The 62238-nt window shown below is 43.8% G+C and overlaps 3 protein-coding genes, 1 long non-coding RNA gene and 1 other non-coding gene across 7 annotated transcripts; 2 read left to right on the forward strand and 3 right to left on the reverse strand.

Moving 5' to 3' along the window:
• Positions 1–312: 312 nt before the first annotated feature.
• Positions 313–12494, reverse strand: LOC112234176 (ATP-binding cassette sub-family F member 2). 2 transcript variants are annotated; one of them, XM_042308394.1, is made up of 15 exons: positions 12340–12494; positions 10009–10180; positions 9595–9807; positions 8917–9099; positions 8254–8425; positions 7263–7358; positions 6604–6706; positions 5400–5495; positions 5003–5122; positions 4294–4383; positions 4016–4126; positions 3666–3728; positions 3024–3152; positions 2334–2537; positions 313–1288 (listed from the first exon to the last, which is right to left on the reverse strand). In XM_042308394.1, the coding sequence occupies exons 2-15, from the start codon at positions 10145–10147 to the stop codon at positions 1172–1174; spliced, it is 1836 nt and encodes a 611-aa protein (XP_042164328.1). In that variant the 5' UTR covers positions 10148–10180; positions 12340–12494; the 3' UTR covers positions 313–1171. The 2 variants fall into 2 exon arrangements, with proteins under 2 accessions (XP_042164328.1, XP_024257963.1); XM_024402195.2 differs by lacking the exon at positions 12340–12494 and adding an exon at positions 10766–10940.
• LOC112234188 lies at positions 6929–7042 on the reverse strand. The gene has a single exon (XR_002950866.1). It is a non-coding gene; the product is annotated as a small nucleolar RNA SNORD89 (small nucleolar RNA).
• Positions 11077–14818, forward strand: LOC112234178. The gene is made up of 2 exons (XR_002950863.1): positions 11077–11455; positions 14381–14818. It is a non-coding gene; the product is annotated as an uncharacterized LOC112234178 (long non-coding RNA).
• Positions 14819–18337: 3519 nt separating this feature from the next.
• bfsp2 (beaded filament structural protein 2, phakinin) lies at positions 18338–27838 on the reverse strand. Its single transcript, XM_042307615.1, has 8 exons — positions 27186–27838; positions 24244–24326; positions 23523–23679; positions 23017–23178; positions 22500–22628; positions 22018–22253; positions 21648–21730; positions 18338–18486 (listed from the first exon to the last, which is right to left on the reverse strand). The coding sequence occupies exons 1-8, from the start codon at positions 27630–27632 to the stop codon at positions 18464–18466; spliced, it is 1320 nt and encodes a 439-aa protein (XP_042163549.1). The 5' UTR covers positions 27633–27838; the 3' UTR covers positions 18338–18463.
• A 21715-nt stretch (positions 27839–49553) lies between these two features.
• On the forward strand, positions 49554–58291 carry zgc:136930 (uncharacterized protein LOC563946 homolog). Of its 2 annotated transcripts, none has more exons than XM_042308112.1 (9): positions 49554–50485; positions 50887–50947; positions 51102–51197; positions 51482–51661; positions 52339–52464; positions 53714–53934; positions 54323–54404; positions 56351–56395; positions 57077–58291. In XM_042308112.1, the coding sequence occupies exons 1-8, from the start codon at positions 49647–49649 to the stop codon at positions 56390–56392; spliced, it is 1647 nt and encodes a 548-aa protein (XP_042164046.1). In that variant the 5' UTR covers positions 49554–49646; the 3' UTR covers positions 56393–56395; positions 57077–58291. The 2 variants fall into 2 exon arrangements, with proteins under 2 accessions (XP_042164046.1, XP_042164044.1); XM_042308110.1 differs by having other exon boundaries at positions 49555–50485; positions 54323–54369.
• Positions 58292–62238: the final 3947 nt, after the last annotated feature.

Consider the following 62238-nt stretch of genomic DNA (forward strand, 5'->3'; position numbering starts at 1 on the left):
GAAGTGTATACTGGCTGCTGTTGCCATGGCATCTCAAGAGGGACAAATTAGATTGCTACTTTGCTCATTTTTCAAGCCAATGTCTTAATTAAGGGAGGATGCGAGGCAGACGTTGACATGGCCTAGCCCTGCTAAGAGCTAACCAAACCTAGTATGTGTGCTCTAACGGCAATCAATTTGAAATATCTATACAAATTTCAAAAGGTTAAAAAGACACTGGGAAAAAAAACACAATTTATGCTAAAGCACTGTCAACTTACTGATAAAATCAAAGTGAATCATTGTCATGTTACTAAAAACATGACCACGTCAGTTATTTTGCTCCTTTATTTCAGACATTCCCATTATTGCAGGTACAGTGTTAAATAATGACAAAATAATAAAGCTCTTTTAAAAAGTGAAAGGAAACTAAAAACCGGGCGGCAAGTAACTGATTACATGTAATCTGATTACTAAAAACTAATCAGTTACGTTCCCAGCAAAAATATTGTAATCAGATTACACACTTGAACTAGATTACTTTTTAGATTTAAAAAGTATGATCACAAAAAAACATTATGACACCTTTCTCAATGACAATTCAGCATTGGGGGGGGCAAGTTTAAATTTGGTCCACCTGAGCGAGTCTGACAAGTCAGACCGCCGATGACGACAAATGCGCTTCATGTTTGTCTTTAATGCCTCCTAAAAGGTGAAAGTTATCAAAAGTAAATCAGATTACCGAGTTTGGGTAATCCAAAAGTTACTGATGACAATTTTGAACAGGTAACTAGTAACGTATTACATTTTTACCTGCCCATCCCTGCAGGCAGTTTATATCCTACCTAGATCTGATCTGTGGAAAGGTCATGAACCGTGAATTAAAAACAAAGTGCACATGTTCTCCACTACATTAAATGGATATATTTTTTTTTTAAACTTTTTAATTCAGAGAAATTAAGATACCGTATGTATGCCTGTTGAAGGGGTAAGCAATGGAAGGCAACTAGGACGCACCACAACCTTCCAGCAGTCTGTAAAGAGGCTTTAAGCAGGAAGGAAATGGGCATCAAGAAATGGAGCAACATGCTTCTTGAGATAAATAGTCAAGTGAAGATGGAATGGGAAATTGGGAGTCCACAGTCTTGAATCTGGGGAGGTTTTTTTTTTTTAAATAATATATATATATTTTTTATACACCATGCGAATTTTTGTCAATCTTCTTTTTCAGATGGTGTTTGTAAGCCAAGATGTCCCGGTTCCATTTGGTGATGGTCTGCTTTTCACAAACCCAGATCTCCTGGGCCACCTAGGGAGCAAAAAGGAGAAACGGAGTTGAAAAGGGACAAATGTGCATCAATCCCAGTTCTTCCAACAAAGATCTTTCATAAGTATATATAAACTAGGACTAGTTATAATAAACTCATTCAAAATATGTCGACTCTGCTACTGTATATTCGTGGAGTGCAACAGTGCCGCACCAGTATGCCAATGGCATGGTGGAGTATATTCAGACAGTATGCCAATGGCATGGTGGAGTATATTCAGACAGTAAGCCAATGGCATGGTGGAGTATATTCAGACAGTATGCCATTGGCATGGTGGAGTATATTCAGACAGTATGCCAATGGCATGGTGGAGTATATTCAGACAGTATGCCATTGGCATGGTGGAGTATATTCAGACAGTATGCCAATGGCATGGTGGAGTATATTCAGACAGTATGCCAATGGCATGGTGGAGTATATTCAGACAGTATGCCATTGGCATGGTGGAGTATATTCAGACAGTATGCCAATGGCATGGTGGAGTATATTCAGACAGTATGCCATTGGCATGGTGGAGTATATTCAGACAGTATGCCAATGGCATGGTGGAGTATATTCAGACAGTATGCCAATGGCATGGTGGAGTATATTCAGACAGTATGCCAATGGCATGGTGACAGTATGCCAATATGGTTCAGACAGTATGCCAATGGCATGGTGGAGTATATTCAGACAGTATGCCAATGGCATGGTGGAGTATATTCAGACAGTATGCCATTGGCATGGTGGAGTATATTCAGACAGTATGCCAATGGCATGGTGGAGTATATTCAGACAGTATGCCAATGGCATGGTGGAGTATATTCAGACAGTATGCCAATGGCATGGTGGAGTATATTCAGACAGTATGCCATTGGCATGGTGGAGTATATTCAGACAGTATGCCATTGGCATGGTGGAGTATATTCAGACAGTATGCCATTGGCATGGTGGAGTATATTCACAGTGTGGCAGTTGTCCAACAATGTATTTAAAAACATTTCATACAAAAAAAAGAAAAAAGTGTTCTAGTCTTTTTATCCAAACCTGCTGGATGAGCCTGAAGTCGTGGCTGACCAACATCATGCCGCCCTCGTACTCGTTGATGGCGTCGGCCAGGGCATCAATGGTCTCGATGTCCAAGTGATTGGTGGGCTCATCCAGGAAGAGCATGTGGGCATTCTGACCAGCCAGCCAGGCGAAGCACACCCGACACTTCTGCCCATCAGACAGGTTCCTGATGGGGTTCACCTGGTAAAATGCAGAAAATTGGCACCAATGTCAGTAAATCAGGGCGGCAGGTAGCCTAGTGGTTAAGAGCGTTGGGCCAATAATCGACAGGTCGTTGGTTCCCACCTTTGAGCCGACTAGGTGAAAGATCTGCCGATGTGCCCTTGAGCAAGGCACTTCTCACTAATTGCTCCCGTAAGTCACCCTGTACAGGAGTCTGCTAAATGACTCAAATGTAAATTGTCTTAAGACAGCCCCCCCCAATTCATCTATGGTTTTAATTACATTTCCGACTTCGGTTTAATTTAAAATGACCTACAGCCCTGCAAACCTGGGCTCAAATAGAATTGTTTTTTTCCCTCCAAATACATAAGCTGCCCTTGGAGCTTGAATGGTGCAAATGGAACCGTCCCAAAAGTACAAACCCCACTCCCGTGGCATGCCAGACGGTCTCAATCAAACTCTGCTACATGACAATGTTTTAGGATCACTAATGATCAAACTGACCTGCTGTTTGCCCGTCAGCCCATAACGGCCAATGATCTTCCTCATCTCCTCCCTCTCCTTGATCTCTGGGTAACACTTCATCATGTAGTCCAGGGGCGAGAGGTCAAGTTCCAGCTGCTCAGTTAGATGCTATAGAGGGGAAATAAGGAGTAGGTTCACCCATGTGAATCGTGTAGAGTTGTAAAAAAAAAAAAAAAAAAAATATGTCTAATTTCTGAAGTTGTCCCCGTGATGGATGCAGTGGATTGAGACATCAATGTAAAAAATAAATTTAAAAACATATCTAGCTTAAACTGACAGTGATGGATTTATTTTAACGCTAATTAGATTTCCACAGGGACGCAGACATCGACTCTAGAACTTAATGTGTACATCACTTTTTATAGTTGGGACTTCGTTTACAACCATAAATTAAAATTATTTTTTAAATAATAATAATAATATCACTGGAGGATGACTAACTTCAAGTAATTAAATAAAACTAAAGATGCCACTGACCATCCCGTCATCTCAAAATTTGCAGTCTACTCCAATTTTTGCCATTGTAGGAGCACACATTAAAAAAAAAAAAAAGTTTGTCCATTACGGACACAATTGTCAAGACAGTTTAGGCTATTAGTGCATTTTAAAATGGTACGGTACCTGGTGATATCTGCCAATCTTGACATGGGAGTTCTTGCGAATCATACCGTCAGTAGGGAGGAGCTGAGGACAAAGAATGACGAGACGTGAGTCGGGATAGAGAGAGAGAGAGAAGACGGATGGGATGTCTAATCAGAAACATGTATACTTTTGAGAAGTTGAATAAAATAAAAATACATTTAACTAAGAAAAGACAACTGAATAGGAAATGGAAAAAAAAAAAAAAAGTGACAACGTACATGGTTTCTACTCATTGGCCCCTCACTTATCAGTAAAAACGGCACCATGGCATGGCCAAATAGCAGAACAATTAGGTAGCTAAATGACCATATAACAATGTCAAGACTCACCTCTCCAGTGAGAAGTTTGAGCAAGGTGGATTTCCCGGCCCCGTTGGGCCCCACAAGGGCCACTCTGGTGTCGAGGTCTATGCCGAACTCAAGGTTCTTGTATATATGGGGCTGAAATGTCAAACAAGGGGAAAAAAAATATAAGAAATTCACACTAACAATATCGCAAAAAAAACACGATTGAGTAGTTTGGAGCTGGAATTTCTCTTCTCATAAATAAAACAAATAGATTTTTTTTAAAATTCAGTCAGAAAGTGAGAGGTTGGACAATCACCTACCTGGTCATCAGAGTACTTGAAGCTGACATTCTGTACCATGATGACCGGAGGGGGAATCTTCCCACAGGGAGGAAAACAAAATGACAGGGTCTAAAGGAGAAGAGAAGAATGAGCTTACTGTCTTCAGGGAGGAGTTTAGGATATAGCTTACTGTCTTCAGGGAGGAGTTTAGGATATAGCTTACTGTCTTCAGGGAGGAGTTTAGGATATAGCTTACTGTCTTCAGACTGTCTTCAGGGAGGAGTTTGGTCCCTGTCTTCAGGGAGGAGTTTGTGACTGTCTTCAGGGAGGAGTTTAGGATATAGCTTACTGTCTTCAGGGAGGAGTTTAGGATATAGCTTACTGTCTTCAGATCTGAGGATGGTCCCTGCCTTGTGACCTACCACCCTGAATGGAGCTATGAGATTTGTTTTTTTATAGAATTGCAAAATAGAAACCAATCTATTATCCTGGAACTAACTCACTCTGTGGCATCTACTGTACACTTCTTTGCATCACAATAGACCATAACTATGTTCAGAATTTTCTAAAATAAAAGCGTTACCTGCAGTAATATCCACTTACTATAGTCCAGATAATTCTGACCATGTGACTTGCCCTGGGCTGTAGTCAAAACTAATTACACACCAAAAAAAAAAGAACCTGTTCAAACCCTATATGGGAAGCACTGTCACTTTTGTCCACCGAGTCAGTCACTAAACAAACTTACTTTGTCATTGGAAACACTCTCAGTCAGGCCAGAGGCCACCATCTTCTGCAGGGTTTTCTCTTTACTCTGTGCTTGGCGAGCCAGCTTGGCTGAGCCGTGCCCAAACCGGGCTATGTAGTTCTGGTGGGGTGGTAAGGAGAGAAAGGGAGGTTTACAAAATAAATAACTGTTTGGTGAAGCCCTTCACTCCCAACACTCCCTCATCATTGTGTCACATGAGTTTATTCAACTTAAAACAGTTTGTATGAAACGACCACACCCTATGTGGTTCCAAAATAACCCACCACTATGCTTGATCCTTCACATAATACTGGCGCCGGCCCGAATTTCACATAAATAAATGGCCAAACCACTAGTGAATGAGGAAGCGTGTTTAGAGAAAGGGAATCTTAGATACCTTCATGTGTTTGATCTGGTCCTGCTCCCAGTTGAATCTCTTCATCTGGTTCTCTTCCAGCTCCTCCCTGGTCTTTATGTACTGATCGTAGTTGCCCTACCAGGAAGTAAACAAACATAGTTGCCCTACCAGGAAGTAAACAAACATAGTTGCCCTACCAGGATGTAAAACAGTTGCCCTACCAGGATGTAAAACAGTTGCCCTATCACAGGGATAGGCAACTGGTGTCCCCCTTTGAAGGCTCTCGGATCAACAGTAGAATACACAAGGTACAATTTTGTCGAAATTTGGTTGTCCATCAGTAGTTTGTCTTGTTGTGTCAGTCACTGATAGTCACTCAATTAAATTAGCCCATGTCAGGGGGAGGATGGATGTTGGTACACAGACCCAAGCACAACAGCAGCTCATCACCATTTTTTGTCTCCCCCCACAATCAAAGTTGCCCATCCCTGCCCTACCAGGAATGAAACCTTTGTTTTTACACGGGTACCATTTTACACTTGAAATGGGATGTACTCGCACACCGGAGTCATTTTCCTTTGTTCTTATGACTTGAATATACTAACTTTTATCCAGAGTAACTCACCAAGGGCAAATACAATATAAAACAACTAGATGGTTGAAGTCTGAGAAAGTATCAGGGTGTAAAACTAACTTTGTTGTATACCAATCATGGTGGCAGGTAGAAATCATTTCTACCAGCCACAGATTTTTTTTTTTTTAACCAAACAAAATATTTTTGCAATAATTACACAACATGAGCATGCGTAGTATTGTTTCTAAAAACAAATGTATTACAAATAATAAGTGATGTGGTTTATGTTCGATTTGATTTTACACTGAACAAAAATATAAAAACACAAGTAGTGTTGGTCCCATGTTTCATGAGCTGAAATAAAACAATCCCTGAAATGTTCCAAACGCACAAAAAAAAAAACATATTTCTCACAATTTGTGCACAAATTTGTTTTACATCCCTGTAATTCACATGGATGGTGAATTAGACATACTTACCCGCCAATGCCAAGTTCTACCCAAGTTTGGCAGGTGTTAATTTTAGGCCCTGGTAAGTATGATAAACTGGTGTTTTATTTATCAACTGAAGACAGGAAATGCAACTGCTCTGACTTGGAGCATTATTCTAAACCAGACAAAACATCTCATTGGTCCATGTTGGCTAGTTGCAGGGTGCAGTTGTTCTTACCGTGTAGTATTTCAGCTTGCGCTCGTGTAAGTGCATGATGTTGGTGCACACGCCGTTAAGGAAGTCTTGCGAATGGGAAATCAGGACCAAAATACGTTTAAATCTGTTGAATTGGAGAGAGAATTGTTTGGACACTTCAAAATACAGAGCTAATCTTGAGTTACACCAAACATGGGGATTCTTCATTCAAATGTAAAGGATTATAGTCAAAGTAAGTATATAGCTAGTGGTTAGCACAGATTAGTAAACTCCATGAGTAATGTCTAAAACATCTCATGTTGGAACTAACAAACCCTGTGGCGTCCGTTCTACACTTTGGCATGCTGCTGGGATCAGATAAACGCTTCGGTCTAGTTTTTGTCAACGCGCCCCCGCACTGACAGCATACTGCCAGGCAGGAACACTATAATTCGGCCTTTTGTTTACATCATGTCACAGCAGCAGTAATATCTTAAAGGCGGAAACACATTTACACGACTTCCTAGTTTACCTCTGGAGTTGTCGATCAATAAAACCACAGTAGGTCATAGCAGAAAGCTGCCTTCAACCAATCAACAGTGGCTTTTCGAGTTCATAAAAATAAATGATAAAAAAAACGTCACAAATCTGTCTAGAAAAGTAATGTCCTACATCTTACACACACAGGTAATGGGCCTTACTGGCTAAGCTCTTCCTCCAGCCACACACAGGCATCCAGGTCCAAGTGGTTGGTGGGCTCATCCAGCAACAACATGAAGGGCTTCAAGAACAGGGCTCTGGAGTCGAGGAACACAAACAAAACATTACTTTTTTTTGGGGGGGGGTGGGGTGACCCAAAACATAACAAAAAAACAGGGCATTTGTAAATGAAAAACACCCATTCACTCGTAAGATTCTTATTGATGTGTGATTTAGATTATTATTATTTTTTTAATCTATAAATTGTTTTTATTGACTAAAAGGCATCTGGTCAAAGTGAAACGGAACACAAAGAGTAGAGTGCCCAGAACTGTAGGGATCAGATAAACGCTTCGGTCCATTTTTGTCACTGCGCCGCCGCACTGTGAACATACTGCTTGGCGGCGGCGCTATCATTCGGCCTTTCTTTACATCACTTCCCAAACAGTTCTGAGGCAAATGCCTACGCAGCATTAAAATATATATCCCTATAGCGCTAGGTCCTTCAGAAACCTAGCGACATATGACTCCTACCCCTTTCATGAAGATCTGACATCTCTTCTAGACAGATGTTAAAAAGGGAATTTCTGTAGCGATGCTTGAGAGTCTATGAAAAAGACTGGGCTCAAGGCATGCGTTCATAAAGTGTCTCACAGTAGGATTGCTGATCTAGGATCAGGTCTTCATTATCCACAGCTCTGGGTCTGTATTGATAAAAGATCTCCGTGAAGGAGTGCTGATCTAGGATCAGGTCTTCATTATCCACAGCTCTGGGTCTGTATTGATAAAACATCTCAGTGAAGGAGTGCTGATCTAGGATCAGGTCCCCACCTGTTATGATTCAAAGGTTATATAACGGATCCTAGATCAGCACTCCTTCACTGAGATGTTTTATCAATACAGACCCAGAGCTGTGGATAATGAAGACCTGATCCTAGATCAGCACTCCTGATCCTAGATCAGCAGGTTTGTATTGTACAGGGTGGGTTTTACCTGGCCAGAGCGACACGCATCCTCCAGCCTCCACTGAAATCCTTAAGCTTCTTCTGCTGCATGGCGGCGGTAAAGCCCAGGCCGTGGAGGATCTGGGAGGCCCGTACCTCGGCCTTGTCTGCGTCCAGCTCCTCCAGACGCTCGTACAGCTCCATCAGCTTCTCACACTCAGCTTTAGGGGAGAGAAAAAGGGGAGAGAGAGAGAGAGAGAGAGTAGGAAAAGAGAAAGGAGAGGAGTTGGAGTGGTGGACAGAAGGGAGGGAACTTCTACTCAACGGTTTTCATTTTAACTGGTTGGGGGGTTGAAATGTAATCACGATTGTCATGCCACCAAATAAGCCTTTGTGCCCGTTGCCCGACGCTACATCATGAAGGGAACTCATTCTGTAGGACTGTTCGGGACATGGGAAGTAGTGTACCACGCCTAGGAAGGGAAGCTGCCACGGTGAGCACAGTTCCCATGGTAACGTGGAAACACTATAAATTAAATTACTAAATTACCACAACCTATCCACCATTATAAAAGGCAATCACTATCACCACAGCAAGGTACAAAACGTTTAGCTAAATAGGAACAGCCTTAAACTGCTCCATTTGAGACACTTTTAGCAATGGTCTTCCTACGAGGGCGAAGTAGACGAAGGACGAATGCAAAACACTCACAGTCCTCGGAGGCCAGGCGCTCGGCCTCCTTCTCCAGATGGATCCTCTCCGCGTCCACCTCCATGACACACTGCAGGGCCGTCTTGTCGCTGGGCGCCATCTCACGGGTCAGGTGGTAGATGTCAATGTGCTCTGGGATAGGTATCTCGCGGTGGCCAATGGCTGACAGCAACATGGATTTACCTGGGAAAAGTAGAGTCCCCGTAGGAGATCAAATGTTGTATTCGTAAATAAGGCGGACATTTTTTATTTTACCTTTATTTAACTAGGCAAGTCAGCGAAGAACAAATTCTTATTTTCAATGACGGCCTAGGAACAGTGGGTTAACTGCCTTGTTCAGGGGCAGTACGACAGATTTGTACCTTGTCAGCTCTGGGATTCGGACTTGCAACCTTTCGTTTACTAGTCCAACACTCTAACCATTAGGCTACCCTGCCACCCCATTGTTCCAATAAACGGCTGAGATGGTTGAAAGACGGGCGTACCCACTGCTGAAGATTACATGGCAAAAAAGGTGTCCCAAAGGCACTGGGTCATGTTCATTAGAGCACACCGTAGCAAAATGCTTTGCAATGGATTTTTTTTTTTTACATTTGTGTTTCTACCCAAAATGTAATTTGAGGGGTTTCTTCCGTTTTATGCCCATTGAACACAACTCAGGCGGCAGTAACTCCTTACCAGTGCCGTTGAGGCCAATGAGGCCATAGCGCCGGCCCGAGTTGAGCTCCAGGCTGGTGTCCTGCAGTAGCTCTTGCCCGTGGAAGGTGAGCGACAAGCTGGCGACGTGGACGTCCGTGCTGTTGGGGTGCGACGCCAGGACGCCGGTCACAGCCCGCGCCTCTGTTTTCTTCAGCTCAAACTCGTCCATCTCCTTGGTCAGCATATCCACTCCTGTGACACAGTGAGACGTTTAGTTTGTCATTTTATACATGAAAAAAAAGGGCTTATCCATCTCCACTGACAGACATACGTGTACCAGTCAACCCATATTTAACATGAGGTACCAACCACCCACCCACTTACATGACAGAGTAATTTAGCAGACGCTCAAGAGCTATTTACATTTTAGTTATTTACATTTTAGACTATTACCGTTGCTTTCTGCTCCATTCTGCTGGCCTTGCTCTGGTAGCTCTCCCTCTCCGTCCTCTCCTGGTTTTTTGGCCTTCTGCCGGGATTTGGCGGCTTCCTTCTTCTTCTGCGCCTTCTTCTTGGCCAGGTCGGAGGGCATGGTTGCTGAGGACCTCGAGGGAAAAAATTCAACCTGAAGACACAGCGAGAAGGGGGACAAAGCAGGGGAAACTGGGTCAGTAACATTGTGTTCCCTGCATCTGGATTATCAGAGAGGCTAATACGGTAGCTAAGCAGTCTTAAGGTGAAAGTAATTTTATATTGTTTGATGCAGCCACTAGTAAACAAATGAAAGTAACGATATGTAAATGGTTGACTTAATAAGGGGTTGCCTGTGTTAGATTCAAGGTGACTTGTTGCTGACCAGCTAAATGGGAAATTCAATGCAATTAACCCTGATAAAGCCCCACTTGATCGGGCTTTAGGGCTTTAAGTCTTGCAAGTCCTCCCTTCCAGCCTTAGTTGCCATTAATGATATGTATTAACCCTAGATGACATACAGGGGGCACTATTTTGAAGCCACCGCACAGCCATTTTGGTATTCCAAAGAAAAAAAAATATTTGAAAGCGTGTCTGTATATTCTATTAGACTCCTCAATGCATATTTTAGTATTATATTATGTAACCTAAACATTAAAAAATATATATAAACACGGCCTCCCGAATGACACAGTGATCTAAGGCACTGCATCACCATGCTAGATTCATCACTACAGACCCGGGTTTGATCCCAGGATGTGTCGCAGCTGGCCACGACTGGGAGTCCCATGAGGCGGCACACAATTGGCCCAGTGTCGTCCGGGTTAGGGGAGGGTTTAGCCGGCCGGGATGTCCTTGTCCCATCGCGCTCTAGAGACTCCTTGTGGCGGGCCGGGTGCATGCACGCTGAATTTGGTCGCCAGCTGGACTGTGTTTCCTCCGACACATAGGTGCGGCTGGCTTCCGGGTTAAGCGAGCAGTGTGTCAAGAAGCAGTGCGGCAGGGTCGAGTTTGTGGACTCATGGCTCTCGACCTTCACCCCGCCCGAGTCCGTACGGGAGTTGCAGCGATGGGACTAACTACCAATTGGAAATCATGAAATTGGGAGAAAAAGGGGTAAAAAGAACAACATTTTTGTACCAATTTAACTGCTCCCACTACAAATACACATGTAATTTGGTGCTTAAATGTTATTGAAATACTGCAGAATTCCATTCATTTCTATGGAGGACTGGGCCTACTGAGGAGCACCAATATGGAGGCCGGTGGCTTCAAAGCCTCATTTAGCTACATCGTATTAACACAAGCTGGTGTTCATAGACATCATTGGTTTCCATTCATATGAATCGCAAGCAAAGACGAGACATTGGAAATTGCCAGTTCATATCTGGTTACACAGCGCATGGATTTTACGCCAAGATCGCTAACGGTATGTAACTAGCTAATTATATTGGTGCCGTGGTGATTGCAACATCAGTACATTCTGGGCCTAGCATCGTTACTCAACACCAATAAATGCCAGCTTCATTTCCCTTGTAGCAAGCTAGTTCGTTCTTACAGCGGTAAGCGCTGAAGAACCGGGGTAGTTAAGACAGGTGGGTAATGTAATCTCACGTGTCGTCCTCACACGCATTTCCTGCCATTTACCTAGTTGGCAATTTTAACCAATATCCTGTAAGAACTGTGCGTAACTAGTAGCTACATAATTTAATCAACTAGCCCAACTGCGGTAGTTAACTAAATGCGAAACTGGCGCCCTGGGCCATTTTATATGGAGGTTGATAAATAGAGGCCCCTAAATTACCAAGCTAATGTTCGCTAGCTAAACGGCTAGGTCGAAAAATATATACACACACCTACACACACAACGGTTATATTCAACCAAAGGTAAAATTGTCTAGCTAAAATTACGTCCGAATATAGAGTTATAAAATCTTATCACAAATCCAGGAATCCCGTGTGGGCCTTCATGTCCTTTGATTTGACAGATGCCAATAAATTCCGCTGGCTATAAATCCCACCCCACCCACCCCCACCCCCAAAAAACGATTGAGTCAGACTCCAAGTAATGATTCAGCTAACTGGTGGCTAATGCCGAAGCAACTCGTGGTCCTCTTCACTGCATTGTGTAACTAGCTAGTTTACCGGCGGGTATGCTAGCTCGACTTTAGTTAGCTAACGTTACTGATCGAATCACTCATGTATCTTCTTACTAAAAGCTCACATACGACATTTCTTTGTATATTATTATTCGTGACTATGTCAGGTGTGGTTCATATACGTTTTTAAATATAATTAAATATATTTTCTCACCGGTCTTGTACCTGTTCACCGGCGGCGGCGACGACGTTGGAAACGCACAAGAAAGAATGATCTCGTTGTCGCGTGTTCCCTACGCCGGCTCACCCGACCAATGAAACGCCGAGTTGTCTTTGTAGCTCCACCTTCTCATTTTAATGTAGGGCGGGTAAAAGGAAGGGTTGCTGGGAAATGGTGTAATTCTGTACGTCATTACCGACAACAACAAAAAAAGCGTCAAGACGAGAAATGATTCATTTATTGCAACATCATTGATAGTGTGGCCAGAACTCCTGTGATTTGTAACTATTGAACAGTAGACACGCTTGTTTACTCATCTAAATCAAATAAAATGGTATTTGTCACATGGGTAAAATCAACAGGTACCTCAATTTTACCGTGAAACTTGCAAGCCTTTAAACAATGCAGTTCAAGAAATAGAATTAGGAAAATATTTACAACATTTTTAAAAAGTAAGAGGCTATAGGGCAGCGCACAATTGGCCCAGCTTCGTCTGGGTTTGACCGGGGTAGGCAGTCATTGTAAATAAGCCTGAAACATGGTTAGACTTTGCATATTCTGATTATTTATTATAATATAAGATATGTTAAATATAAACTCTAGGAGGTTTTCACTTCTCAAATTGAGGAAACATGCAATTGGCATGCTGACTGCAGGAATGTCTACCAGAGCTGTTACCATAAAAGTGATTGTTAATTTCTCTCCAATAATCCGCCTCCAATTGCATTTTACTGATGCCAGTTTGAATGCACAGAAATACCGTAACGAGATCCTGAGGCCCATTGTCGCGCCATTCATCCGCCACCATATCCTCATGTTTCAGCATGATAATGCACGGCCCCATGTCGCAAGGATCTGTACACAATTCCTCGAAGCTGAAAATGTCCCCGTTCTTCCATGACCTGCATACTCACCAGACATGTCACTCTTTGAGCATATTTGAGATGCTCTGGATCGATGTGTACGACAGCGTGTTCCAGTTCCGGCCAATATCCAGCAACTTTGCATAGCTTGAAGACGAGTGGGACAACATTCCCCAGGCCACAATCAACAGCCTGATCAACTCTATGCGAAGGAGACGTGAGGCAAATGGTTTGTCACACCAGATACTGATTGGTTTTCTGATGCACACCCCTACTTTTTTTATTTTTTATTAAGGTTACTTTGACTAACCGATGCATATCTGTATTCCCAGTCATGTGAAATCAATACATTAGGGCCTAATTTATTTATTTCAATTGACTGATTTCCTTAACTGTAACACTGTAAAATCTTTGAAATAGTTGCAGGTTGCGTTTATATTTTTGTTCGGTATAGTTTCACGTCTGTCTTGAATACTGCAGACTCCTCCGCCACTTTGTTAGAAGAGAGAAAATGCAGCCGCTATGGTCATTTTCACTGTTGCAATGATTACGACACAATCGGCGCCCATAGAAACAAGCAGTGAAATAATCCTCCGATATCTTCTGGTAAACGTGTTATATGAGTACTTATTCACTTATCTTGATAGTTTTTGTTTTTTGTGGCGTGTTATTGTTTTTGTGATTGCTTTTGAGGAGTAGACAATCATTGGTGAGCAGTCCTTTGATTCTTTAACTCTTGTATCAAAGGGAACTTTTGTATAATGAGGGACATTCGTTGCAGCATTTCCTAAAATGTTGCTTTGGAATAGGGATGTACCGTATTACCCTGTGATGTAAGACCTTTGATTGAAGTGTAGGCACTCTAGCTATAGAGATTCCCCCACAGTCAATCATTGAAGGGTTACAAGCACAAAGTTCCTCTGAATGCAATCCCTTTAATCCCCTACAACTTTCTTTCATAAAAAAGGAAACATCCCAGGTCATAATTACATTTGGTGATTTTCTCATTGTCCTTATAGACCCAAGCTTATCTTCAGATCTGTGTGTGTGTGTGTGTGTGTGTGTGTTAGTCTTTACGTTCACATGAATTATGCATTAATGGCAATGGAAGATTTGGGTGAACTTCTGATTTACACCTTGTTAAGTAACAGTTGAACCATTGTCCTCCGCAGAGTGAGATAAATGCGGAACATCAGCAGGAGCCAGTTGTGCAGGAGAAGGGGGACCGATGACTCCTCCCAGAAACCCTCACATTGATCTTCTGGCTGCTACTCTATCATATGTGACCCCACTACAAGATGATCACCACGCCAGCGAGGTGAACTATAAGGTCACAGTGGTGGAAAAAGTACTTAATTGTCATAGACACACCCTGCAGGATCTGGTTTACTTCTTACAGAGGAGAAATAAACAACCCAGAATCCCCAGTAAATGAAGAAAGAACAAAATACTAAACTCGAGCAACTTTCCTCCAAGGAACTATCATCAATATGAATGTCATCACTGACACCCACTTTGTTTTCACAATTCCAGAATTTATATTGAGGACACACTGTGTTGTTGAACTTCTCTATGTGTTTTCTAAGATGAATAAAAGTCTCTGTTTCATATGAATTGTGCAGTGTCATGTATAAGGATGAATGTGGTCTTAACCCCTGTTTGGGGTTTTAGGCTGGGTTTCTGTACAGCACTTTGAGATATCAGCTGATGTAAGAAGGGCTATATAAATACATTTGATTTGTGGGAGCGTGCAATTGAAATGTCCTTTCCCCCCGTCCTCTTTTTGACTCACAAGGGCAAGACTGAAAATTTGGGCCTGTCATTATCAATGACTTCAATTTAGAGCTCTACACCTGCTTAGTCATAGCCTGGTTAAACCAGACTGAATGCTGTGCTCACCATTGTTTTACATCAGCGTTCAGTTGTTTACCCAGGCTAACTGAGTCATAGCCTACGTGAGACACAATTGTTTGTTTTTTTTTGTTTTTTTTTAATGAGTAATTGAAACCATGGCACAGCATTAATTATAACTCCAAAACCATCTGAGTGGAAAAATTCATAGGACCGAACCACACCTTTTACTCAATTTTAGTCAATGATGTACACAAACAGCCAGCAAAATACTCTTTAATGTTAGAGGGGAAGAAAAAGTCTAACATTTGAAAAAATAATAATAATAATTAAAAAAGGGAAAGGAAACACTACTATTTATACAAAAGTATGTGGACATCCCTTCAAATTAGTGGATTCAGCTATTTCAGTCACACCTGTTGCTGACAGGTGCATGAAATTGAGCACAGAGCCTTGCAATCTCCATAGACAAACATTGACAGTAGAATGGACTTACCGAAGGGCTCAGAGACTTTCAACATGGCACCGTCATATGATGCCACCTTTCCAAGAAGTCAGTTTGTCCAATTTCTGCCCTGCTAGAACTGTTCCGGTCAACTGTAAGTGCTGCTGTTGTGAAGTGGAAACATCTAGAAGCAACAAAAATGGCTCAGTTGTGAAGTGGTTGGTCACACAAGCTCACAGAACAGGAACGCAGAGTGCTAAAGTGTGTAGCGCGTAAAAATTGTCTGTCCTCGGTTGCAACACTCACTACCGAGTTCCAAACTGCCTCTGGAAGCAACATCAGCACAAGAGCTGTTCGTCGAGAGCTTCATGAAATGGGTTTCCGAGCAGGAGCTGAGCAGCCGCACACACAAGCCTAAGATCACCATGTGCAATGCCAAGCGTCAGTTGGAGTGGTGTAAAGCTTGCCACCATTGGACTCTGGAGCAGTGGAAATGCGTTCTCTGGAGTGATGAATCATGCATCACCATCTGGCAGTCTAACGGACAAATCTGTGTTTGGCAGATGCCAGGAGAACGCTACCTGCCACCATGCATAGTGCCAACTGTAAAGTTTGGTGGAGGAGGAATAATGGTCTGGGGCTGTTTTTCATGGTTCGGGCTTGGCCCTTTAGTTCCAGTGACGGGACATCTTATTTGTTTATTATTATTTTATTTTTAACCAATTTTGTGGTATCCAATTGGTAGTTACATTCCTGGACCATCGCTGCAACTCCCGTACGGACTCGGGAGAGGCGAAGGTCGAGTGCCGTGCGTCCTCCAAAACACATCCCAGCCAAGCTGCACTGCTTCTTGACACAACGACCGCTAAACCCGGAAGCCAGCAACAATGTGTCAGAGGAAACACCGTACATCTGGTGACCGTGTCAGCATGCATTGCGCCAGGCACGCCACAGGAGTCACAAGTGCGCGATGGGACAGGAACATCCCTGCCAGCCAAATCCATATTAATGCCCATAATTTTGGAATGAGATGTTTGATGAGCACATACTTTTGGTCATGTAGTGTACCTTGCATTCGGAAAGTATTCAGACCCCTTCACGTTTTTTTAAACATTTTATTACGTTACAGCCTTATTCTAAAATGGATTAAATAAAAACGTTTCCTCAATCTATAAACAATACCCCATAATGACAAAGCAAAAACAGGTTTTTAGAAAATGTAGAAAATATACTCAAAATGAAAAATGGATACCTTATTTAAATAAGTATTCAGACCCTTTGCTATAAGACTCAAAATTGAGCTCAGGTGCATCCTGTTTCAGTTGATCATCCTTGAGATGTTTCTTGATTGGAGTCCACCTGTGGTAAATTCAATTGATTGGACATATTTGAAAAGGCACACACCTGTCTATATAAGGTCCCACAGTTGACAGTGCATGTCAGAGCAAAAACCAAGCCATGAGGTCGAAGGAATTGTCTGTAACACTCTGAGACAGGACTGTGTCTAGGCACAGATCTGGGGAAGGGTACCAAAACATTTCTGCAGCATTGAATGTCCCCAAGAACCCACTTTGCCTCCGTCATTCTTAAATGGAAAAAATGTGGAACCACCAAGACTCTTCCTAGAGCTGTCCGCCCGGCTAAATCATGCAATCGGGAGAGAAGGGCCTTGGTCAGGGAGGTGACCAAGAACTCGATGGTTACTCTGATAGAGCTCCAGAGTTCCTCTGTGGAGATGGGAGAACCTTTCAGAAGGACAACCATCTCTGCAGCACTCCACCAATCAGGCCTTTATGGTAGAGTGGCCAGACAGAAGCCACTCCTCAGTAAAAGGCACATGACAGCACGCTTGGAGTTTGCCAAAAGGCACCTAAAGAAACAAGATTCTCTGGTCTGATGAAACCAAGATTGAACTCTTTGGCCTGAATGCCAAGCGTCACATCTGGAGGAAACCTGGCCAATACCATCCCTACGGTGAAGCAAGGTGGCAGCATCATGCTGTAGGGATGTTTTTCAGCGTTGGTTTCAAAATAGGGAGACTGGTAGTCAGTAAGGTGTTGTATTGGATTTGTCCCCAATTTTTTGTTGTTCAGTATTACTTTAGTGCCTTGTTGCAAACAGGATACATGTTTTGGAATATTTTTTATTCTGTACGGACTTCCTCCTTTTCACTGTCAGTTGAGTTTGTATTGTGTAGTTACTATAATGTTGTTGATCCATCTTCAGGTTTTTCCCGTCACAACCATTAAACTCTGTAACTGTTTTAAAGTCACCATTGGCCTCATGGTGAAATCCCTGAGCGATTTCCTTCCTATCCGGAAATTGAGTTCGAAAGGACGCCTGTATCTTTGTAGTGACCAAAGTGTAATTAATAACTTCACCATGCTCAAAGGAATATTCAATGTTGACTCTCTATCAATAGGTGCCCTTCTTTGCAAGGCATTGGAAAACCACCCTGGTCTTTGTGTTTGAAATTCACTGCTCGACTGAGGGACCTTACAGATAATTGTATGTGTGGGGTACAGAGATGAGGTAGTCATTCAAAAAATCATGTTAAACACTTTTATTGCACACTGAGTGAGTCAACGCAACTTATTATGTGACTTGTTAACCACATTTTTACTCCTGAACTTATTTAGGCTTGCCATAACAAAGGGGTTGAATGCTTATTGACTCAAGACATTTCAGCCTTTCATTTTTAATTAACTTGTAAACATTTCAAAAAATACAATTCCACTTTGACATTATTGGGTTTTGTGTGTAGGCCAGGACCCCAAAAAACCTACATTTAATTAGAGGACTAGTTGGGGAAAAAAGAGGTCCAAACGCTTTCTTGCAGAGGTTTCGATTTTATTCAACTCTGTAGTAAAAACATGGTTTCAAAATGAAACTTTGCACAGATACCTTGGAGAACAACGGTGTGAGAGCTTTATTCCCCAAATGGCCCAAAGTCCTTCCACTAGGGACTAGATGTGTTGGAGCCTGAAAAGACAAAAATTATTAATATGTAGTTAATTTTACCAAAATAGTATGAAGGACTTGAAAAATGCATTATATATATATATATATATATATATATATATATATGTATGAACCAGCAAACTACTGGTCTGGAAAACCAGGAGTGGAAACAAAATACATCTGGAAACATTAAATTATCTAAATAAATACAACATTTGGAAAATACTAAATAAATGCATACACATAAACCCATGATTAAATTACAAATGTAATTGCCAATGAATGCATTGATAATGCATTTGTGATCATTAAAAAGATGTTAACAAATTCCAAAAATTATGAAGAGGAATTATATACATTGATATGTATACATTTTCATTTATTTGATTTTTAATCATTCCTGGTTCTCCATAATTACAAACAACCTAACAACAATGTCTTAGCTAACTACAAAGCTAATGACTTTGCAAGATAGTTTAGCTAATAAATTGCCAGCACCTAGCTTCCACTTGTCAGCTAATTATTTCACATTCAAATGACCAGGTAATTCAATCATATTGGCAATGCGTCTCAATGCGTCTCCATGACGCAAAAAGCAGGTTTTTAGAAAATATTATGCAAATGTGATATTTCAGTTTAAGACCCTTTATTCAGTACTTTGTTGAAGCACCTTTGGCAGCAATTACATCCTTGAGTCTTCCTGGGTATAACACTACAATCTTGGCACACCTGTATTTGGGGAGTTTCTCCCATTCTTCTCTGCAGATCCTCTCAAGCTCTGTCAGGTTGGACGGGGAGCGTCGCTGCACAGCTGTTTTCAGGTCTCTCCAGAGATGTTAGATTGGGTTCAAGTCCATGCTTTGGCTGGGCCACTCAAGAACATTCAGAGACTTGTCCCGAAGCCGCTCCTGCGTTGTCTTGGCTGTGTGCTTAGGGTCGTTCTCCTGTTGGAAGGTGAACTTTCGCACCTGTCTGAGGTCCTGCGCGCTCTGGAGTAGGTACTCATCAAGGATCTCTCTGTACTTTGCTCTGTTCACCTTTGCCCTCGATCCTGACTAGTCTCCCAGTCCCTGCCGCTGAAAAACATCCCCTCAGCATGATGCTGCCACCACCATACTTCACCATAGGGATGGTGCCAGGTTTCCTCCTGACATGACACTTGGCATTCAGGCCAAAGAGTTCAATCTTGGTTTCATCAGACCAGAGAATCTTGTTTCTCCATGCGGGCTGTCATGTGACTTTTACTGAGGAGTGGCTTCCGTCTGGCCACTCTACCATAAAGGCCTGATTGGTGGGGTGCTGCAGAGATGGTTGTCCTTCTGGGAGGTTCTCCCATCTCCACAGGGGAACTCTGGAGCTCTGTCAGAGTGACCATCGGGTTCTTGGTCACTTCCCTGACCAAGGCCCTTCTCTCCCGATTGCTTAGTTTGGCCGGGCGGCCAGCTCTAGGAAGAGTCTTGGTGGTTCTAAACTTCTTCCATTTAATAATGATGGAGGCCACAGTGTTCTTGGAGACCTTCAATGCTGTAGAAATGTTTTGCTACCCTTCCTCAGATCTGACACAATCCTGCCTTGAAGCTCTACGGACAATTCCTTTGGCCCTATGGCTTGGTTTTTACTCTGACATGCACTGTCAACTGTGGGTCCTTATATAGACAGGTGTGTGCCTTTCCAAATCATGTCCAATCAATTGAATTTACCGCAGGTGGACTCAAGGATGATCAATGGAAACAGGATGCACTTGAGCTCAATTTCGAGTCTCATAGCAAAGGGTCTGAATATTTATGTAAATAAGGTATCTGTTTTTTTATTAATTTGCATAAATGTCACACAAAAATGGGGTATTGTGTGTAGATTGATGAGGATTTTTAAAATTTAATCCATTTTAGAATAAAGCCGTAAGGGAAAAAAACGTGGAAAAAGTCAAGGGGTCTGAATACTTTCCTGAAGGCGCTGTATGTATTGTAGGTAGGCCCACATTATTTTAGCCTAGCAGGACCCATTTTGGATGTGCGTAAAACTCCATGGTCTGCGTTGTTTTAATATGAGAAATGATGGTGCCTGTAAGTGTGACATGACCTATTTAAAACAAGTTGTTTTTGTTTTAGAATTTGATTCGAATTTTTAGTTCTCTTGTTAGGCATTATCAATAACGAATTTAATCGTGCTTATTGACAATATTTGTCATGTCCATGGCTCAGCCATAATGCAATTTACAGTAGGTCTAGCCCCTATATCAGTGTGAATGCTATTAAAGCCACACAATTACTTAGAACAATGTGGACTGCAAATGGGTTCAAGTTAACCTATTTAGCAAAGATGGCATAGGTCTACATTTTGTTATTTCATTTCTGTAAGCCATTTAACAAACTATAACGAACTAACATTGGAATTGGAGTTGATTCCAAGGCAATACATTAAAGATCGTAAGTACACAACTTGAAGCAACCGTATATGGAGCACGTTCTGATTGGCCAGTGAGGGGCCAAGCCTCGACACACCTACAACTTATTTATTCATCAAAGCCCAGCCCTTTCACGCCAACGCCAGCAAGCTCTCTGATAATTGTGACAGTGAAAATAGCAAAAAAATATTTCTGACACACCCCTGAACCAATAGCACTACCGCTTGCACTTAGATTTACCATTGTGTTAGGTTAGTTAAAATAGAGCCCAGAGGGTTCTACATGGAACCCAAAAGAGTTCTACTTGGAACCAAAAAGGCTTCTACTTGGAACCAAAAAGGCTTCTACTTGGAACCAAAAAGGCTTCTACTTGGAACCAAAAAGGGTTCTACTTGGAACCAAAAAGGGTTCTCATATGGGGACAGCCGAAGGACCCTTTTGGAACCCTTTTAGCACAAGGAAGATGTTTCCAGAAGCACAGAACAACTTCACACACCTCTCACAAAGCCATTCAGATTTCACAGGTGTGTGAAATGTTTGTGAAATTCAAGATCATTGTGATCTGTGTGTGGATTTATGCTTAAGCAAGAGATTAAATGCCTCTGTCAATATTCTCAGCAAGCTGTTCTCCCCGACGAATGCTTTACATTCCGAAACAAGTCTTGCGTTTTTTTAAAAGATATTGTTCAATTAAACTTGCCATCACAATAGAGCCATTTTGAGGTCATAAAGAGTGCCTTGCTCCTCCTTGTGTTTTGAACCGGGCTGTAGACGTTACCTTGGAGGGCTGGGCTGCCAGAGGGCTCTGAATGGGGAGGAAGGGGAGTTTGTTTCCCCTCGGGCTCTGATGCACCTGTGCATCTGTTGAGAGGAACACTGTGTCAAAAGAGGTCATGCTATTTCGCCCATTGTAATACATTACGTGCAGTTCACCTTGCAATCATAGCACAAACACAAAACCAGTTTACAACCAGAAAATGTATTTGAATTTTTATGGAACCTTTATTTAACTAGGAAAGTCAGTTAAGAACAAATTCTTATTTTACAATGACGGCCTAAAATGATGTCATTACAACGTCATGTGTCAAATTTTGCCTGCTGGGCTATTAATCTTCTTCTTTGAAGTTAGCTACCCTAACCCTACTCACATGGAGGGGTGGTAGCGGCTCTCCTCCCCGTCCAAGATGCCGTGGTAGGTGCCAATTTCCAGCTCCAGACGCATTTTGTTTCCCAGCAACGTCTCATAGTCGCGACGCTGTTGTTCGACGTCACCGTGGACGTCACCCAGCTCCGACTCCAGCTTGCCGATGACGGATCCCAGGTTCTGCAGCTCGATGTCGTGCCAATTCCTGGCGTCGTTCAGGGAGTTCTCCAGACCTCGCTTCTGTTGAAGCAATAAGAACAACACGAAGGATCATGCCAGAATTCAACTGTAAATACCCACAAAGAAACATGCTTCATATCGCACAAAACAGCAAAAAATATTTATTGAGATGAAAATGTCCACAATATTATCAGTCTCTGAGAACGGGTGTGTTGGGAGGTGTGCCGGCTTTGAAGCAGTTGACACCTCCAACCACCCCCCCACCCCCTCCTGGATCTTACAGCCAGCATCACAATACGTACGTACCAGTGCTCTGATAGACTCAGTTTGGGCCTGCAGACTCTGGATCTTACAGCCAGCATCGTTACACTCTGTCTTCAGACTCTCCAGCTCCTCCTCCTCACGGCTCAGTTTACTGCCCACACTCTCCGCCTGCTGAACTCACACACATATACACGCACACATATATACACACACACACACACACACACACACACACACACACACACACACACACACACACACACACACACACACACACACACACACACACACACACACACACACACACACACACACACACACACACACACACACACAGCCGTCAAAGCTACATCAAAGAGCAGGTGTGTTTCATTTGTTTAGACTGGCCCTTTTAGTAAACACAATAAACCTCAAGCTGACCTCAGAATAGATAAACAACTGACAGACAAATGTAAATAAATGTCAAGTACACATCTGTTTAAAAGTAAATGGTTGTTTTACCCCTTGTTTATTCAGGTGTTATAGCTTGTACAGATGGGGCACAACATTATGAATTTACCTTGCATTCCAGATAGGCGTCGGTCTCGGCACGGTTCTTCTCGATGACTCTTTCCCAGTGGGAGCGAATGTAGGCCAGTATCTGGTCCAGATTGGTCTCAATGGGAGCATCCAGCTCGTCCATCTCGCCACCTGCCATCTGCTTGTAGAGCACCCTCACGTCCTGTAGGGGGCAGCAGAACACAACACTAACACACCGGATTCACATAATCAACTAAATGATCTTGATTTTAGATAACAATTAGCTCGATGAGGTGTAGTCTCTCACTCTGTGGAGGCAAATGATTGTCAGTGGAACATCTGTCATAACACTTGAAACCCCACAAGAAAGGAATCCTATGAAAATGTTAGCAGTTAGGGTTTCATATGTGGCGTATTTATTCCTATGCTGGGTAAGTAAACTAAATGAATATCCAAAAATTGTCTTGTGTATTCTAAGTGAGAAAAATCCTGTTAGCTTGGTATTCTGACTGGTTTATGAGCTTTATTCCTTCATGCTGGACCCACCTCCTCGTGGTTGCAGGCCAAGTCCCGAAGCTCAGCCCTCATGCTGTCCATCTGGCTCTCCAGGTCCGACTTGGTCAGGTTGGCGTCGTCAATCACCTTGTACAGAGAGCTGATCTCTTCCTCCATCGCCTTCCTGAACGGCTGTTCATTCTCATACCTACAGGACGACAGAAGGAAACGGAGACAGAGTGAAACTCGAAAGTCAAGGAGATCTCCTCGATTCCCTAGGTACTGACATTTTGGGAAGGAGGTGAGGAGAGAGGGTGTGAGGGGATGAGGAGAGAGGATGCAAGGAGGTGAAGAGAGAGGATGCAAGGAGGTGAGGAGAGAGGATGCAAGGAGGTGAAGAGAGAGGATGCAAGGAGGTGAGGAGAGAGGATGCAAGGAGGTGAGGAGAGAGGAGGTGAGGAGAGAGGATGCTAGGAGGTGAGGAGAGAGGATGCTAGGAGGTGAGGAGAGAGGGGGTGAGGGGATGAGGAGAGAGGATGCAAGGAGGTGAAGAGAGAGGATGCAAGGAGGTGAGGAGAAAGGAGGTGAGAGAGGATGCTAGGAGGTGAGGAGAGAGGGGGTGAGGAGAGAGGATGCTAGGAGGTGAGGAGAGAGAAGGTAATGAGAGAGGATGAGAGGAGGTGAGGATGCGAGGAGGTGAGGATGCGAGGAGGTGAGGATGCGAGGAGGCGAGGATTCTAGAAGAGAGGATGGTAGGAGAGTGTATGTTCACCGGTCCTTGAAGTCCTCAGCGTTGGCCTGCACATTCTCTGTCTGCAGCATTAGCCTGGCATTGGCAAGGATGGACTCACTAACCTGTGGGGGAGTTTTTGCAAATTGTCAGTCTATCCACTACAGCGCAACAGATGCTCTGAAGTTCAACATCAATGGGTATTCTACATGCATGTATAATGCACTATTACTTGTTAAACACCTTTTATAGTGTTTTAATATAACCCTTATGATATCTGAAGTCAAGGGACTCAAAATGCCTTATTTAGGTAGGACCATTATGAGAGGACAGTAAGACCGGTGGTGTATTGGCAGGTAAACGTCGAATACACACCTCGTTTATTTCGCGTGAGGATTTTCACCCACCTATTGCTGAAAACCAAATATACTTTATTCCCCCCCTTCGAACAGCATTAACACACCTATTTTTCTCCCCCAAATAAATGTGATCTCTTTTGATGAGACTTTCAGTCAGTGAATCAGGTCGTCTCCATGGTAACCGGAGACTCTTTCTGCCTCAGACTCTTTCTGCCTCTGTAAAACCCTTAAATGAGGTCCTCGCCTAAGGAAATGTGTGCGGGGCTCTATGCAACACCCTTAAACAATTCCTTTAGGTAAGGGACAATTAACCCTTAAGGGAAACCCTTTTTATGCAACCCGGGCCCAGAAACACTGCATCGAGGTTCGACTACCATTCCAACACTGTCACTTCTAAATGAAAGAGCTATCCAATGCAAAGCCGCCACAATCTCCAGCTCCGACCACCCACTCAATCAGTGCTTCAACCTTTTTGATTTGATTTGACCTAGTGCCATCAGGTGGCAGGGAAAGAACAGTAGAATGTTGCATCGCTGTCATCAGGTGGCAGGTAAAGAACAGTAGAATGTTGCATCGCTGTCATCAGGTGGCAGGTATAGAACAGTAGAATGTTGCATCGCTGTCATCAGGTGGCAGGTATAGAACAGTAGAATGTTGCATCGCTGTCATCAGGTGGCAGGTATAGTACAGTAGAATGTTGCATCGCTGTCATCAGGTGGCAGGTATAGTACAGTAGAATGTTGCATCGCTGTCATCAGGTGGCAGGTATAGAACAGTAGAATGTTGCATCACTGAAGACTCAGCAGGAGCTTCTTAACTTAATTCTAGGATATGGTACAGATACTGGACTTGTATATAGCTCAAATTCTTGTGTGTTTTATTTCTCATGTGTTTTTCAACAGTCTACAACTGTTGTTTTCTGCACGTGTTACAAATAAACAGATTTAATTTATCAACCTTGTGAACCATTCCAACAACTCCCTCTCTTCTTTACCTATCTGTAGATGTCTTCATGTCCTTCTTTACACCTATCTTCCTCTCCTACCTGTCTGTTCCCTCTCTTCCCCTCCTACCTGTCTGTACCCTCTCTTCCCCTCCTCTCTCCCTCCTACCTGTCTGTACCCTCTCTTCCCCTCCTACCTGTCTATACCCTCTCTTCCCCTCCTACCTGTCTGTACCCTCTCTTCTCCTCCTACCTGTCTGTTCCCTCTCTTCCCCTCCTACCTGTCTGTACCCTCTCTTCCTCTCCTACCTGTCTGTACCCTCTCTTCCCCTCCTACCTGTCTGTACCCTCTCTTCCCCTCCTACCTGTCTGTACCCTCTCTTCCCCTCCTACCTGTCTGTACCCTCTCTTCCCCTCCTACCTGTCTGTACCCTCTCTCTCCCTCCTACCTGTCTGTACCCTCTCTTCCCCTCCTACCTGTCTGTACCCTCTCTTCCTCTCCTACCTGTCTGTACCCTCTCTTCCTCTCCTACCTGTCTGTTCCCTCTCTTCCCCTCCTACCTGTCTGTACCCTCTCTTCCCCTCCTCTCTCCCTCCTACCTGTCTGTACCCTCTCTTCCCCTCCTACCTGTCTGTACCCTCTCTTCCCCTCCTACCTGTCTGTACCCTCTCTTCCTACCTGTCTCCTCTCTCCCCTCCTACCTGTCAGTACCCTCTCTTCCCCTCCTACCTGTCTGTACCCTCTCTTCCCCTGCTACCTGTCTGTACCCTCTCTTCCCCTCCTACCTGTCTGTACCCTCTCTTCCCCTCCTACCTGTCTGTACCCTCTCTTCCCCTCCTACCTGTCTGTACTCTCTCTTCCCCTCCTCTCTCCCCTCCTACCTGTCTGTACCCTCTCTTCCCCTCCTACCTGTCTGTACCCTCTCTTCCCCTCCTACCTGTCTGTACCCTCTCTTCTCCTCCTCTCTCCCCTCCTACCTGTCAGTACCCTCTCTTCCCCTCCTACCTGTCTGTACCCTCTCTTCCCCTGCTACCTGTCTGTACCCTCTCTTCCCCTCCTACCTGTCTGTACCCTCTCTTCCCCTCCTACCTGTCTGTACCCTCTCTTCCCCTCCTACCTGTCTGTACTCTCTCTTCCCCTCCTCTCTCCCCTCCTACCTGTCTGTACCCTCTCTTCCCCTCCTACCTGTCTGTACCCTCTCTTCCCCTGCTACCTGTCTGTACCCTCTCTTCCCCTGCTACCTGTCTGTACCCTCTCTTCCCCTGCTACCTGTCTGTACCCTCTCTTCCCCTCCTACCTGTCTGTACCCTCTCTTCCCCTCCTACCTGTCTGTACTCTCTCTTCCCCTCCTCTCTCCCCTCCAACCTGTCTGTTCCCTCTCTTCCCCTCCTACCTGTCTGTACTTCCCTCCTCTCTCCCCTCCTACCTGTCTGTACCCTCTCTTCCCCTCCTCTCTCCCCTCCTACCTGACTGCACCCTCTCTTCCCATCATCCTCTCATTCTCATCCTTCCTTGCTTACCTGTCTTCAGAGGTCCTTCCTTCTCTACTCCTTTCCTCCCTCTCTCTCTTCCACTTCTCTCTCACTCCCCACTTATCAGTCTGTACCCTCTCTTCATTTTAAAATACCTCCTCTCTCTCCCGCTCTTTCTTTCTTTCTTTCTCTCTTACTTCCTTACTTACATGTCTGTAAACATCCTCCCAGTCTTGTCTGAGGGGACCCCAGGCTCCAGCGCTGGACACCTTACGATCCAGGCAGTGCTTGATCTGCTCCTCCAGCTGCTGGTTGAGCTGCTCCAGGGCGTGCACCTTGTCCCTGTACTCCATCAGGCAGCTGTTGAGGCTCTCGGCGCCCCCGGGGTACTGCCTGCCACCGGTCCCGACCCCGTGGGACATCACAGGCACGGTCGTGCACCTCAGCCCCTGCAGAAACACACTGCTGATGCCCAGGGCTCGTCGTGACACGCGCGTTCCCATGCTGGAGGCGACGCCCGTGGGGGCCGTCCCCACAAAGACTCCCCGGGGGGCATTGGTGATGCCTGCGGTGCCAACCCTGGTGTTGGCACTACCTGGGCGCTCCTTGGCGGCAGGTTGGTTCAGGAAGGAGGATCGACGTCTCGGCAGAGGCATGGCCTCTTGTTCTTGGACAATGCGGGTATGAGATGGGAGAGAACAAGGTGTGTGGGTGTCAGAAGAAGGCTAGTCACCCTGCATGGACATCGTTGAGAGGCTTAAGAATCTGTTTGATGGCCTGATCGTGTCAAACAGCCGTAGTCCCTAGGCGCATGGCTCTTTATTGTGGCCTGAGCTTCTGGAAAGCAGAGGGGCTTATTGTTCTCCTGTGGTGTTTGTGCTGTGATTGTGACTGGGACTGGCTCAGGTTGGTGGATTGGGGCTCTTTGTGTGTGGCTGCTGGTTGTTCTTTTTTGGCTGACCCAGCATTGGAGCCCTCTCAGGAAAACTCCATTGAGCGCTGGATTGCTCACCCCATCCCGAAGCACACACTGCCACCGATACTTCTGACTGGACAAAATCTGACTGGAGATGCTTCTACCTCCTCTGTGTGTGTGTGTGTGTGTGTGTGTGTGTGTGTGTGTGTGTGTGTGCATGAGTGAGGTGTGTGTGTGAGAGAGGTGTGTGTGCATGAGTGAGGTGTGTGTGCATGAGTGAGGTGTGTGTGTGTGTGTGTGTGTGTGTGTGTGTGTGTGTGTGTGAGAGAGAGAGGTGTGTGTGCATGAGTGAGGTGTGTGTGTGTGAGAAGTGTGTGTGCATGAGTGAGGTGTGTGTGTGTGTGTGCATGAGAGAGGTGTGTGTGTGTGCATGAGAGATGTGTGTGTATGAGAGAGGTGTGTGTGTGTGCATGAGAGAGGTGTGTGTATGAGAGAGAGGTGTGTGTGTGTATGAGAGAGGTGTGTGTGTGTGTGCATGAGAGAGGTGTGTGTATGAGAGAGGTGTGTGTGTGTATGAGTGAGGTGTGTGTGTGTGAGAGGTGTGTGTGCATGAGTGAGGTGTGTGTGTGCATGAGAGAGGTGTGTGTATGAGAGAGGTGTGTGTGTGTGTGTGTATGAGAGAGGTGTGTGTATGAGAGAGTGTGTGTGTGTGTGTATGAGAGAGGTGTGTGTATGAGAGAAGTGTGTGTGTGTGTATGAGAGAGGTGTGTGTATGAGAGAGGTGTGTGTGTGTGTGCATGAGAGAGGTGAGTGTATGAGAGAGGTGTGTGTGTGTGTGTATGAGAGAGGTGTGTGTATGAGAGAGGTGTGTGTGTGTGTGCATGAGGAGAGGTGTGTGTATGAGAGAGGTGTGTGTGTGTGCATGCATGAGAGAGGTGTGTGTATGAGAGAGGTGTGTGTGTGTGTGCATGAGAGAGGTGTGTGTATGAGAGAGGTGTGTGTGTGTGTGCTTGAGAGAGGTGTGTGTATGAGAGAGGTGTGTGTATGAGAGAGGTGTGTGTATGAGAGAGGTGTGTGTATGAGAGAGGTGTGTGTGTGTGTGCATGAGAGAGGTGTGTGTGTGTGTGCATGAGAGAGGTGTGTGTATGAGAGAGGTGTGTGTGTGTGTGTGCATGAGAGAGGTGTGTGTATGAGAGAGGTGTGTGTGTGTGTGCATGAGGAGAGGTGTGTGTATGAGAGAGGTGTGTGTATGAGAGAGGTGTGTATGAGAGAGGTGTGTGTATGAGAGAGGTGTGTATGAGTGAGGTGTGTATGAGAGAGGTGTGTGTGTGTGTGCATGAGAGAGGTGTGTGTATGAGAGAGGTGTGTGTATGAGAGAGGTGTGTGTGTGTGTGTGTGTATGAGAGAGGTGTGTGTATGAGAGAGGTGTGTGTGTGTGTATGAGAGAGGTGTGTGTATGAGAGAGGTGTGTGTGTGTGTGTATGAGAGAGGTGTGTGTATGAGAGAGGTGTGTGTGTGTATGAGTGAGGTGTGTGTGTGTGAGAGGTGTGTGTGCATGAGTGAGGTGTGTGTGTGCATGAGAGAGGTGTGTGTATGAGAGAGGTGTGTGTGTGTGTGTGTATGAGAGAGGTGTGTGTATGAGAGAGGTGTGTGTGTGTGTGTATGAGAGAGGTGTGTGTATGAGAGAAGTGTGTGTGTGTGTATGAGAGAGGTGTGTGTATGAGAGAGGTGTGTGTGTGTGTGCATGAGAGAGGTGAGTGTATGAGAGAGGTGTGTGTGTGTGTGTATGAGAGAGGTGTGTGTATGAGAGAGGTGTGTGTGTGTGTGCATGAGGAGAGGTGTGTGTATGAGAGAGGTGTGTGTGTGTGTGCATGAGAGAGGTGTGTGTATGAGAGAGGTGTGTGTGTGTGTGCATGAGAGAGGTGTGTGTATGAGAGAGGTGTGTGTATGAGAGAGGTGTGTGTGTGTGTGCTTGAGAGAGGTGTGTGTATGAGAGAGGTGTGTGTATGAGAGAGGTGTGTGTATGAGAGAGGTGTGTGTGTGTGTGCATGAGAGAGGTGTGTGTGTGTGTGCATGAGAGAGGTGTGTGTATGAGAGAGATGTGTGTGTGTGTGTGCATGAGAGAGGTGTGTGTATGAGAGAGGTGTGTGTGTGTGTGCATGAGAGAGGTGTGTGTATGAGAGAGGTGTGTGTATGAGAGAGGTGTGTATGAGAGAGGTGTGTGTATGAGAGAGGTGTGTATGAGTGAGGTGTGTATGAGAGAGGTGTGTGTGTGTGTGCATGAGAGAGGTGTGTGTATGAGAGAGGTGTGTGTATGAGAGAGGTGTGTGTGTGTGTGTGTGTATGAGAGAGGTGTGTGTATGAGAGAGGTGTGTGTGTGTGTGCATGAGGAGAGGTGTGTGTATGAGAGAGGTGTGTGTGTGTGTGCATGAGAGAGGTGTGTGTATGAGAGAGGTGTGTGTGTGTGTGCATGAGAGAGGTGTGTGTATGAGAGAGGTGTGTGTATGAGAGAGGTGTGTGTGTGTGTGCTTGAGAGAGGTGTGTGTATGAGAGAGGTGTGTGTATGAGAGAGGTGTGTGTATGAGAGAGGTGTGTGTATGAGAGAGGTGTGTGTGTGTGTGTGTGTGTGCATGAGAGAGGTGTGTGTGTGTGTGCATGAGAGAGGTGTGTGTATGAGAGAGGTGTGTGTGTGTGTGTGCATGAGAGAGGTGTGTGTATGAGAGAGGTGTGTGTGTGTGTGCATGAGAGAGGTGTGTGTATGAGAGAGGTGTGTGTATGAGAGAGGTGTGTATGAGAGAGGTGTGTGTATGAGAGAGGTGTGTATGAGTGAGGTGTGTATGAGAGAGGTGTGTGTGTGTGTGCATGAGAGAGGTGTGTGTATGAGAGAGGTGTGTGTGTGTGTGTGTGTATGAGAGAGGTGTGTGTATGAGAGAGGTGTGTGTGTGTGTATGAGAGAGGTGTGTGTATGAGAGAGGTGTGTGTGTGTGTATGAGAGAGGTGTGTGTATGAGAGAGGTGTGTGTGTGTGTGTATGAGAGAGGTGTGTGTGTGTGTGTGTGTATGAGAGAGGTGTGTGTATGAGAGAGGTGTGTGTGTGTGTGTTCTGAAGTATCCTTTTAATATGACAGACTGGAGAAGGGCCAAATGAATGTTCAGTATAGCCTGTTTTAAAGGCCATAATTGGGATATGTTTGATTCAAATAGTCAGTGAAGGAATGAACTGAAATCTGATTTAAGGATACTCTTCTCAATTGTTAAAAAATGTGTTAAAAAGTGTTTTACATTTCAACATGTCCTGAATTGACCACCCTGGAGAGCACAACTTCTGTCTCTAAGTGTGGTCTTCTTCTTAGCCACAGAAACATACTAGACGTTCCAGCGAGTACTGTCAAGACTGCATGTGGTATTCTGTAGAAGGCTCTATTAGCTTTGTGGGGGCAAAGGCCATGTGATAATGCCATACAACATAGACCATAGAGCCCAGGTCAACTACCAGAGACAATTGAGTCACCACTCACCCTTCCTGAATTCTCTCCAGTATGAGTGAGTGGATTGGATGGTTTTTCTGCCATGTCACGCATATCAGACAAGCTAATGAGTTGCACGGGTTGGTGTCAAAAGAAGAGATTGGCCCATTTTGAAATCAGGTGAAGTGCGTTTGATCTCAGTGATCAAAACAGACAGGTGTAAAACTCCAAAAGTTTAATAGAATTGTGCTGTTGTGCCGTGCGGTGACAGAATAGATCAAGTCATATCGTCTGGATCAAATGGGGATTTTGAGCACTGGTTAGAGGGATGAGTTATTTGCTGATTTTAAAGGAGACTGTGTTCCCCATGTCCTTTTGTAACGTTGTCCATGTTTATTGAAAGGACAGTGATCTGGCAGATAAGGAGACAGACAGGGAGAGGCTCAGAGAAGTCGAGATGGGGCTCGACCTCCGTCGCCAGGGGTTATGTGATCCGTGGTTGGGAGCTCTGAACCCTATACCACAATTTAGCACATTTTATTATTATTTATTTCAAACATTTTAATCACATTTTTTTTTAAAGAGGAATTTAACATAGACAGTTTTGAATCCATTATTCACCAAAAGGTGGATACATCAACGCAACTGTCTCATGTCAGAATACATGTTGAAGAGTCATCTGTGGACAGAATTATTTCAAGATTTTACAGTCCTGATAGAGTATATGGTGGTGATAGTGTGTCGTGTAAAATCTAACCAAGAGTGTCATTGCTAGAAGATAAGAACAGAAAACGGTTACAATGTGATCATATAAGGTGTTTTTGTGCTATGTGTTGTGATGTGATATTTGCAACATCTTTACTTAATATAAAAATTGTAATTCATTTCACTACATGTTGTGTTTTTATTTGCTTGAGATTGTACAGATTCTGTCATATCACAGTGAGAATAAAATTAAAATAAAGTGTTTTTAGGAGAGGCTCGTAGCTTTGTTTCAACAGTTCCGGCAAAAACACGTACAAGAAAGAACCTTTCAGCCTTAGGTAGGGCTTTTTTCAGCATTTCTTATTCTCTGATTATGCGACGCACAATGACCTCTGCACTTGTCCGAACCACAAAGTCACAGCGTGAGACATTGCATACGAACATGTGAAGTTGAACTTGGTAATATCGATGATTCTTCTTTAGGTGCAGTGATTCATCCAAACAGAACTGTGTGTCATCACTGCACCCTGTCAGGCCAGCACAGTATTTGTATGGGTACTTAACTTCATGGGTTCCTCTATCCACAACAGGAACAGTTTACCATTCCATCTGGGGATGCCCCAAGATCAGATTGACCAGAGAGCTTCACACTGAAATTTTGATGTCTTTATATTTTTTTGGCCATGTCTTTTCCACCAAGTACAGCTGGGACATGATGCAACTCACTGTCATGGTAACGCGTTGTCCTTTTTTACCAAGTTGATTTTATCTGTGTTTTCGCCTGCCTCGTACACGCGGTGGAAGGCGATGCTTGTTATTCGTCTGATTCTGTGTGTGTGCCAGGCCTGGCATTTGGACTGCTCCTTGGAGGTAAACTCAATGGTTTCACACGTCAGTTTCTGTTTCAATCCTCTGGAAAAGCCTCTTCACTCTTCTCCTGTACTTCATGTGGTGAGAAGTCCCTTAGATTGGCGACATAGAGAGCCGTGAGTGGCTCTGACAGGTCCTCTGTGTTTGGTGTTGGACTCCCCGGATGCCGTGTCAACAATATCACTGTCCTAGTGAGTTACAGTTCCTTTTGGCGCAAGGGATTTCAGTTATGCCATGTTTTTATCTATTCTTGTTTTCTTTTCGTCGTATGTAATGTAAAAAAGTAAATCAGCTTTTAGCTGCAAATGTGTACATCGAAATCAAACGTATTCTTCATAACATCAGCTGTTGTGTTTTTCGTCAACTCCCAAGCGGTTGCTAAGAGACAACTTATTCACTGAATGTAGCTAGATTTTTAAAGATTTTTTTTATTATGAACACAATAAATAAAATAAAAACAGAAATATACGAACAAGAGTACATAAACCTAACAGACAGAGAGGTATTACATATCAAGATTCATTTTCAATTTGTATTGCTTTTACTGATCATTTCAATTCTATCTTAAATAATGTGAAGAGGGGTTTGTTCTCTCCCCACTGAATGTATCTACTGCCATCTGCACGTGCGGGCATCCACTTATCGTGCCAATGTTTGCACACGACGGAAGGGGTCTATAGCTACCTGTATACTATCATGACCTGTAATATATGACCGATAAATTAGAAATATCATTTAAAAAAAATTGGGGGGCCAATTGCAAACAATGGCCAGAATTTAACTCGCAGCTGTATCTTAGATCTCATGTTGTTACCGTGTCAAACGAGTTTGATATCAGATAGCTGCATATAAATGATCAACTCCCGCCCCTCAAAATATCAACCTATCAGCATGATTGAAATTCTCAAGGCTGGTAAGTCATCTAAAATACTTATTTTAAGAATATAAGATTATATTTCATACAGACATTAAATCGTAAAGTAACTGTCCAGTGTTTCCACATCATCATGTTGATGTAAAATGAGTGAATATTGAGTGAATATAGTATTACTTTATACAACGGGTGGGTCTAATCCTGAATGCTGATTGGTTAAAACCGCATTCCAGCCGGGGTCTACTTCACAAATCACCACCAGCTAAATATATGACGTTGAAATGCCGATTTACTCTGTTCCATCTCACTGCGCAATCCACTGTCTCATCAACCCTGCCATGAAATGTAAACTTGATCTCCACTATATAAAGCATCTAGACATTATCTCCCATTTCTTTTAGACTAGCATTTGGTTTTCAACAGCAGAGATTTGTATGAACCTTGCTGTCTGTCTCTCCGACCTTTTCAATACTGTTTCAATATTGAATTGCGAACTCCGCCGTCCCATATAAAGTGAATGTATCCGAACGACACTGACAGAAAAATCGAACTGGTTATCATAGCAACAGACACCTTTTTTCAGTTGATTGGATAAATCGATACTTTGTTGCGAAAACTAAGATGGATGAGGGGAACATTTATTCTGATATTTTCGGCGGCATGACTATGGATGAGTTGGAAAAAGAGATGACAATAATACCCAGGCATGCAGATTTTGAGGATACTGCATTTGAATGACAGAGCAGGAATTCCCAAATTTGGGAACGCGTAATGCCGTCGGGGGTATGCCAAACAACAGACAGGGACGTTGGACCATCGAATAGGCGCAGATATGATGAGAACTACATTGATTTGGGATTCACTTATATTGGGAGTAGTGCCTTTCGTCAGCCACAGTGTGTCATATGTGTAAAAATACTGTAAACATGCAGGGTGCAGGTCTCGAACCCTCGACTTTTTAGCCTGAAGTCCAGCGCACTATCGACTGTGCCGCAAAAGCTCCAGCGGCAGAGTCGACATTGGCGCTTATAAACCCAGGGTCGTTACAGTACTATCTCACAACTCGATGAAACCTTCACTCTTGCACAGACATTTAGAAACAAAACATGCCATTTTGAAAAGCCCCCCTCCAAAAAAAAAAGTTTTTGGAGCGAGAATTAAGAAGACTTTCGAATAGTAATGTATAAAAGCAATAGATACCATTAATAAGAAGGGGCTAGAATGGTCCTATATGGTGAGCTACCAAGTGGCTAGGATTTTTTCTGCTGCCATGGATATGGCTGGGACAATGCTGGGGGGAAAAGGGCAAAACAACTATACAGACAATGCCTCCATCAAATAACACTGTTTCGCGATGCATCAGTGACATGGCAGGAGATGTTTTGAAACAATTACTGCTTTGAATACAAGCCAGTGAATTATATGTGTTACAGCCGGATGAGTCAACAGATGTGGTGGGCCTGGCACAGCTACTAGTATATGAATGTTACGTTTATAGGGAGTCAATTAAGGAAGACAACTTCTGATTCTAACATGTATTGACTCAGGGGTGTGAATACTTGTGTAATATAGACATTTCTGTATTTAATTGTCAATACATCTGCAATTTTTGACTACTTTATTTATAAGAATCTTTAAAGGTGTCAATACTTTTGACCCCTACCTTATCTGAGAAGAAAAAAAATATTACTTGTTAAACAAAATCTCTTTCTCTGAGCAATTGTATTAGTATAAAATAATTTAAGCATACAATACAGCTTATTATTGCTCATCTTTATCAAGGGTGTCAATCATTTCGGATAGCCGACTAGGTGAAAAATCCGTCAATGTGCCCTTGAGCAAGGCAACTAACGCAACGATTTTTACAAAAGATAACAGTTTTTATTGCAACACAAATTATTGCAGTTTTAACATCTCACCACCAGGGGGTGCTGCAGCACCCCCAGTACCCCTACTTCCCGCAGCTTTGGTGGAGCACATCTAAAGATTGAGGATTAAAAAAATTAAGAATGCACTGTGGGGGAGAGCATTACCCTCTAATAGGGTTGTGCCAACATTTCCATACTCATATTCGTAATAGTATCCGTAAATTGACATGATACTCGTGATCAGAAAAATGTTTTAATATGCCTAAGTAGATGTTGGCAAAATATCTCCCTGCATGTTCTAACTGAAAATAAAACTGCAGATTAGGAGCAGCGTGCAGAGGGCTGTCTGGTTGTCTGTGCCACCAAGTTTTTTGTCACTCAATCAGAATGCGCATCAGCATTCAAAGTAAATGTCCAGTTCAAAGTAAATGACACAGATCCATATATGGCAATGGTTTATATATAGGCCTACTGCAGCTCTGATTGGTTGTGCTACACCAGTCTGTTAGGAGTACAGGCTGAGTCTGACACAGATCCATATATGGCAATGGTCTTTTTGCATGCAGTGATGTGTGTTTTGTCCTATATTTTTATTACATTTATTTTTAATCCCAGCCCCCTATCCCCTCAGGAGTGTCACACCTTGATCTGTTTTACCTGTCCTTGTGATTGTCCCCACACCCCTCCAGGTGTCGCCCATCTTCCCCCATTATCCTCTGTGTATTTATACCTGTGTTCTCTGTTTGTCCGTTGCCAGATTGTCAAGTCAACCAGCATTTTTGTTCTCAACTCCTGCTTTTCCCAGTCTCTCTTTTTCTCGCCCTCCTGGTTTTGACCCGTGCCTGTCCTGACTCTGAGCCCGCTTGCCTGACCACTCTGCCTGCCCCTAACCCTGCGCCTGCCTGCTGACCTGTACCTTTGCCACACCTATGGATTGTTGACCTCTGCCTACTCTGAGCCTGCCTGCCCTCCGGTACCGTTGCCAAACCTCTGGTTTACTGACCTCTGCCTGCCTTGACCTGTCTATTGCCTGCCCCTGTTGGAATATTAAACCATTGTCTATTCGACGTGTCTGCATCTGGGTCTTACCTTGATTCCTGATAAGGAGGCCTTTTTTGTAGGCCATCATTGTAAATAAGAATTTGTTCACAACTGACTTGCCTGGTTAAAAAAAAAATATATACTAATTAAATATAGGCCTACTGCAGCTCTGATTGGTTATGCCGCACCGGTCTGTTTAGAGTAGGGGTTACAACAAAATCTCTTATATAGTTTGTTTTGTTATGTTGCATTGAAGTGGCTTGTGTTGATTCGATCACAGTTGCCACAGTAAAGGGAAATGTTGATAGTGTTACCTAACAGGAAAAACTCAATCTTGTGCTTTTCTCCATGGGCTGATACAGTATTTCTTCTGTGCGGCAGTCCCGGGGGAGCTGATTGGCAGTCGCAGGGCTGCTGCACGTCCCACTCGCAGCTTAGAGGGAACATTGGTGGCCACACAGTAGTGGGTAAATGGAGTACAGGAGGGGGCTAAGCACACACCCCTGGGGGCCCCCGTGTTGAGAGTCAGCATGGCGGAAGAGTTGTTGCCTACTCTCACCACCTGGGGTCAGCCCATCAGGAAGGTCCAGGATCCAGTTGCAGAGGAAGGTGTTCAGTCCCAGGGACCCGAGTTTGGTGATGAGCTTGGAGAGCACTTTGGTTTTAAGCGCTGAGCTGTAGTCGATGAACAGCATTCTCACATAGGTATTACTCTTGTCAAGGTGGGAGAGGGCCGTGTGGAGTGCAATCGTCTGTAGATCTGTTGTGGCGGTTTGAGAATTGGGGTGGGTGTAGGGTGTCTGGGATGATGGCGGGGATGTGTGCCATGACCAGCCTTTCAAAGCACTTCATAATTACAGATGAGTGCTACAGGGTGGTAGTCATTGTGCGAGGTAGCCTTGGTTCTTGGGAACAGGAATGATGGTAGTCAGCTTGAGACATGTGAGGATCACAGACTTGGACAAGGAGAGGTTGAACATTACCATGATGAAGCCTGCCTGCTGGTCTGCACATGCTCTGAGAACGCGCCCTGGCATACCGTGTTGACCAGATTAAAGTGTTGACCATATTAATAAAATTACTTAGGTCGGCAACGGAGAGCGAGATCACCCAGTCCTCAGGGACAGCGAGGGTCCTCGTGCATGGCTCTGTTGTTTTTGTCGAAGCATGCATAAAATGCATTGAGTTCGTCTGGTAGAGAGGCTTCGTTGGGCAGTTCACAGCTAGGGTTTCTTTTGTAGTCCGTAAGGACTGTAGCCCCTGCCACATGCGTCAAGCGTCTGCATATTAGGATTCCACCTTTGTTTCCGATATTGTCATTTTGCATGCTTGATGGCTCTGTGGAAGTCACAGCGGGACTACTTGTATCCTTAGTCGTTGCCTCTGGGTTGGCTGCGATAGCCCTGTGAGCCGTAGCTTGGTCCTTTAGTTACGCTTCTCAGTGTTAATCCAGGGCTTTTGATTGGGGAAGCAGCGAACCTTCACTGTAGGGATGATGTCTGCGATGCATTTCCTGATGAAGGTGGTGACGGAGGTGGTTAGCGCGGAACATATTCCAGTCAGCGCTAGCAAAGTAGTCCTGCAGCATAGCCTCTGCTAAGGTAGATCATTTTCTACAGAGAGTGTCATGTCTACTTCCTGTTTGAGCTTCTGTTTGTAAACAGGAAGCAGGAGTATAGAGACATGATCTGATTTGCTAAAGGGGCGACAAGGGAAAGCCTTGTATACTTGCTTATACTTATACTTATACTATACTTATTTTCCACCATAATTTGCAAATAAATTCATAAAAAATCCTACAATGTGATTTTCTGGATTTGTTTTTCTCATTTTGTCTGTCATAGTTGAAGTGTACCTATGATGAAAATTACAGGCCTCTCTCATCTTTTAAAGTGGGAGAACTTGCACAATTGGTGGCCGACTAAATACTTTTTTGCCCCACTGTATATATCCATGGCTGCCAATGTCACATTGAATGTGTGAAGTAAGCAGCCTAGCAAGGCATATGCTAGCTGAACGACTTATCAAGGGCTAGCTTCATGGCTTATGTCACCTAGCTAACATTAGCTGGATAGCTAGCTACAGATCTTAATTTGAGCCAGTTTGCTACAGCAGGAAAATAATCCTCCAGCAACAGGAAATGTGATGTTTTATGTGAATTATAATTCATGGACATTCATGTTGGGGTTTATACATTGTTCGTTTGTGAAAATCAGGTCTGAAAGTGGAAATTACAAACTTCAGAAGCCTTTTAAAAAACTCAAATACACTACAAGTGTTAAATGCGTTGCAGGAAAGTTCTCCTGCAACACGATGATCAAATTCAGATCCTACATCTGTAGTGACATCAAAAGTGGATGACGTGCATCGGTGAAATGTCAACACAGCTGGGATACCTCGTTGTTTCTGGATACATGTTATAATGCATGGCGCGCTAAAGTAGCAGCAAGAGTAGGCCTATGGGTCACTAACTAGCTTAGTTAGCAGATTGTAACGGGCTAATGTGATGCTTCATTAGCCGTTACAGATTACGTACTGTTTGGCATAGCACAGAGAATTTTGGACTTAACTTGAAGATACTTCCTCAATTCCCGACTAAACATCCATGTCTACTTTGCAGGGGGGGGTTCGTTAGAATTTAGAAAATGCTCTGTTATTAAATAAAATGTTTTGCTCCTTGAAGTAATCCAACAATGTGAAAGCTACCATCTAGTCTATTTTATTTTACACCTATCTTAATCAATGAGAGAAGATTTGAAATAGACAAGATGGCGTTGTACACATTGCTGGATTCCTTCCAAACATGCCCGTGTCTTATGTGTTTCAGGAGTCAACAGACGACAACAATTCAACCTTATTGAAGTTTGTCCCGAAAAATGCAGTGTACACATGTTAGTAACCTGTATGTCATTGTCAATCAAATCTTTACTCACACAAGCCCAGAAAACAGAGAAATTATTTTCTCTCTTTCTGAAAACTTGCAAATCAGATCCTAAATTAACCCCAGTTTCTATCCTCCTAAAATCTTTCCACCACCCAGGGGAAATAAAGTAGAGGATATGAGGACTACAAGGCTGGACAATCATGGGTGTGGCTTGAGCCGGCCATTGATCTACATAGTTCCTATAAATGAAGCTATACATTGATCCATGACAGACAGACAAGGTGACCATTCACTAACTCCACCTACAGTATTCGTCTGTGTTTCAGGAGTCAGGTATTCAGTGTCGTTGAAGTTTGTCCAGACAAATGCAGTGTTTATTACATTAACATTACATTACATTAATTGGAGTAGCCTGTAAAGGTATGTCACTGTCAATCACATCGATACCCAGAAAACTGAGAAAGAGTGTTCTCTCTCCAAAAACAGCCAATCAGATCCTCAATTGACCCCATTTTCATCAGACCACGAGAGTTCGTTTGTCCACTTAATGATAAAATGCCTATGTATGTTATGTTGTGAATTTGAACATGAATTATGCCCCTATTTAAGATTACTCTGATGTTTTTCGTACTATGTACCCAATGATTAATGAAAACTTGCTTGGTAGGTCGATGTCCTCATTGTTGTTTTACAGACGTGTTTAATACATCTTATTTACACACTTTATTTGAATATTTATAAAATGCAAATTGTTATATTTGGTAACACTTGTTTGTTTTTCCTTCACCTCAGCCCCTCTCAATGCGTGGAACGGATGTGGGTGGGGCTAGGTCTACATAAGGGTGATACGTTTTTTTTAAACTCACAAATGCTCTGATGAAGGCCGTGAGGCCGATACGTAAAGCTTATTAAAGATCAGTGATAATATCAAGAGCAGTGTACGGTTTCCTTTTTCCTTCATTTTGTCCATCCCCCTAAAACTCCTCCACCACCCAGGTGAAATTGAGTAGAAGAGGGGTCTTGAGCCTGTCATTGATCTACACAGGATGGGTAGGAACTTGACAGCACTGTCTTGACTGTATACAGAAAGAGAATCCCTGCCTGATTCTGTTCTCTGGGCTAAACTGAGAACATCACAATGGTAATGGTATGTACTGAACCCCGTGACAGACATAATGACAAATTCAACAACCTACCTATGCCATTCATGTGTCTTACGGACGCTCAGTAGCGATATTGTTCTATTGACATAAAGTGAGTTGTGGATGAATTTTTTTTCTCTCTCCCAAAACGGGTCCATGCTTTGCTTTATTTGTCATACAATGCCTGTTCTGAAGAATCCAGTATATAAATATACAGTGTGTGTATAAACAGTTTAACCAAAAATGTATTGTACAATAGTAGATACTGTATATTAGAATGAGCTATTTGAAGACAACAGCAAATACACAGTGTGAAAAAATATATAAAGGTGTTTGTTAGTATGTTTAATGTGTGTGTGTGTGTGTGTGTGTGTGTGTGTGTGTGTGTGTGTGTGTGTGTGTGTGTGTGTGTGTGTGTGTGTGTGTGTGTGTGTGTGTGTGTGTGTGTGTGTCTTTGTCTCTTACTACAGGAGCATGATGGCTGTTCTCTCTGAGCAAACAATAAAATGGAAAACAAATTGTTCATTACAGTCTACTCTTGTGCTCAGGGTTCTATCACATATTCATAAGATGTTACAATGTTACAATCTTTTTACAGGGTTATGTTATAATAAGCACCATGGAAAATTCAATCCATGTCTGTGTTCGAAGAAGCCACGACTTCCTCCTCTCTTGGATATAACCTACAGTACATACACTACACGACCAAAAGTATGTGGACACCTGCTCGTGGAACATCTATTTCCAAAATGATGGTTATGGACTTGGTCCTCCCCCTTTGTTGCTATAACGACCTGCACTCTTCTGGGAAAGGCTTTCCACTGCAACATTGCTGCAGGGACTTGATTCCATTCAGCCACAAGAGCATTAGTGAGGTCGGGTACTGATGTTGGACGTTTAGGCCTGGCTTGTAATCGGCGTTCCAATTCATCCCAAAGGTGTTCGATGGGGTTGAGGTCAGGGCTCTGTGCAGGCCAGTCAAGTTCTTCCACACTGATCTCGACAATCCATTTGTCATGCGTGATTCATCTCTCCAGAGAACGCGTTTCCACTGCTCCTGAGTCCAATGTCTGAGAGCTTTACACCACTCCAGCCGAGCTTGGCATTGCGCATGGTGATCTTAGGCTTGTGTGTGGCTGCTCGGCCATGGAAACCCATTTCATGATGCTACAGATGAACAGTTCTTGAGGCAGTTTGAAACTCGTTAGTGAGTATTGCAACCACGCTTCAGCACTCGGCGGTCCCGTTCTGTGAGCTTGTGTGGCCTACCACTTTGCGGCTGAGCCAGTGTTTCTCCTAGATATTTCACTATAACAGCACAGTTGACCGGGGCAGCTCTAGCAGGACAAAAATTTGACGAACTGACTAGTTGGAAAGGTGGCATCCTATGACGGTGCCACATTGAAAGTCACTGATCTCTTCACGTAAGGCCATTCATGAAGTGCTTTGAGAGACGAGTCAAGGACCATATCACCTCCACCCTACCTGACACCCTAGACCCACTCCAATTTGCTTACCGCCCAAATAGGTCCACAGACGATACAATCTCAACCACACTGCCCTAACCCATCTGGAAAAGAGGAATACCTATGTGAGAATGCTGTTCATCGACTACAGCTCGGCATTCAACACCATAGTACCCTCCAAGCTCGTCATCAAGCTCGAGACCCTGGGTCTCGACCCCGCCCTGTGCAACTGGGTACTGGACTTCCTGACGGGCCGCCCCCAGGTGGTGAGGGTAGGCAACAACATCTCCTCCCCACTGATCCTCAACACTGGGGCCCCACAAGGGTGCGTTCTGAGCCCTCTCCTGTACTCCCTGTTCACCCACGACTGCGTGGCCACGCACGCCTCCAACTCAATCATCAAGTTTGCGGACGACACAACAGTGGTAGGCTTGATTACCAACAACGACGAGACGGCCTACAGGGAGGAGGTGAGGGCCCTCGGAGTGTGGTGTCAGGAAAATAACCTCACACTCAACGTCAACAAAACTAAGGAGATGATTGTGGACTTCAGGAAACAGCAGAGGGAACACCCCCCTATCCACATCGATGGAACAGTAGTGGAGAGGGTAGCAAGTTTTAAGTTCCTCGGCATACACATCACAGACAAACTGAATTGGTCCACTCACACAGACAGCATCGTGAAGAAGGAGCAGCAGCGCCTCTTCAACCTCAGGGGGCTGAAGAAATTCGGCTTGTCACCAAAAGCACTCACAAACTTCTACACATGCACAATCGAGAGCATCCTGGCGGGCTGTATCACCGCCTGGTATGGCAACTGCTCCGCCCTCAACCGTAAGGCTCTCCAGAGGGTAGTGAGGTCTGCACAACGCATCACCGGGGGCAAACTACCTGCCCTCCAGGACACCTACACCACCCGATGTTACAGGAAGGCCATAAAGATCATCAAGGACATCAACCACCCGAGCCACTGCCTGTTCACCCCGCTATCATCCAGAAGGCGAGGTCAGTACAGGTGCATCAAAGCTGGGACCGAGAGACTGAAAAACAGCTTCTATCTCAAGGCCATCAGACTGTTAAACAGCCACCACTAACATTGAGTGGCTACTGCCAACACACTGACAATGACACTGACTCAACTCCAGCCACTTTAATAATGGGAATTGATGGGAAATGATGTAAATATATCACTAGCCACTTTAAACAATGCTACCTTATATAATGTTACTTACCCTTACATACTCATCTCATATGTATATACTGTACTCGATATCATCTACTGTATCTTGCCTATGCTGCTCTGTACCATCAGTCATTCATATATCCTTATGTACATATTCTTTATCCCCTTACACTGTGTATAAGACAGTAGTTTTGGAATTGTTAGTTAGATTACTTGTTGGTTATTACTGCATTGTCGGAACTAGAAGCACAAGCATTTCGCTACCCTCGCATTAACATCTGCTAACCATGTGTATGTGACAAATAAAATTTGATCTGATTTTGATTTGATTTCTACTGCCAATGTTTGTCTTTGGAGATTGCATGGCTGTGGGTGAAATAGCCCAATCCACTATTTGGAAGGGATGTCCACATACTTTTGTATATACAGTGTACACATTCTGTTACAGGAACACTGGTATTAAAAAGAATACAAGCTAACTCGTAATGTTGTACTCCAGACTCATCAATAGTGTAATATCTGGATGACGTTTGATAATACTAAGTAAATACAAAGGAACATATTGTAGAATTACATGCTATGCATACATTGCAAGATCTTTATTGATTTACAATATATTTAGTATAGAATATGAATTATGATTTTAACCAAGTGACAGCCTTATTCTAAGGCCACCTGTTCATCACAACAATGTCCAAGAAGTTGGCCTATTGTAACGGTTTTCTTGTGTCGAAGGAGAGGCGGACCAAAACGCAGCGTGGTTATTATTCATGGTTCTTTAATAAAGAAATTATACATGAATAGACTAACAAAACCAAGCAATGTGGAAAAACCAAAACAGCCCTATCTGGTGCAAACACAGAGACAGGAACAATCACCCACAAACCCCAACACCAAACAGGCTACCTAAATATGGTTCCCAATCAGAGACAATGACTAACACCTGCCTCTGATTGAGAACCATATCAGGCCAAACACAGAAACAGACAAACTAGACACACAACATAGAATGTCCACTCAGATCACACCCTGACCAAACAAAACATAGAAACATACAAAGCAATCTATGGTCAGGGTGTGATACCTATTGTATTAGCAAAAATATTTCTAGCACACCCCCGAACCTATAGATTTACTATTGCATTTAGCATTTAATAGAGCCCATAAAATGCGTTCCTGTTTTTCTTTTTTTTGGATCAATTATTCTTTTTTTATACCTTTTGATGCAATTTTCACAAGTATATGGTACATTTTCACAATTTGTGACTCGACATTTAACTATGACTTAAAATGGAATCTGCCAGAAAAAAAGCACCACTGGTCGTCCTACAACCGTGGTAAAATAAAAAAGAGTCCGACCAGTACTTACAAAATTGCAGTACATATTTTGCTCTTCTATCACATGTGCAATGATGTCAGAGGGGGGAAAACAGTGTTCATTGTTTGAAGTAGCTTCTTTGTTGTGGTAACATCGTAAAAAGACGTGGCTGTGTCACCAAATACGTAGTATTAGTGTCCCGCTCCTTGAAAGCGGAAGCTCTAGCCTTTAGCTCGGTGCTGATGTTGCCTGTAATACATGGCTTCTGGTTGGGATATGTACGTACGGTCACTGTGGGGATGACGTCGTCGATACACTTATTACACTTGGTTGTTTGAAGTAGCTTCTTTGTTGTTGTAACATTGTAAACAGGCCGTTTCGCCCCAAAGGATTCCAGCTTTAAAGAAACTGTTCAAAACTGATCATTACTGAACCAAAATGATATAGTTTTAATTTCTTTCCAAAACCTTTTTCAAAAACCTTTATAAATAGGCTTTTATTGTTTAAAGAACTTATGAAAAGGATTGGGGTGTCTTTTCACTATCTAATCATGGCATGGAGTTGTTCAATGACAAACATGTAGTGGTTTGAAATTTACCACTTGATGGTTTCATTTCGGTGGGACAAATAATCTTGTTTTTTATTAAAACGCTATATACAGTATCTGCTTCACTCTCAGAGAAATAAGTAGCACTGCTAGGTTTTACACAAATGTTTAATAAAGAACTTTACAAATAACACATCTGTGACACCAATATTTAAAAAACTTTAATTTTTATTTTTTTAATCAATACAGTAATATTAGATCTGTATTTATATTTGACATGTTACTCATTTAGCAGATGCTCTTATCCAGAGACTTACAGTTAGTGCATTCATCTTAAGATAGCTAGGTGAGACAACCGCATATCACAGTCAAATATACAATATATGAAAGTTCCATTCCAGCTGAACAATGGATATACAGCACCTTCAGAAAGTATTCAGACCCCTTGAATTTTACTACGTTACAGCCTTATTCTAAAAATTGATTAAATTGTTTTTTTATTTTGTAGTATACAAACATTCCATTCCATTCCACACTGGCCCAACAAGGGCTAACCTACATCGAACCCACACCGGTCCAACAAGGGCTAACCTACATCGAGCCCACACCGGTCCAACAAGGGCTAACCTACATCGAGCCCACACCGGTCCAACAAGGGCTAACCTACACCAAGCCCACACCAGTCCAACAAGGGCTAAACTACATCAAGCCCACACCGGCCCAACAAGGGCTTGCCTACACCAAGCCCACACCAGCCCAACAAAGGCTAACCTACATCAAGCCCACACCGGCCCAACAAGGGCTTGCCTACACCAAGCCCACACCGGTCCAACAAGGGCTAACCTACATCAAGCCCACACCGGCCCAACAAGGGCTAACCTACACCAAGCCCACACCGGCCCAACAAGGGCTAACCTACACCAAGCCCACACCGGCCCAACAAGGGCTAACCTACACCAAGCCCACACCGGCCCAACAAGGGCTAACCTACACCAAGCCCACACCGGCCCAACAAGGGCTAACCTACATCAAGCCCACACCGGCCCAACAAGGGCTTGCCTACACCAAGCCCACACCGGCCCAACAAGGGCTAACCTACATCAAGACGGTAGTCCGTCATTGTAAATAAGAATTGGTTCTTAACTGAATTTCCTAGTTAAATAAAGGTCACACATTAACATCAACTTCAGCAATTTACATGTAATAATGAGAACAAATTAAAACATTTCCCAGTAATGGCAGGACGTATGCAATCTAGATTCTGTATTAAAGAGCACATGTATGCTAACTAGTGATGTGGCATTCAACCTTCCAATATGAGAGAAATAGTATTTGACCCCGGGGGCAATCTTTACAGTATGATTGATTAGCTAGCGAAGCGCCGGCTACACAGATAGCTTATGGTCGATTTAAGCTGAAATCCTGCATACATGTTTTCACACACCGTGCAGGTATGCCTCACCTGCCACATAGAGAGGTAGGCACGCTACATACACCCTCTTACATGGGAAGACTCCCAAAAACGGCGTCCTAAAAAGGCCCGCAGAGGCTTTTCAAGACCAGACAGTATCTTTTGCATCACCACTTGAATTCCAGGTTTTATAAGCATCAGGAATGAGAACCCGTTGGGACATATTGCATAGTTGGGAGACAGCCAGGGGGGAAAAGGAATTATACATTTTATAACAAAGTTATAGTACTGTAACTGATATCGTGTCGAAGTGAGGTTGTACATGTTTCAATTTTTTTTTTTTTTTACAATTATGAAAGGCTGAATTCAAACTCGAGCATTAAAAACATAACATAATTGACATACAGGTTGCCACAAAATAAAGGAAACCCCAACGTAGTGTCTTAATAATAGGGTTGTTGGGCCACCACGAGCCGCCAGAACAGCTTCAATGTACCTTGGCATAGATTCTACGAGTGTCTGGAACTCTATCGGAGGGATGCGACATCATTGTTCCCCGAGAAATTCAATAATTTAGTTGTGTTTTGGTGATGTTGGTGGAAAATGCTGTCTCAGGCGTCGCTCCAGAATGTGTTCAATTGGGATGAGTTGGGTTGGGTTGAGATCTGATGATTTACACACACACAGAGACACACACACACACACAGAGAGATACACACAGAGACACACAGAGAGACACACACACACATCCTTTAAAACCCTATACTTCTTTGAGACCTCTCTTTCAAAGTCCCTGAGATTTCTTCTTCTATCCATGGTAGCCAAAATAATGGGCAACTGGGCTTTTTTTTTTTTACATGACCCTAAGCATGATGGGATGTTAATTGCTTAATTAACTAAGGAATGTGTGGAAGCACATGTTTTCAATATACTTTGTATCCCTCATTAACTAAAAGTTTAAGCCAATGAGAGGGGACTTCTTTCAAGATGAATTCATTGCATCTAAAGTTACGAGCGAAAAGAGACCAAAAAATACAATACAAGCACTTTTTAAAAATATATATATATATATTATACAGTTGAAGTCGGAAGTTTATATACACTTAGTTTGGAGTCAATAAAACTCGTTTTTTCAACCACTCCACAAATTTCTTGTGAACAAACTATAGTTTGGGCAAGTCGGTTAGGACATCTACTTTGTGCATGACACAAGTCATTTTTCCAACAATTGTTTACAGACAGATTATTTCACTTATAATTCACTGTATCACAATTCCAGTGGGTCAGAAGTTTACATACACAAAGTTGACTGTGCCTTTAAACAGTTTGGAAAATTCCAGAAAATGTCATGGCTTTAGAAGATTCTGATAGGCTAATTGACATCATTTGAGTCAATTGGAGGTGTACCTGTGGATGTATTTCAAGGCCTACCTTCAAACTCAGTGCCTCTTTGTTTGACAGAATGGGAAAAATCAAAATAAATCAGCTAAGACCTCAGAAAAATATTGTAGATCTCCACAAGTCTGTTTCATCCTTGGGAGCAATTTCCAAATGCCTGAAGGTACCACGTTCATCTGTACAAACAATAGTACCCATGTATAAACACCAGGGGACCATGCAGCCGTCATACCGCTCAGGAAGATGCGTTCTGTCTCGTTCTGAGATGAACACACTTTGGTGTGAAAAGTGCAAATCAATCCCAGATCAACAGCAAAGGACCTTGTGAACATGCTGGAGGAAACAGGTATAAATGTATCTATATCCACAGTAAAATGAGTCCTATATCGACATAACCTGAAAGGCCGCTCCGAAAGGAAGAAGCCACTGCTCCAAAACCGCCATAAAAAAACCTGACTACGGTTTGCAACTGCACATGGTGACAAAGATTGTACTTTTTGGAGAAATGTCCTCTGGTCTGATGAAACAAAAATAGAACTGTTTGGTCATAATGACCATTGTTATGTTTGGAGGAAAAAGGGGGAGGCTTGCAAGCCGAAGAACACCATCCCAACGGTGAAGCACAGGGGTGGCAGCATCATGTTGTGGGGGTGCTTTGCTGCAGGAGGGACTGGTGCACATCACAAAATAGATAGAATAATGAGGATGGAAAATTATGTGGATATATTGAAGCAACATCTCAAGACATCAGTCAGGAAGTTAAAGCTTGGTCGCAAATGGGTCTTCCAAATGGACAATGACCCCAAGCATAATTCCAAAGTTGTGGGAAATTGGCTTATGGACAACAAAGTCAAGGTATTGGAGTGGCCATCACAAAGCCCTGACCTCAATCCTATAGACAATTTGTGGGCAGAACTGAAAAAACGTGTGCGAGCAAGGAGGACTACAAAACTGACTCATTTACACCAGCTCTGTCAGGAGGAATGGGCCAAAATTCATCCAACTTGTTGTTGGAAGCTTGTGGAAGGCTACCCAAAACTTTTGACCCAAGTTAAACAATTTAAAGGCAATTCTACCAAACACTAATTGAGTGCATTTAAGCTTCTGACCCACTGGGAATGTGATGAAGGAAATAAAAGCTGAAATAAATAATTGTCTCTACTATTATTCTGACATTTCACATTCTGAAAATAAAGTGGTGATCCTAACTGACCTAAAACAGGGAATTTTTACTAGGATTAATTGTCAGGAATTGTGAAAAACTGAGTTTAAATGTATTTGGCTAAGGTCTATGTAAACCTCCGACTTCAACTGTCTATATATTTTTTTACCACCAATCAAAAGGGCAGGTGCTCCAGCACCCAGAGGGCTCTGTCTGTGCCTGAGTGGTGGTGTGGCACAGTCACAAGCCTCATCCTGTTCCTCCACTCCCACAACCCCCCCCACACACACACACACACTCCCTGGCTCCACAGTATATAAATCCAGATCTGCTTTCGTTGGGGAATTGACTCTCATAGACAGCTCTATCTCCCATTCTCTTACATTTGCTGCATATGCTGTGATCCTCAGCTGCACATCATGTCCGTGACTTGGTCCTCCAGGATGTCGGCCGGTGGTGGCCATGGCCTGTCTGGGGGAATAGGAGGCGGTGGAGCCAGGTTGGGCTTTGGCTTTGGGGGAGTTGGAGATGGCTTTGGGGGTGGTGGCAGTAGCTTTGGGGGAGGTGGCAGTAGCTTTGGTGGAGGTGGCAGTGGCTTTGGGGGAGGTGGCGGAGGAGGCTTGGGCATGGGGCTGGGCTTGGGAGGTGGACTGGCTATGGGGTCTGGGCTGGGGTTGGGTGGGGGAGCAGGGGGTGGGCTGGGTTTCGGTGGTGGCTTAGGTGGAGGTGGAGGTGGTGGTGGTGGAGGTTATGGTGGAGGTTATGGTGGAGGATATGGTGGAGGTGGTTATGGTGGAGGTTATGGTGGAGGTTATGGTGGAGGTGGAGGTTATGGTGGTGGTGGCGGTGGAGCCCTGATGGCCAGTCCTGCCTTCGCTATGGGACGCACCATGGCAGCAGGGGGGATCGGTGGCGGGTCGGCCATGGCATTGGGTACCTCTCTGGGCCCAGCATTGGCTCCTATGCGTTCCCGGCAGGCAGAGAAGAACATGCTGTCCGGCCTCAACGAACGTTTCTCATCGTACATGGGCAAAGTGAGAGTCCTCCAGCAGGAGAACGCCATCCTGGAGGCCAGACTGTCCCAGTTGTCGGGGGGTGCGGACATGGGGTCTCCAGAGTCCTCCAGCACCACCACAGCGGAGTACGAGGCTCAGCTCAGCGAGTACCGTGTTACCCTGGAGACGCTCACCCTGGACACCATCAAACTGGAGATCGAGCTGGACAACGTTCGTGGCACTGCCCACGAACTCAAGGCCAAGTGAGTGTCTGTTTCACAGATTTTATTTCACTTTTAGAGAATGATTTAATATATTGGTTAGAGTACTAGCACAATACAACTATAAATATTCTAACTTAGTCCACCTTTATTTAGCCAAATACTGTAAGTAATTGAACATTCAAGAAGCAGTTATTACTTTATTCGGTTTGATAAAACTATATGAAAACTCTAAACCGTGATCCTTTAAGACTCCTCAATTTGTTGAAAATATGCCTTTTGACCAGATAGCTTTTATTTTGCATAGCACTTTAAAAAAAAAATCCTCATCCCATATTCATCTGGCCCCTCTATAGACAAGCTTGATGGTTATATGTAACTTCCTTGTACAGCTGAATGGTGCATTAAAAAGGTTTTTTTTCCTTTGCTGCATGTTGTTGCAGGTTTGACTTTGAGCAAGGTGTGAAGTTTCAGCTAGACTCTGACATTTCAGCTATGAAGAAGGTAAAGAGAGAAACAAAGAGGCATTTATTTTATTTACTGGGATAATGGTGTACATATTTATGGACGTACTCCTCCTCCCCCATGTCAAAATTCCCTACTCTCCCTCCGAATTCGTTCAGCGTGTAGATGTACCACTATCGCGCTCTCTTTCCAGGACATAGATTTGGCATCTGAACTACGCATTGATTTGGACGCCAAGTACTCCAGCTTGAAGGACGAACTGGACTTTGTCAGCAAGACGCAGGAAGAGGTACAGAGAATTAAGTGTTTATGTTTATGAGTATAGTAAATTAGTAATAGTAAATTAAGTATGAGTATAGTAAATGAACAATGTCATTATTTTGATATCTGGTTGTCGAAGTGTATGTGTTCATCACACCTGACTCTCTGGCTACCTGACTCTCTGTCTAGCTGACTCTGTCTACATGACTCTGTCTACATGAATCTGTCTACATGAATCTGTCTAGCAGACTCTGTCTAGCTGAATCTGTCTAGCTGACTCTGTACATCACTGTCCAACTTCTATCCGCACAGGAATTGTCCACTCTGCAGTCCAAACTGGGCACCACGTCTATGGACACGTCTGTGTCCATGATCGAGGTTGACACGGGCAAGTCCTTTGACATCTCCACCGCTCTCAACAAGATCAGGGTGGAGTACGAGAAGTCTGTGCAGCAACACAGAGATGAGGCGGACGCCTACTATAAACTGAAGGTTCTTCAACAATTTACTGCACCTATCTAACTGCCAAACCTGGCCTGGCCTGTCTGTCTGCCAACCCTGGCCTGTCTGTCTGTCTGTCTGTCTGTCTGTCTGTCTGTCTGTCTGTCTGTCTGTCTGTCTGTCTGTCTGTCTGTCTGTCTGTCTGTCTGTCTGTCTGTCTACCCTGTCTACCCTGTCTGTCTGTCTGTCTGTCTGTCTGTCTGTCTGTCTGTCTGTCTGTCTGTCTGTCTGTCTGTCTGTCTACCCTGTCTACCCTGTCTGTCTGTCTGTCTGTCTACCCTGTCTGTCTGTCTGTCTGTCTGTCTGTCTGTCTGTCTGTCTGTCTGTCTGTCTGTCTGTCTGTCTGTCTGTCTGTCTGTCTGTCTGTCTGTCTGTCTGTCTGTCTGTCTGTCTGTCTGTCTGTCTGTCTGTCTGTCTGTCTGTCTGTCTGTCTGTCTGTCTGTCTGTCTGTCTGTCTGTCTGTCTGTCTGTCTGTCTGTCTGTCTGTCTGTCTGTCTGTCATAACAAAACAAAGCATACTTTTTGATACTTTCTCATAATCTGTATGGTTTAACACTACTGTGTGGCAACTACCTGGTACCAAGTGACAAAATGGCGCTTGTTTAAATGAGCTAATCCCAAAGAATGTAAATAGTGTTTTAACAGGGAGCGTCTCTCTCCTCCTGCAGATGGAAGAGATACAGACCGCTACCGCCAAGAGTTCGGAGGCTGTCTCAGAGGCCAAGATGGAAATCTCAGGGGCCCGGAAGGAGCTGCAGACTTTCGGTCTAGAGCTCCAAGGCCTGGTCACTGCAGTGAGTGGGACCCTCCATCTTACTACTTCACCTCACACTAAAAAAAATGCACTATTGGGCCAAGATCGCCACTTGAGATCTGCGTACGTCATCCATATTAGGATAGTCGTCAATATATTTTTTTCATGCAAAAAAATAATCTCTCTTTGACATCAATGCATGATTTATGTAGAGACCTGTCTATCTTGTCTTTCTCTCACTATTTTCATGTCGACATGTACCCACGTGTATTTTGGGTCCCTCTAGTGTATCCTCTTTACAGTAAGGTTTTGGGGGTGGGAGGGGACACCTAACATTTTGATCTCAAAATCTTGGTGTTATCTCCCGAGTGGTGCAGCGGTCTAAGGCACTGCATCTCACTGCTAGAGGCCTCACTACAGACCCTGGTTCGATTCCAGGCTGTATCACAACCGGCTGTGATTTGGGAGTCCCATAGGGCAGCGCACAATTGGCCCAGTGTCGTTTGGGTTTGGCAAGGGGTAGGCTGTCATTGTAAATAAGAATTTGTTCTCAACTGAATTCCCTAGTTCAATAAATGCAAATAAAATGCCTCACTATGACCACGTGGAGAATCCCCACCAGAGTGCTATCACAAGGCCAATTTCAGAAGAGAAACCACCTGCACTTAAACAACTGAGTAAGACCTTGTGCAAAATGTACCTCAGCCAACAAAGCAAAAAAAACATTTTCACACGGTTCACCAGCTACACCGACTGTTTAACTGCTGTTTCAGAACACTGCTTCCCAGCAGATCACCTTCAGACTTTATGATAAATCACGTCAGGAAGTAGTATGCAGAAGACACAGGAAGTGGTTGAATCTGTATCAGGTTCTCTGAGTGACAGGAAAGTCCCACAGATGACACCAGCTCTGAATGCGCCAGACAGACTTCCTCAGAGGGAACTTGCACAAATTCATTTACAGTTGTTGTTTTTTTTCTGTTGAAAATAAAATGCTGTTCCTTTCTTAAACAAGAGATGATTTTCACTGTCTAAAGATCTTTGCTCATCCAAGACATTACAACATGCAAATACAATAGTTACTATAGCTAAATACTGGTGCAGAATTCATCATCTCTCTAATTATTCCCCATCTCACTCAACTCTCTACTTTCCATGTATTCCCTGTCTCACTTCTACTTTTCTCACATAATCTCCTTCACTCCTTTACCCTCCTACCTTACTCTGTCCGGAATCCCAGCCCTCACACTCCTCCATTCCTCTGCTCTCTCTCCACCCCTTCTCTCCAGAACATGTCCCTGGAGCAAAGCTTGGCAGAAGCCCATGCCCAGTCAAGCATGGGCGTGGCCGGGTACCAGGGTCAGATCTCCAGCTTGACGTCGGCCATCGAGGTGGCCAAAACTGACCTCCACAAGCAGATCATGGCCTACCAGGAGCTTCTGGACGTCAAGCTGGCTCTAGACGTGGAGATCTCCACTTACAGGACCCTGCTGGAAGGAGACCACCTCAAGTCAGTACAATAAATACATACAGTATTAAAAGGATACTGTGAGATTCTGGCAAAGAATGTGTTATTCTACTTCCCCAGAGTCAGATTTGTATTTATTATAAATATAAATAATTAGAATAAGGCTGCCAAGGCAGCAGCTTCTCTTCTTGGCGTCCAGCAAACGTAAGGCAATTAAAGCAGCTATACAAGTTATAAAAGTTATAAAAGTTATAAAAGTTATAAAAGTCATTGATACCATTTTTATGTCTCTGCGTTCAGTTTGAATTTAAGTGGTGTAAATGAAGGCATGTGCACTGGTTTTTAGTCAAATTTAACATAACATATAATGTAATCTAAAAAGACTATAAGGATGGATTTAACTGTCATATTTTCACTCTTTTTCCTCCAGATTACCTGAGACATCCGGATTTACAACATCTTCCTACAGTTTCTCGGGTGAGAAACATTTGAAACAAGGGAGTATAGTGGAGGTGAATAGAGTGGCCAAAAATACCATGTGGGAAAATACAACTCAAAATGGCAGTGCGAGCACCCATAGTCTTTCAGTCTAGTAGTCTTCAGCGACTTTTTAACCCCGCCCCCTAAAAAGTACCCAAATGGATGTCACACAACAGGAAAAATGTGTTTTTAAAAAATAACAATACAAATTGAAAATATATATATTTTTAAATAACTCAGGATGGGCCCTTTCTAAAATCCTATATCTATTTTACATTTGACTAATCGATTTATCGAGAAATCTTAACTAATCCATTCTGGAGATGTCCCAGTCAGACCACCTGACCGATTGTTTATCAGTAGGACCACTGGAGCTGGCATGGAGAGGGCAGGAGTGCTGGGGAGTGTGGAGGGCAGGTGTAGTGTAGGGGGCAGGAGTACTAGGGAGTGTGGAGGGAGAGTGTTGGGGTAGTGTAGGGGGCAGGAGTGCTGAGGAGTGTGGACGGCAGGTGTAGTGTAGGGGGCAGGAGTACTGGGGAGTGCGGAGGGCAGGTGTAGTGTAGGGGGCAGGAGTACTGGGGAGTGTGGAGGGAGAGTGTTGGGGTAGTGTAGGGGGCAGGAGTGCTGAGGAGTGTGGACGGCAGGTGTAGTGTAGGGGGCAGGAGTACTGGGGAGTGCGGAGGGCAGGTGTAGTGTAGGGGCAGGAGTGCTGGGGAGTGTGGAGGGAGAGTGTTGGGGTAGTGTAGGGGGCAGGAGTGCTGAGGAGGGTGGACGGCAGGTGTAGTGTAGGGGGCAGGAGTACTGGGGAGTGTGGAGGGCAGGTGTAGTGTAGGGGGCAGGAGTGCTGGGGAGTGTGGAGGGCAGGTGTAGTGTAGGGGGCAGGAGTACTGGGGAGTGTGGAGGGAGAGTGTTGGGGTAGTGTAGGGGGCAGGAGTGCTGGGGAGTGAGGAGGGCAGGTGTAGTGTAGGGCACAGGAGTACTGGGGAGTGCGGAGGGCAGGTGTAGTGTAGGGCAGAGGAGTACTGGGGAGTGTGGAGGGCAGGTGTAGTGTAGGGGGCAGGAGTACTGGGGAGTGTGGAGGGCAGGTGTTGTGTAGGGGGCAGGAGTACTGGGGAGTGTGGAGGGCAGGTGTAGTGTAGGGGGCAGGAGTACTGGGGAGTGTGGAGGGCAGGTGTAGTGTAGGGGGCAGGAGTACTGGCGAGTGTGGAGGGAGAGTGTAGGGGTAGTGTAGGGGGTAGGAGCACTGGGGAGTGTGGAGGGAGATTGTAGGGGGCAAGAGCACTGGGGAGTGTGGAGGGAGATTGTAGGGGGCAAGAGCACTGGGGAGTGTGGAGGGAGAGTGTAGGGGTAGTGTAGGGGGCAGGAGCACTGGGGAGTGTGGAGGGAGAGTGTAGGGGTAGTGTAGGGGGCAGGAGAACTGGGGAGTGTGGAGGGAGAGTGTAGGGGTAGACAGAGCCCTAGGGAGTGTGGAGGGAGAGTGTAGGGGTAGACAGAGCCCTAGGGAGTGTGGAGGGAGAGTGTAGGGGTAGACAGAGCCCTAGGGAGTGTGGAGGGAGAGTGTAGGGGTAGACAGAGCCCTAGGGAGTGTGGAGGGAGAGTGTAGGGGTAGACAGAGCCCTCATTCACCTCCACATTTCCATCCTGCAGGCTGGGACGCTCCCCGCTCCAGCACTCCCCAGGGCTCCCCTTTACCTCCCCTACCCAGGCTAGATACAAAGGCAAGTTCACACACATAGAGGGAGCCTCAGGGTAGGAGAATGGAGAACTACCATTCTGGTCATATTATTTTCTCCGCTGAAGTCTGTAACACGTTTAGCAACGGGGAAGTTGCTGAACAGCTTTTTTTTGGGGGGGGGTGTCACAACATCTCATGAGTAAACATTTTGAATATGGCTAAACAAGGTATCTCCCTCGCTATCTCTTCTGTGCTCTTTCTCCATCCCCTCATCTGGTTTTCCTTTCATATCTGTCTTTCTAGCTGGAGGTGGAGGAGGGGGAATACAAGTTAAAGAGATCATAACAGGTCAGTCATTTTGGGACGGTATCAACCTGTCATAACATGTGTCATAACAACCTGTCATAACATGTGGTGAATCCAGGTGAAAGCTATTATTCCTTATTGATGTCACGTGATGTCCACTTCAATCAGTGTAGATGAAGGAGGAGGAGACAGGTTACAGAAGGATTTTTAACCCTTTTGAAACATGGATTGTGCGTGTGTGCCATCTCAGAGGGTGAAATGGTGCATGATAAAATATTTAAGTGCCCCTGAATAAGGTATGGTAATAGTTTCCCGTGTGTATCAAGAATGATCCACCACCCAAAGGACATCCAGCCAACTTCACACAACTGTGGAAAGCATTGGAGTCGACATGGACCAGCATCCCTGTGATACACTTTTGATACCTTGTTAGAGTTCATACCCTGACAAACTGAGGCTGTTCTGAGGGCAAGGGGGGGGGTGCAACTCAATATTAGGAAGGTGTTCTTAATGTTTTGGGCACTCCGTGTAACGTTTACATGCCTTCTACAAGTCGTCACGGCATCATGTAAAGCCATTAGTCAATACACACTGAGTACACAAAACCCATGCACACCTTCCTAATATTGAGTTAATTTTTGATGCCAAATCTAATTACAGTACTACCCTAACATTTGTAATATTGTTGTTTTTTTGTACTTCACTCACTTTGCTCCCCTTTAGAACACACAGAGACCTCCCTGATCTCTGAAACCGCATCCGCAGACTCTGAATCCACCTGATTCCACCAGGGTACCTCTGGAACGTTGGACATTCAGATGCTCAAGCAACTCTTTCAACATACGCCCCCCTATGCCCCACTTTCCCTGATTTATAGACTACACAATAAACATTGCATCTTACACCTGACCCCCTGCTCATTTATGTTGGCTCTGTTACATTATAATGTCTTGGATATGTTATTATAATTTTCTATACGTTTTTCAAACTCATATAATTTTATATGTGTGACTGAGTGTCTGTGCACTCATCAATTTACTGTGTTTTGATTAGAAATTGCATAATTACATTAGTTGCATAATTATTTGTGTTTGTGAGTAGAAACAGGATAGTTGGAGAGTGCATGTGAGAATGTCAGTGTGTGTGTGTGTGTGTGTACGCTTCTCTCTGTCATCTCTATCCTGTTCCTCAAATATCGTTATTTTTGTGGTCTGCGCTTGGCATGCAAAGGCCCCAGATAAAGTACACCATACAATGTTCTAAACAGGACAGCCACCAACCCCCACACGCAACTGCTGTGAAAGTTTGTCACGCTACACAGGAAGTCATACACAGTAATTATACAGGACGGACTGTTGTCACGACAACCCTGTTGTGCGTAGAGGGTGCTTGTTCATCTGAGGTTTGGTTAAAAAAAAAAAATCACTAGTTAAAATCTATTCATTTATTTAATATTAGTTAAGAACCTGCAGCTATACTGCATTTTTTAGCAAACAATTAGCTAAGATTATATATATATATATATATATTATATAGTATTATATAGTATTAGCTTATTGTAGGTAATTATTGTGTTTACTGTACATGATAATGGAACAATTACAAATTTACACAATTCGCTTTATTATTACGGTGTGCCTAATGTTGTACCGTAAGTTCAATGTAATACGTTTTGTAATGACTTATATGAGCAGGTAGTTTTCTGTTTATGTTTCACAGACGACATGACACACACGTGCACACGTCTGGTTTGGGTAGAGATTACAAATGTGGTATGCCCAGAGATAATATTTTTTGTTGTTGTATATTTGCCCATTTGTATAACGTTATAGTAATACGGCAAAGTGTTACCAAAATTACAAACTTCAAAATATGTTTTAAAATTAGGAAAGATGAACTAACTATTGAAAAAAGTGTAATAAACCACATCGGGCTTTGGCTTGTCATACTTGGGTAGCTTTTGTAGGTGCTGTATGTTCTCAGTATGCTTAGAGCTGCCAATATAATTCCAAAAGATGTGTCTAGAACCTCCTTGCCTTGCTGCTAGGTTCTAGCCACACCTTATTTTTGGCTACTAGCTTTGGCCACAGTCCCCCCCTTCTTCACTTTCTGTTTGTTTCTGTTTGTGACTGCATGTGGTTACCAAGGTTACACGTTTGGAATAAAAAATAAATAATTAAAAGGTGAGCTCGAAATAAAATTTTGTGGCATTAGTTTACAAAAGTGGGTATTGGCTACATTGCATGCCGTTGATATGAAAAATAAAATAAAAAATTAGACCTAAGTAGGTTTAGATAAATAACCTACTTCAATAACATATCAGTATAAATCATTAACAATGGTATACTGTAGCCACAGTTTTTTTGTCTGTAAATATCTTGAATGAACCGTTATGGCTTGATGGCATTCCATTTTTTACCAAACTTGTGCACACATTAGAAAATAAATTATACTGTCATCAGTATCATTTCCACAGGATTGCAGCTTATTCTTTTTCTCTACAAAATATTGTAAAAAGTTCAATAAACTTTACTCGGTTGAATAGCTGCTCATTTTGGTGCTCTCAAGGAGTTGTTCAACCTTTTGAGCAGAGGCTGAGGGCTCTGTGATTGGTACTGCTATCTTTACCCACACCAGACGTGTGCACGTGTGTGTCATGTCCTCTGTGAACATAAACAGAAAACTAAGATTTGCCCACACTGACCCACTTCCTCTTCCTCTGATGTGCGCCATTCTCTTCTGAATGTAAACAGATGGCATTGTTCACCAATAGAAATGTCAGGTCACAATGACATGTTTGTTGACAATGCTATGGCAATATTATGGACATTGATACGGTGTACATTTTAGGACATACCAACTTTCAATGACATTATACTTCCTATGATGGAAGTCGCTACTCCCATACTCGACAGCGATGGACCCAATGCAGCTATAACCTCTTTTATAAACTGGGGGGTTCGAGCCCTGAATGCTGATTGGCTGACAGCCGTGGCAAATCAGACCGTATACCACAGGTATGGCAAAACATTGCCTTTTAATGCTGTAATTACGTTGGTAACCAGTTTAGAATAGCAATAAGGCACCTCGGGGGGCTTGTGGTATACGGCCAATATACCACGGCTAAGGGCTGTATTCAGGCACTCCGCGTTGCGTCGTGCTTAAGAAAGGCCCTTACCCGTAGTATATTGGCCATATACAACAACACCTTGGGACATATTGCCTAAGTATACCATCAGCTCCCAATAGAGTTGCAGACGTTTTGAGTGTTGTTGTTGTTGATTGTGTTCAAAGACAGTGTGCAGGAAAAATGTGACCTTTCTTTCCTGGAAGCTATTTCAAGTTGACCACAGGATGATGTAATCTTAGAGTCAGATGCGCATGAAGCAGAAGAAGCACACAGCAAAACAAACATATATAGAACGGTCAGAAATGATTCAGACCCCTTGACTTTTTCCACATTTTGATACGTTACAGCCTTATTCTAAAATGGATTAAATAATCTACACACAATACCCCATAATGACATCACAATACCCCATAATGACATCACAATACCCCATATCAATAGTTTTTTTCCCCCCACCCTCATCAATCTACACACAATACCGCATAACGACAAAGCAAAAAACAAGTTCTTTTTTAGAAATGTTAGCAAATTCATAAATACATGGAAATATCACATTTATATAATTATTCAGAACTTTTACTCAGTACTATGTTGAAGCACCTTTGGCAGCGATTAAAGCCTCAAGTTTCTTGGGTATGACGTTACAAGCTTGGCACACCTGTATTTGGGGAGTTACTCCCATTCTTCTCTGCAGGTCCTCTCAAGCTCTGTCAGGTTGGATGGGGAGCGTCGCTGCACAGCACAGCTATCCAGAGATGTTTGATTTGGTTCAAGTACGAGCTCCGGCTGGGCCACTCAAGGACATTCAGAGACTTCCCGAAGCCACTCCTGCATCGTCTTGGCTGTGGGCTTAGGGTCGTTGTCCTGTTGGAAGGTGAACTTTCACCCCAGTCTGAGGTCCTGAGCACTCTGGAGAAGGTTTTCTTCAAGGATCTCTCTGTACTTTGCTCCGTTCGTCCATCCCTTGATCCTGACTAGTCTCTCAGTCCCTGCTGCTGAAAAACATCCCCACAGCATGATGCTGCCACCACCATGCTTCACCGTAGGGATGGTGCCAGGTTTCCTCCATACGTGACGCTTGGCATTTAAGCCAAAGAGTTCAATCTTGGTTTCATCAGACAAGATCATCTTGTTTCTCATGGTCTGAGAGTCCTTTAGGTGCCTTTTGGCAAACTCCAGGTGGGTTGTCATGTGCCTTTTACTGAGGAGTGGCTTCCGTCTGGCCACTCTACCATCTACCACTGGTGGAGTGCTGTAGAGATGGTTGACCTTCTGGAAGGTTCTCCCATCTCCACAGAGGAACTCTGGAGCTCTGTCAGAGTGACCATCGGGTTCTTGGTCACCTCCCTGACCAAGGCTCTTCTCCCAAGATTGCTAAGTTTGACATGGCAGCCAGCTCTAGGAAGAGTCTTGGTGCTTCCAAACTTCTTCCATTTAAGAATGATGGAGGCCACAGTGTTCTTGGGGGCCTTCACTGCTACAGAAATGTTTTGGTACCCTTCCCCAGATCTGTGCCTCGACACAATCTTGTCTCGGAACTCTACGGACAATTCCTTCAACCTAGTGGCTTGGTTTTTGCTCTGACATGCACTGTCAACTGTGGGACCTTATATAGATAGGTGTCTGTGCCTTTCCAAATCATGTCCAATCAATTGAATTTACAATAAGTGGACTCCAATCAAGTTGTAAAATCATCTCAAGGATTATCAATGGAAACAGGATGCACCTGAGCTCAATTTCAAGCTTATGTAAATAAGGTATCTGTTTTGTTATTTATTTTTTTATTTTGTTTTGTCATTATAAGGTATTGTGTGTAGATTGAAAAAAATGATTTCATCCATTGTAGAATAATGCCGTAACGTAATAAAATGTGGAAAAAGGGAAGGGATCTGAATACTTTCCGAATGCACCGTATTTCGGGGGAATTACTAAGACTGTAAACACCACACAGTTTTGAATGTATATATTTGTTATGTTCTCAGTCCTTTGAATTTGTTTAAAATCTGCCCTCTGCTGCTCCCACTGTTACAACTTTTTGGAAACCCACCAAGTCTGGTTATTCTGTTACAATGGCTTCACCGTGTTGACCTTTAACCCCCGATCATAGACAGCAGTCACGAGTTCTCGCTCACAAAAAAAAAACAAGTTGTTGTGTTGTTATACCAGTTTCATTGCATAGGATTGATTGCAACACTTTTCTCATCACATCTCAGTATTACCAAATCAGCTGTGCCAAACACAGTGATGTAAGAATAGGTTACATATCTAATGGCATTAACAATCATGTTTTGAATTTAACTTTACCCCCCCCATTGATCTGTTTAATATCACTTTATTTTAACCCTTTTGTCATACAGTCGTCATAACACTATCATAATGATGGCATAACAGATGTTATAAACAGTCAAGTTGGTGTCAGCTCATGGCAACTGGCTTTACACTCTCAGGACACAAACTGTTATCTAGGTATTTGTATTTATTATGGATCTCCATTAGCTAGTGCCAAGGCACCAGCTACTCTTCCTGGGTTCCAGCACAATTAAGGCAGTTATACATTTTAAAAACATTACGATACATTCATAACAGATTTCACAACATATTAAGTGGGTGCCCTCGGACCTCAACTCTACTACTACTTATCTATAACACAAAATACATGTGTACATGTGTAGTGCATATGTTATCTTGTGTTTGTATGCATGTGCCTGTGTTTGTGTTGCTTCACAGTTGAGGTTTAGGGTTTAGTGAATGATTT

Source organism: Oncorhynchus tshawytscha, linkage group LG28, assembly GCF_018296145.1.
Source record: "Oncorhynchus tshawytscha isolate Ot180627B linkage group LG28, Otsh_v2.0, whole genome shotgun sequence".
NCBI classification, from domain to species: domain Eukaryota; kingdom Metazoa; phylum Chordata; class Actinopteri; order Salmoniformes; family Salmonidae; genus Oncorhynchus; species Oncorhynchus tshawytscha.

Coding starts and splice junctions, on each gene's coding strand:
- LOC112234176 (XM_024402195.2), bottom strand. CDS start 10,927: ATGCACCCGGCCCGCCACAAGGAGTCTCTAGAGCGCGATGGGACAAGG. Junction 3,153..3,665: donor AGATTGGCAGATATCACCAG/GTACCGTACCAT, acceptor TCCCCTCTATAG/CATCTAACTGAGCAGCTGGA. Junction 2,538..3,023: donor GGCTGACGGGCAAACAGCAG/GTCAGTTTGATC, acceptor GCATTTTACCAG/GTGAACCCCATCAGGAACCT.
- bfsp2 (XM_042307615.1), bottom strand. CDS start 27,632: ATGCCTCTGCCGAGACGTCGATCCTCCTTCCTGAACCAACCTGCCGCC. Junction 24,327..27,185: donor GGGAGGATGTTTACAGACAT/GTAAGTAAGGAA, acceptor ACTCCCCCACAG/GTTAGTGAGTCCATCCTTGC. Junction 23,179..23,522: donor TGGCCTGCAACCACGAGGAG/GTGGGTCCAGCA, acceptor TGCCCCCTACAG/GACGTGAGGGTGCTCTACAA.
- zgc:136930 (XM_042308110.1), top strand. CDS start 49,647: ATGTCCGTGACTTGGTCCTCCAGGATGTCGGCCGGTGGTGGCCATGGC. Junction 52,465..53,713: donor TCCAAGGCCTGGTCACTGCA/GTGAGTGGGACC, acceptor CCTTCTCTCCAG/AACATGTCCCTGGAGCAAAG. Junction 56,396..57,076: donor AGTTAAAGAGATCATAACAG/GTCAGTCATTTT, acceptor GCTCCCCTTTAG/AACACACAGAGACCTCCCTG.